Below are 72,089 nucleotides of genomic sequence, written 5' to 3' on the forward strand. Positions count from 1 at the left end.
CAACATTTCCGCTAAGAGTGTTGCTGACGCACTGTTTTCTTTAATCTCCCGAGTGGGGATTCCTAAGGAAATCCTCACTGATCAGGGCACGGCGTTCATGTCATGGACATTACGCAAACTTTACAAATTATTGGCCATTAAATCGATTCGAACCAGCATCTCTCACCCACAAACGGACGGGCTTGCCGAATGTTTTAATCACACGCTTAAGATAATGATTCGTAATTTCATTCAGGAAGACACCAAAAATCGGGACAGATGGTTGAAACCCCTTTTGTTCCCCACGGGGTTTTCCCCCTTCGAGTTGCTCTATGGTCGCCAACCCAGGGGGGGCTGGAGGTCATAAGAGAGACTTGGGAGGACGGACCTTCTCTATCAAAAAAAAATCTTGTGATGGACCTGAGAACAAAACTCCACACTTTGGGGCGGCTCTCCATGGAGAATTTGTTACAGGCCCAAGATAAACAGAACCAGCTGTATAACAGGGGAACCAATTTGCGTGAATTTGATCTGGGAGATAAAGTGCTTGTATTACTCCCAACATTAGGTTCAAAATTACTTGCAAAGTGTCAAGGACCATCTGAGATCACACGGCTATTTGGGGAGTTCGATAATTAGGTTATACGCTCAGATAGGAGAGGAGCGCATCAAATTGATCACCTCAATCTCCTAAAAAAATGGAATGAGGGAGAATCAGTGATGCTGGCGACGGTGATTAGTGGAGAGGATGATCTTGGACCAGAAGCGAATATAAAAAAACAATCTCTCACTTTGGCCCAGGGGGAGATCATTTCTTGCCCTCCCAGCTCATTGATTTGACTACATTACAGGTGGAGTTTGCTGACATGTTTTCTCCCCTACCTGGCCGTACAAATCTCATTCAGCACCATATCAAGACAAAGCCGGGCGTGGTGGTTCGCAGCCGGCCATATCGCTTGCCTGAAAACAAGAAAAAAGTAGTTCAGGAAGAATTAGGTGCGATGCTTAAAATGGGGGTAAGAGAAGAATCCAACAGTAACTGGGCAAGCCCGATAGTTTTGGTTCCTAAGATGGATGGCTCAGTGCGGTTTTGTGTGGATTTTCGCAAGGTGAATGCTGTGTTGAAATTCAACGCATATCCAATGCCACGGGTTGATGAATTACTTGACCAGCTCGGTACGACTTGTTTTTTTTTTTTTTTTTTTTTTTTACATTGGTCTTAACAAAGGGTTATTGGCAGATCCCCTTGTCTCCATTATCCAGAGAAAAAAATCTGCTTTCACAACATCGTTTGGATTACACCAAATTACACAAACTCCCGTTTGGGCTGTTCGGCGTGCCAGCTACGTTTCAGCAACTGATGGACAGGGTGTTGTGGCCTCAAGGTGCATATGCTGCTGCCTACATGATATCTTTATATTTAGTAAAGACTGGCAGCAGCATATGCAGCATGTGAGGGCAGTACTGAGGTCGCTGAGAGGAGTGGGCTCACGGCCAACCTGAAGAAGTGTGCAATTGGGCGCGTGGAGGTAAAGTATCTAGGTTTCACTTGAGACATGGGAAGGTGCGTCCCCAAACTGATAAGATTGCAGCAGTTGCGACCTGTCTGTGTCCCAAGACCAAAAAGGAGGTGAGACAGTTCTTGGGGCTAGCGGGATATTATAGAAGGTTTGTACCTAATTATTCGGACCTCACCAGCCCCTTGACTAATCTCACTAAAAAGGAAGCACCAGATATGGTTCAGTGGACGGAGCCGTACCAGCAGGCTTTTACCCAGGTGAAGGCTGCTCTATGTGGCGGGCCGTTGCTTCACTCTCCTGATTTCTCTCTCCCTTGTTGCAGACGCGTCGGACAGGGGGCTGGGTGCTCACACCACAGATCATCAAGAAACAGTAACAAAAACAGTGACAGAAATAGCGCATGGATATGTCACATGATTAAGGAATGATTTGAACCCGAAGACTTGTCAGACAAGAGGTGAGTTAATCACAGACTGAACACCCAGGTAAAGAATTAATTAATCTTTTCTGTATCTTTATAGCATTTTAGTTGTGTATTGTTTGTATTGTGATCAGTGTTAGTACTAGATGTGTTGGGGAAGTAACACGTAACATTTTAATTACATTTTGCTAAAATGAACTAAATGACTCAAAAAAAGATTTGTTCATTTTGCTGAACGCGACTCAAAAGTCAGAGTCGGTATAATGATCCGAACTTCCCATCACTAGTCTCGCCTCCCACACTGAAGTCCGCGACGAGCGTTGTTTTTCTGGCGACGCTGCACTTCTTTGAATCACGAACTTCAGTAGAGTCTATAAAATGAACCAATCACAAGACATCTTATAGGGGGGGCTCCTGGGGTGGCCAATTGAATTTCAGGGGTGGCCGGCCACCACGTAGACCCGCCCCTGCCAGTCAGAAGAGAGGATCATGAATATTAATTAAACAGGCCAAAATCCGCCTGTTCATAACAGACCTCCTGAGAAAATAGCTGTAAAATATATATTGAAATGTTTTTCTGTACTTATACCGCAAATATATATTCTTAAGGACATCAAAACCTGAAATAAAACTCCAGAAAGCTGTACAATATGTGACCTTTAACAAGCCCTGAACTTATGCTAGCCACTTAAGCTCATGGTTCATTGTGTCAGTGTGACGGTGGGATGAAGGAAAGGCTGGAAACAAATGCAGGTTAACAGTTTTTAATGAAAATAAACAAACAAACAAACATGAGGGAACAATGAGGCTGAGAAGACGATAATCCAAGGTGGTGGTGAGGAGGTGAGGAATCCAGATGATGGTGGTAAGAAGGCAGCAGGAGAGGATGGCACAGGAACTGCGGGGAATAGAGCCGAAGGGAAGTGTTTGTAGCTGAGTGGTAGTGAGTAGAGTGGATGAGGTTCTGGGAAAACACAGACATCCAATGCAGACAACACTGAAGCCGACAAACAGGGTAGAAGACATTAAACAAGGATCTCACAAACACAAGACGATAAATAGGGGATGATGCCCACAAACTAATCAGTGCAGACGCGTAACACACAGACTTCACCACAAAGTGCAAACACCCAGAGATCACGGTTTACCAACCGTGACAGACCCCCCTAAGAACTCCTCTTGGAGTTTCCAGAAGGGCCTACCTGCTGATTGTAGTCATCAATAAGGGAGTGATCCAATATGTCCCTAGCAGGTACCCAACTCCTCTCCTCCGGACCGTAACCTTCCCAGTCCTCCAGGTACTGGAATCCACGTCCCCTCTGTCTCAAGTCCAGAATACGATTTACCGAAAGTCGGTTGCCCATCTACGAGACGCGCTTAGCTGACACTGGCAACAAATTGTGGGCCTACTCCACCATAGAGATTTTTTGACTCCAGGAAGAAGGATTCTTGGAGACCAAACATCGCCACGTCCTCTCTAAATCTTGGTTGGCTCGCTCAGATTATCCGTTACTTTGGGGATGATAACCCGAAGACAAGCTAACTGACGCTCCTAACAATTTGCAAAACTCTTTCCAAAATTTGGATTTGAACTGAGATCCCCTGTCAGAAACCATGTCTACCGGGGGCCCTGAAGCCGAAAGACGTGATCTAGGACAGTGACCGCTGTCTCCTTGGCTGTAGGTAATTTGGGCAAGGGAATGAAATGTGCCGCCTTCGAGAACTGGTCCACTACGGTCAAAACTACGCCATGCCATTAGAGGGCGGGAGGGTGGTAACAAAATCTAGAGTGATGTGGGACCAGGGTCTCGAAGGGACCGACAGCGGTTGAAGAAGCCCATCAGGAGGTCAGTTAGATGACTTACCACTGGCGCAAACTGAGCAAGCCAAAACAAAATCAAGGACGTCATGAGCCATACGTGGCCACCAGAATCGTCTAACCAACCCATTAGTTCTACTTATCCCTGGGTGACAAGCTACATTAGAACAATGACCCCACTGCACAACCTCAGACCTTAACTCCTCCGGCACAAATAAACGATTCGGTAGACAACCGGACGGAGGCATTACCCCTTGTAAGGCCGTCTTGACCTTCGACTCAACCTCGCATACGAGTGTTGAGACCACTAACTTCTCAGGTAAAATACACTCGGGAGTCATCGGGCGGGTGGAGGGATCAAAAAGGCGTGATAAAGAGTCGGGTTTGACATTCTTGGAACCCGGGCGGTACAATAAAGTAAACTCAAAACGACCGAAAAAAAGAGCCCACCGAGCCTGCCTGGAATGGAGTCTTTTGGCAGTTCTAAAAATTAAAAATTAAGCTTAGAAATGTATTCATGCCACACACAATTTTCCATCTAACAATTGCAAATAATTTTTCCTCAGAATGTGCATTTTATATATTTTTCAAAATACAGTCAGTTGATATATCACAAGAAAGGTCTCATTCTTGGGAATTTCACTATTTAGATTATTTCATTCGATCGAATTATCTTCAATATAATGTGAAATTTGTTACCTCAGAGCAAACTTTCATATGGGCAAACAGCCTAAAACTATATATTATATTTTAGAATATGATATCTTCTTTCAAACAAGACCATTTTCACATTTCAGCATGCTTCCATCGGTGAGAGATATAGCATTTTTTCCAGATGCGCACCAGAGACAAAAAGACGCACTTTTTGCCAAACACACGCTCTCCAAATCATAAGCAAGATTTCCCGTCCAGCGGTTCTCATCTTTTACAACTCTGTGCTGCCCAGTGGACTGCAGTGGGTCAGATTTACATGTCACTCTAGCTCAGCAGCCATTCAGAGCTGTGGAATTTGAGATTTCTGTATCAACAGAGGAGAGGGTGAGCGGGTGGTCAGAGAGTGGTTCCAGGTCAGCTCTGCAGCTGCGTAGCTCTCGAGATTTGTAGTTATATTTGAACTGTTTTGAAGACAAGAATAGCTTGCGGAAAGGCTAACACATCGGCAGCTTGGATAGTAGCAATCTATAAACATCATAATTAAATGTATAGATGATGAAGTACGTTCAGTTGCACCGTGGAGAGGAATAAACATGTGGCTGGTGAAGGGTTTATCAGCGCGTTTGCTCCGTTTTTTTTAGAATCTTTATTTTGAAACGTGAAGGCACATTTAACAATCTGATAAACTGTTTATTGACAGAAAAGTACAGTACAGGATGCATTTCAATAAATAAACAGTAAATATACATGGATCATCACAGTGCTGTGTGGATGAACAGTTCTGAAGATCAGAATAGCAGCAGCAGGATGGTTCAGCTAAATGAAGGAGCTGTCATCTTGTCTTCAGGATGTAGACATATAAAGTTGAAGGATGTAGATTCTATTTTAGCTTTTGATTAACCAGATATATTTTATAATTTATACAGTCTTGTGTCTCCTGAAAGAATAACTGATTGTAGAAAACACAAAATGTGAAATTTGGTCCAGTTTGTGCCATTTTGTATATTACTACTTAGAAAAACATAAAAATGAAACATAGTAAAAAACCTAAATGAAAACATTAAAACAGAGTGCACATGCGAGAGAGAGAGAGAGAGAGAGAGAGAGAAAGAGAGACTGCCTGAATGACTGAGCGTGTCCTTCATCAGGTTAAGTCATATTCATAAAAAGTAGTTTGTGATGTGCCAAGAGTAAAGTTATGATAATATCCTAATTTAAGGGTTGTGTACTACTCCCCCATGGCTGGTGTCAGCACCGGTCAATGCATTGATTTCTGTAAAGTGAAGCATCAGCTTCAGTTTTTCCCCCGTTGTTTATCTCAGTGTTTACCCTCAAGTCATTAGCTCCACCTTGCGCCGTACCTTGTGACCAGAAGAAAAGTATGGAGCCAAAAGAGTATCAATAAAGATAAATGCACACACTACATTCACATATGCACACATAGGATTCATACATGCACACACATAATTCATAAATACACACACAAGATACACAAATGCGCACAAAATTCACAAATGCACACACAAAATTTAAAAAGCACAAAAGATTCACAAATGCTTACAAAAATCAGAAATGCACACAAAATTAAGAAATGCACACACAATTCAGAAATGCAAACAACATTTACAAATGCACTCAAGATTCACAAATGCACAGGACAAGATTCAGAAATGTATTTCTGATGCACACACACATATATCTTGATTTACAAACTGCTTGCGGTCTGTGAACTTCACTGCATTTGTGTGTGAATTTTGAGACTCCTCTGACTTGGCTCAAAACACAAATGCCTTTTTTAAACAGGGAATGATCTGCAACCAATCAGATATCTCCCTTGTTTGAGCCAATCACAAGAATGCACCCCACGTGGTGGATTGTTTACTTATAAGCCAATCAGCGAACGACTCACTTTCCTCACGCAGCGAACGACTCACTTTCCTTAGCGAAAGACTCACTTACCTCACGCAGCAGGCGACTCACTTTGGGCAGCCGGACACCCACTTTCCGCAGCCGGAGAGTCAGTTTCCTCTCGCAGCGAACGACTCACTTTCCTCACGAGTGCATTTGTAAATGTTGTTTGCATTTCTGAATTGTGTGTGTATTTCTGAATTTTGTGTGCATTTCTGAATTTTGTAAGCATTTGTGAATCTTCTGTGCTTTTTAAATTTTGTGTGTGCATTTGTAAATTTTGTGCACATTTGTGTATCCTGTGTGTGTATTTATGAATCATGTGTGTGTATGTATGAATCCTGTGTGTGCATATGTGAATGTAGTGTGTGCATTTATCTTTATTGAGACTCTTTTGGCTCCATAGAAAAGAGGACTAATTTTAAGAGGGAAGGAAAGGGTAACGTTTCTGATTAAAGATTACTAGGGTACATGGATTTTACTAAAATATAATGAAGTGCACAGATAAATTATTTATAATAAACACTACAGTATTGAATAAAAAAAATTGATTTCCATTTAGATTTATGGTGACTTTAAAGAAAAATCTCCAAGGAAAATGATGAAAAACAAGGCAAATTTAATTAAATCAAATGAACCATTTTTTTAATGCTGAATTTGGTTGTTCAAACTGGAGAAATCAGCATAACAGTGAAAGCTAACACCATGTTTCCTGATGATATCTCCCAAGGGTAACATGTAAAGCTTGAAGAGTAGCGGCCCTAGTACTGTGCCTTGAGATACTCCATACTGCACTTGTGATCAATATGATACCCCTTCATTCACTGCTACAAATTGATGGCGGTCATATAAGTACATTTTAAACCATGCTAATGCACTTCTATTAATGCCAAAACAGTGTTCAAGTCTATGCAAAAGAATGTTGTGGTCAATAGTGTCAAATGCAGCACTAAGATACAATAAAACTAATAGAGAGATACACCCACGATCACATGATAAAAGCAGATCATTTGTAACTCTAAGGAGAGCAGTCTCAGTACTATGATACGGTCTAAATCCTGACTGGAAATCCTCACAGATACAATTTTTCTCTAAGAAGGAATATAATTGTGAGGGTACCACCTTTTCTAGTATTTTGGACAGAAAAGGGAGATTCGAGATCGGTCTATAATTAACTAGTTCTTTGGGGTCAAATTGTGTTTTTTTTTTTTAATGAGAGGCTTAATAACAGCAAGTTTGAAAGTTTCGGGGACATATCCTAATAACAATGAGGAATTAATAATAGTCAGAAGAGGATCTATGACTTCTGGAAGCACCTATTTTAGGAATTTAGATGGAATAGGGTCTGATAAGAGAAGGCAGAGAATTCCACAACCTGGGAGCAATACAAGAGAAAGACCTTCCACCCACAGTCTTGAGATTACAATGAGGCTGGTACAGAGAAAGAGAACCAGCAGAGTGGAGAGACCGAGATGGTGTGGAATTTTTGACCAATTTACAAATATAATCAGGCCCAGCCCATGTACTGCTTTATAGGTAATTATGCCTTGATGTTGTAAAGGCGTGAATAAGCCTTTCTGCATCAGGCATAGAGAGAAATGATCTTATACGTGCAATTTTCTGAAGATGATAAAAGCTACTTTAGTAAAAAATTAAATTAATGAGTGATAAAAGTCAGCTGTGAATCAAAAATCACACCAATTTCCACACCTGTACAGAAGGGAGAATCTAGCACTCATCCAATGTACGTTTAAAATTATTACATTTATTTACAGTGGTTGAGGTGCCAATCAGAAGAACTTCAGTTTTTGAAGAGTTTAACTGTAGGAAGTCTATTTCATCCAGATCTGTATTTCCAGTAAACAAGCAGATAAAGCTAAAAGTGCTGATGTAACATCAGGTTGAGTACTAATATAAATCTGGGTATCATCTGCATAGCAGTGATATCCCAGACCATGCTTTGAATAATCTGCCCAAGAGGCAACATATAAGTGCTGGAAAGAGTAGGACCCAATACCGACTCCTGAGGGACGCCCTGCTGCAATGGAACAGTCTGAGATCTATTTGTACCAGAATAAACAAATTGAGTTTGTTCTGAAAGATATGATTCAAATCACTTTAAAGCTATACCAGAACGACCAATTATGTAACCTGTCCAGCAGTATAGTGTGACAGATGGTATCGAATGCAGCACTGACATCTAACAAAACCAAAATGCCACAAGCCCCAGAATCTGCTGCAATGGTAATTCAAAGTGCTTTACATAAAATAATAATAATAATAATCAACAATAAAACAAGGAATTTAAAAACTTTGAAAATGATTAAAAGAGGTTTAAAATTAGTTTAAAACAGTTAAGATTAGAACATGATTATACATAAAATATAGTGCAATCAGTTCAGACATTACACAGTTTTCATTCAAGTCTTGACTGGAAACAAAACATCTAATTCTTGCAATGTTTTTTAGATGATAGCATGTTTATTTAGTTACTGCTTTGACATGACTACTGAAACTAAGATCTGACTCCAGAATCACACCAAGATTCCTGACTTTGTTTAGTTGTTAGTTCCCTAGAGTCAAGGTATGCATTCACCTTGAAAACTTAATCTTTGTTTCCAAATGAAATGACTTGGTAAGGCTAGGTAAATCTGGGTATCATCAGCATAGCTGTGATAGGCAGTTTGGTTCTTTCTCATTATTTGACTTAGGGAAAGCATATACAGGCTAAACAAGAGCGGTGCAACAATTGAGCCTTGTGGGACTTCACACGTCATGGACGTCCACTTAGACTTCAGCTCTGCTAAATATTCACATAAAAGCCTCTCCCTTCTAAGTATGACCTGAACCATTTGAGTACCATCCCAGAAAGCCTGACCGAGCTTTCCAGTCTCTCTAGTAGTATGTTATGATCGACATTGTCAAACGCAGCACTGAGATCTAGTGGGACCAGAAAAATATGAAGAAATGGCAATTGTGTAAATTTAAATTAAATAAATAGCCATCAAAACAGAATTGAATGGTGTGTAAAGCCAACCCTCTCTCCAATACAAACACAAAACAATTCAAACATAATACAACTAACACAAAAGTAGGCTACATTAAAATGCATCTGAAAAAAAAGGTTGAAATTTACATTGGTAATAAAAGTGTAACAACAAAGTATTAAATGTATGAAAATATTTTCTAATTTCAGTGCACTATTCAAAGTTGGAATTTGAAAATCTGTAATTATCTGAAATTGAAGGACATAAGGTATAGAATCATAAAGAATGTTTATCCTGCTACTGAAATGTTATGGAAAGGAGCCTGTTTTTAAGTAGAGTTTTGAGAATTTTGTCTGAACGAGCCTGAAAGTATAAAGTGACATTTATTTATTTTTTCCCCTTGCCCAGTCACATTGCATTTCTGGATCTTTGGGTCTTAGAATCTTTGCAGCTGGTTACACATTAGCACTGACCTTCCTTCATTGAATTCATTTCAGGTTTTGGCTTATGTGGATGGTCTCTCGAAAAAGATGTTAAACATTATTACAGGTAAATATCACATACATAATAGCAAGAGGAATGACAGTAAACAGATTAAAGAGATTTACTTGTATCAATATTCTGTTATGTTTGAATATGCTGTTTTGTTCCTTGAGTTAGTAGATTTTAAAATGTTCACAAAAAAAGAAAAAAGAAAAAAGAAAAGATCCCGCCTGAACTTCCTCTGACTGACGTCAGCCTCCCCGCTCCGGACCCCGCGCTGAGAAAAATGCTGCTCTCCGTACCGCCAAGGACGGGAATCAACCCCTACAGCGGATACAACAGCAGGAACAGCAAAAAGGTAACGCAGACGGGCTTTTCTTTGTGTTTGAGTCTTGTTTTCCAAAACCAGTTGCTTTCTATGCGCAAATGTGAGCTGCAGTGTCCTTGACAAATCAACTCCAGCTTTCTGCGGGATCATTTTCTCTAGAGCTGCATACTGCGCGTTTAAAAGACGGCTCAGGATCGGCTTGGTTTGTTCGGGAATGGCGGCTTTCATTAGTTTCTGGTAATAATAGCTGCATTTCGTCGAGTAGCTGTAATCGTTCACACGCACTCACATTATTACACAAATCGATTTCCACGGGTTTACAAGCGAAGTTTCAGCTACCCTCGGAAGAGGAGAACTTTGTTAGGCGAGGAAATTATGGAAAATGTACTTTCCCACAGGGGAAAAAGGTTTGGGGGAAATTGAAGACACTGATATTATTGATGAACTGTTCAGATGTGACTAGAAACGGAATTCTGTATAGCAGCAAAGTAGGGATGCGGGTGCTTTTATGTTTCCGCGAAAGTTTTCAGCGGTGGGAAAATACAACGCCCCACCCCTTGATAAACCCACCGTGAAGCTTTGACTGTCGCGTTGTGGAGTAATAACATGGAAAAAAGTTTCAGTTCAGCGAACTTATAAGGCTGTGTGGACAATGCTTTCGCCTCTCGTGACCGTCCATGTTTGTTAAATGACCAAAGCAGTAACTTCGACGAACAACGCGACGCGACAACCCTAGAACGCTGTCAGCGGAACCAGCGCGCGACGCAACGTTTACAAACGAAGCGCGTGCAGTGTTGCCTGCTGAGCTGTTTATAATGTGAGCGTTCCTGTCGCGTCGCGCGGTAGATGGGGTTAAACAGTTACATAATTCAGGATGTGAATGTTCCATTGTTTCCAAGAACTTATCAAATGCGACACTGTAGACTAAATGTCACACACATTCAAAAGATGATTAAAGATCAGTGCTCTCCTTCATACATTTCCCATAGTTACCAGTAGTTAGTTAGTTTATTGGTTTATCATGATTTTGAACGTATAAAAGACCAACAGTTATATATAATGCCGCCTGTATGTATTTGTGTATATATTATATAGGTGGAGAGAATAAGGCTTGACAATGTATGTTTGTTGTTAATATATTTCATATTTAAAAATGAAATGCAAAAAATATAAATTTGTATTATATTTGGTAGATACTTTAATCCAAATTTGTATAGCATTCATGTTGTACATTTTTATCAGTCCAAGTGTTTGTGAATGAAACCCATGACTTTGGTGTTGGAATGTGGTTCTTCAACCGGTAGAACTGAAGGAACTACAGGAGTTTTAAGAACGCAAGCATAATGGTGAGACTTCTGAAGGCTGTTGATGATAGTTGTGCAAGAGTCAAGTGACTGGAATGTTTGACATCTCTGCTGATAGATACACGGCTCATGACGCAGTAGTGCATCACAGTGATGCTGACAGTCAGAAAGAACACAGGCACAGACGAATCATCAAACTGATAGGCATTTGCACTTATACATTTCAATTATTCATGTCAGTACATTGATTATATATAAAAAATGCAAATTTGCAAAAAACATTCAAATGTGCCACTCAAGTTCCTTTCAGGGTTTATTTTTGTGGGTTAGTTTGAATGCGGAATTGTTTTTTTTGTTTGTTTTTTTTGAGAGCACTTTCGCTTTACATGGTAATTGAAAACTGAAAGTGAAATGAAGATCTGCTTGCTTTATCTGAGAAATGCATTAAAGGGATAGTTTCTTTTTTCTGTTGAACGAACACATAGCATGGGGAGGGGGGGGGGGGTGTTATAGAAGTCAGTGGGGACCAAAAAGTGTTTGGTTATATTCTTCTCTTTATTCATTCATTCACTGATTCATTGATTCATTCTTTCATTCTTTTTTTGTTTACACTTCTGCACTTACAGTACCCTGTGAATGTATTCATATCCCTTCATTTTTTTCACATTTTGTTTTGTTACTGCCTTATGTTAAACTGCTTTAAATAAAAAACATTTTCACAACAATCTACACTCCATACACCGTAATTGTAATTTCAATTTAATTCAAGTTTATTTGTATAGCGCTTTTTACAAAACAAATCGTTACAAAGCAACTTTACAGAAAATTATGTTTCTACAATATTTAGTAGAAGCTAGTAGTTTGTGCACATTTGACAGGATTTTAGAAAAAATAAAAATAATAATAATAATACAAGACGTAGTCAGCTAGACGATGAACTATCAATATTATTAATTAAGTTATTATATGATGCAGTCACACATTTAACAATAATTGTTAGTTCTGTTTGTTGATTCAGGGTTAGCATCATCTGAGGTCCTCTGAGGGTCATCATCATCTCTTCTCAGGTGTTCTGGATCCAGACTGGAGCTTGTGTAAATCCTAGTTACAAAACATAGAAACAAAATACAGACATCATTAGCATAGCTGCTGATCCAACAAAGTAAAATTAGTTTAACCCAAGCTAATGAATAAAAATGCACCTTTGATCAGATGCAACTACACTCACGATTAAAAAGATAAATTATTCGAATGCTTGGCGAAAGAGATGTGTTTTTAATCTAGATTTAAACAGAGAGAGTGTGTCTGAACCCCGAACATTATCAGGAAGGCTATTCCAGAGTTTGGGAGCCAAATGTGAGAAAGCTCTACCTCCTTTAGTGGACTTTGCTATCCTAGGAACGACCAAAAGTCCAGCGTTTTGTGACCTTAGGGTGCGGGATGGGTTGTAACGTGGTAGAAGGCTAGTTAGGTACGCTGGAGCTAAACCATTTAGGGCCTTATAGGTAAGTAATGATAATTTGTAACTGATACGGAACTTAATAGGTAGCCAGTGCAGAGACTGTAAAATTGGGGTAATATGATCATATTTTCTTGACCTCGTAAGGACTCTAGCTGCTGTATTTTGGACTACCTGTAGCTTGTTTATTGACGAAGCAGGACAACCACCTAGAAGTGCATTACAATAGTCCAGTCTAGAGGTCATGAATTTATGAACTAGCTTTTCTGCATCAGAAACAGATAACATGTTGCGTAGCTTGGCAATGTTTCTAAGATGGAAGAATGCAGTTTTTGTAACATTGGAAATATGATTTTCAAAAGACAAATTGCTGTCTAATATAACACCCAGATTTCTGACTGTAGAGGAAGTAACAGTACATCCGTCTAGTTGCAGATTGTAATCTACAAGATTCTGTGTAGTGTTTTTTGGTCCAATAATTAGTATCTCTGTCTTATCCGAATTTAATTGGAGAAAATTATTTGTCATCCAATCTTTTACATTTTTAACACACTCTGTTAGCTTAGATAATTGGGAAGTTTCATCTGGTCTCGTTGAGATATATAGCTGAGTATCATCAGCATAACAGTGGAACCTTATTCCTTATTTTCTAATAATATTACCAAGGGGCAACATGTATATTGAAAATAGAAGGGGACCTAGGACGGATCCTTGTGGCACTCCATATTTTACTGGTGATAAATGAGATGACTCCCCATTTAAGTAAACAAAATGGTAGCGATCGGACAGGTAGGATCTAAACCATTTTAGAGCCTGCCCTTGAATACCTGTATAGTTTTGTAATCGATCTATGAGTATGTCATGATCTATGGTGTTGAACGCAGCACTAAGATCAAGTAAGACTAGAAATGAGATGCAGCCTTGGTCTGACGCAAGGAGCAGGTCATTTGTAATTTTAACAAGTGCAGTTTCTGTGTTATGGTGGGGCCTAAAACTGAAATTCTTCATACAGATCATTTTTATGCAGGAAGGTGCTCAATTGAGCAGATACAACTTTTTCTAAAATTTTAGACATAAATGGAAGATTTGAAATAGGCCTATAATTTGCCAGTACACTAGGATCTAGTTTTGGTTTCTTAATAAGAGGCTTAATAACCGCCAGCTTGAATGGTTTTGGGATGTGACCTAAAGATAACGACGAGTTAATGATATTGAGAAGCTGTTCTTCGGCTACAGGTAACAGCTCTTTCAGTAATTTAGTGGGTACAGGATCTAATAAACATGTTGTTGGTTTAGATACAGTGATAAGTTTATTTAGCTCTTCCTGTCCTATGGTTGTAAAGCGCTGCAGTTTATCTTTGGGTGCGATGGATGAAACTGAAGTGTTAGATGCTGTAGAATCTACATTCGCTATTGTATTTCTAATGTTATCTATTTTATCAGTGAAGAAATTCATAAAGTCATTACTATTTAACGTTGGTGGAATATTTGAATCAGGTGGCATCTGGTAATTTGTTAACTTAGCCACTGTGCTAAATAAAAACCTAGGATTGTTTTGGTTATTTTCAATGAGTTTGTGTATATGCTCTGCCCTAGCAGTTTTTAGAGCCTGTCTATAGCTGGACATACTGTTTTTCCATGCAATTCAAAAAACTTCTAAGTTAGTTTTGTTCCATTTGCATTCAAGACTACGTGTTTCTTTCTTGAGAGAGTGAGTATTACTTTTATACCATGGTACAGTACGTTTTTCTTTAACCTTTTTCAATTTGATGGGGGCAACAGCTTCTAATGTATTAGAGAAAATAGTGCCCATTTTGTCTGTAATTTCGTCTAATTCATGTGTATTTTTGGGTACAAATAGCAGTTGAGATAGATCAGGCAGGTTATTTGCGAATCTTTCTTTGGTGGCTGGAACAATAGTTCTGCCCAGACGGTATCGTTGCGACATATAGTTAATATCGGTTATACGCAGCATGCACGATACAAGGAAATGGTCTGTAATGTCATCACTTTGTGGTACAATATCTATAGCAGTAAGATAGATTCCATGCGATATAATTAAATCTAGTGTATGATTAAAACGATGAGTGGGCCCGGTGACATTTTGCTTGACTCCAAAGGAGTTTATTAGGTCAGTAAACGCAAGTCCTAATGTATCATTTGCATTATCAACGTGAATATTAAAATCTCCCATGATTAGCGCCTTATCAACTGTAACTAGAAGGTCTGAGAGGAAATCTGCAAATTCTTTCAGGAATTCTGTATACGGCCCTGGTGGTCTATACACAGTAGCCAGAGCAAGAGATCCATTAGATTTCTTTTGCATGTCTGACATAGTAACATTTAGTAGAAGTATTTCAAAAGAGTTAAACCTGTATCCTGTTTTCTGGGTAACATTGAGAATATCACTATATATTGTTGCAACACCCCCGCCACGACCAGTCTGACGGGGCTCATGCTTATAACAGTAGTTTGGTGGAGTAGACTCATTTAGACCAAAATAATCATTTGGTTTTAGCCAGGTTTCAGTCAAGCAGAGTAAATCAAAACTATTATCTGTGATCATTTCATTTACAATAACTGCTTTTGGTGTGAGTGATCTAATATATATGAGCCCAAACTTTAAAAATTGTTTTTGTTCATTTACATTACATTTTTCTGGTTTAATTACGATAAGATTTTTTCTAGATCCTACATTATATTTATATTTATATTTTGACCTCACTATTCTGGGAACAGACACAGTCTTAATAGTTTTTACAGCGCAAGTACTTTTAGCATTTAAGCTGGTGGAACAAAACTCATCATAATGGTTATTTGAGAATTGTCTTACTAGTCACATGGAGCGAAGTGTCCTGGAGATGCTGTCAGAAAGCAGCTTCGCTCCAATTCTGCTGGGGTGTAATCCATCAGCGCGAAACAGTCTAGGACGCTCCCAGAAAAGATTCCAGTTATTAACAAATAGCAGTTTCTGTTCTTTACACCATGACAACAACCATTCATTTAAAGCAAAAAGTCTACTGAAGCTTTTGTGTCCTCGTCGATACGTGGGCAGTGGTCCTGTCATGACGATCGTCGCCGCGGGTGTCGTGCTGCGAACCGTCTCGATCAGGCTCCTGAAGTCCCTCTTCTCCGTCTGCCGCAGCGTGGTGTCGTTAACCCCGGCGTGAAGCACGACCGCTCTGGGGCTCTCGCCGTCCTTCAGGATCGCGGGTATCTGCACAGAAACATCGAGAACACGAGCACCAGGCAAACAATGAGTGTGCACTTTACCTTCAGCTAACGTAGCACTTACGTGTCGGACGATGGAGTCTCCGATGATCACAGCGTCGCGTCCTGTCTCGCGGAGGGGAGCGAAGCGGTTCTGGATGGAGATCTCGAAGGCAGGAGGGGGAGAAGTCGTCGCCCGGGACCCGGCTCGCGTCCTCCGCTGTGGATGCACCCAGGGTCCGTGGTGTCCCGGCGTCGCAGTGAAGGACATCTGGGAAGATCGCGTCCTGGGTGCACCGGGCCTGCGCAGAGAAACACACGGAGTAGACGTGGTGGGACTGTTAACAGCACGCTGTATACTTACCCCGGACTTGTGAGCGTCAGCCCGGGATGATTCCAGCGCGGCTCTCCGCTCTCTCAGCTGGGCCTGCTTCTGTTCCAGGTCGCGAATCTGCTTCACCACGGCCTCGAGCTCGAGCTGCACAGAGTGGAGACATTCATCCGCCATTAAAGCAAGTAACAGTGAGTACAGCAGTGGTAAAGTGTGTGAATAGAGTATTAGCAATGCAAGCGCAGTTAGTAGCAAACACGCTTGCTGATGCTAACTGGCTAAAAGCTAATAGCGGACCCGGGAGATCAAAATAAAACTAGTGATAGCGAGGCGCTCTGATTGTTTTTGTTGTAGAATACAATAGAGGATATATTCACACGTTATATAAACGGAAACAATGATGTATAAAATTGATTTTTAAGTTAAAGATAGTCAATGAAAAGAATTTAGTGACGGAGCTCAAACGCAGTACAGCCGCCAACAACAAACAGGAAGTGATCTTTTTTGAAGCAATTTTGAAGCTTTTCAGAACTAAAATGATTCCATTGCATAAGTATTCATGGACAGTTGAAATTAAGCTCAGGAGCATTCATTTTGCTTGTAGATGTTACTACATTTCAAGAGAAGTTAACCAGGGGTGCATTTCCCAAAAGCATAGTTGCTAACTAAGTTAGCCAATTTCCCATTGCCAACCAACTAAGTGGCTAACAGGTTAGCAACTATGCTTTTGGGAAACACACCCCTGAATGGGTATGATTTGGAATGGCACAAACATATAAACATACTTATTAAAAGGTTTAACAGCTGAAAATGCATATCTGAGCAAAAACTGTGGTCAAAAGAACTGCCTGTAGAGCTCAGAAACAGGTTTGTGTCAAGCCACACATCTGTGGAAGAGTTCAGAAAAAAATCTGTTACCCTTAATGAAAGAAGTTTGAAAGAACCAGGACTCTTCCTAGAGCTTGCCTGCTGGCCAAACTGACCAATTGATGGAGACGGGATTTGGTTTGAATGGTGACCAAGAAGCTGATGGTCACTCAGGTTGAGCTCCATGATCATATGTGCAGATGGGAGAAATCTACAGAAGGACAAACACCACTCCAACACTCCCCCGATCCAGTCTTTATGGTGGTGTGGCCAAACTCAATCCTCTCTTCAGTTCAAATACTTGAAAACATACTTGGAATTTACACAAAAAATACCTAAAGGACCCTCAGACTCTGAGAAACAAGGTTATCTGGTCTGATGAACCTCAATTCTAAGCATCATGTTTGTAGGAAACTAGCTCTGCTCATCATCTGTGGAGTACCATCCCAAAAGTAAAGTGTGCTGGTAGCAGCTCCATGCTGAGGGGCTGTTCTTCAGCGGCAGGGACTGAGGAACACATCAGAGTAGAAGGAACGCTCAGTGCAGCCAAATATTGAGATCGCCTTAATTAAAACCCAGTCCAGAGCAGGGCTGGACCAGAATATTTGATTATTCGAATCAACAAACAAACTTACCATTAAGAATCGTGCTTTCACAGGTTCTGCGTGGTCCTCTTCATAAATATTCTCTGCATCTCAATCAGGCTCAAATTAATAAGCAATATAGAGGACATCATTGTTTACAATACAACTGGAGCACATACTGAGCTTGAGAGGGGCAGGAGGTGGTTTAGCCAATCACAACACACTGAGCCAGCTGACCAATCTCAGCCCATCACATATTTCTGTGGGAGGGGCTTCATAATAACAGGAAATAATCGAGGCGTCTATTAGAGAAGGTACAGATTGGTGTGGAATAAAGGTAAATTATATGAACAATGCATTTAAAAAAAAAACGAAGCATGAACACATATTGGACTGCACCCCATAAACACATTCAAGCCTAGAAAAAAAACAGTCAACCTCCCCTTTAAGCACTGTATTTTAAATCAGGGCTATTCACTGCAAACAGATTGCCAGCCGTTTGTCTTATGAAATCCCACCTTCTCTAGCAGCTCATCAAAAACAGTCCTGGAAACAGTCCTCATGCCACATGCCAGGATCTGCTATTTCACATTTATCTTTTATATTATACAGTACAATGCATTGATTCCATGTACTAATGGCTGAATGCTGTGAACTACATCTTCCGTTCCCAAAATGTTTCTGGTCTGTTATGAACCTTTGAATGTAGAGCGTGATAGAGTGTGTTGTTCCTAGTTAACCAGAAAATCCTTCATTGCATTTCCATAATTTTACAAAAGAGGAGGGGTAAAACATTACATAATATATTGTATTATTTCCTAATTAAATCAGCAATTGTACTCTCTGCATTAGGTTATCTATATCAAGTTAAATTTGGATTTATGTTCATATGGATTAAAATTCCAGACAGATAATTCTTGTTATTATTATTATTTTGGTTCAAGCTTTAACAGTGATTTAATTTAATATGGTTATTATCATTTTATATATTGTTTTAAAATGCATCAGAAAATGTCTTGTACTCTCTACAGACGAAATGTTGCTGTTGCTGTTAAATATCAAGAAGATACATTTTTACATTGAGTTTAACTTATTCATTCTAAAATTCTTATGTATGAATTTTTATCGAAACACAATCAAATAGCTCAAGAACCAAACATTTGTTTGGCTGCATATAATAATAGAATAACAATGTAATCCATTTGCTGTGAAAATAATTTCTCTCAGATTTCAGAATAAAACAAATGGGCTAATTTATTAGGGCTACTTCTGCACCATAACAACTTTAAAGATATTTTCTGGATTTAATGCTTTTAGATGCACAGACAAGACAAGCATTTCCATATTCAGATACATTTAAACTGGTAAGCAGTGAAGACAACATATCTCAAACACTTTCTTACCATAGCTGTGTTTCTAAAGAAGAGAACATTTCACAATACTATGGCCGAAGTGAACTATAATGTTAGTGATGAGAATCTTACTCCCATGACTGGGTGAAACACTTTTTTTGCCATAGCCTGGAGTTCACACGCAGGTTAAGTGCACATGTGGAGAATTCCAGACATATCTCCTCTTTCTGACCTGACCTCTCGTTCCTGTACCTGAGCCATACGAGTAAACAAAGGAGAGAATGAAAAATAAACACCAGCCAAGAGACCAAAAGAGGCTCTTTGTAAGTGGTAGGCTATTATAGAATCATATGGCGAAGGGTTTTGATAAAATGATGTTACTCAAAACTACATTTCCAAGAAATCCTAATTCTGATGGCTCTCTTGCTGTGCTAATGAGCTCTTCAACGCAGGCAGCACACATGTTTGTTTTCCAATATGTATATACATTTTTTCAAGATCTATAGAATGAATTGTAAGAAATGTTGCTGCTGTAAATTGAATAACTGCTTCCTGAGCAACAATTTATAATGGTTTAGCCATATCTGTATGTTTATACAATTCACTGCATGCGAGTACATTGCAGGAAGAAATTATTTTTGGCAAAATGTTAAAGATTCTCCTGTCTATATACTTTTAAAATATGAAATGTAAAAATTAAATATGTACTGTACGGTTTCAAACTACGTCCTCTAGGGGTCGCTATTGAGAACACCTCGTCGTGACCCGTGTCTGAAGCATACATTGAAAAAGCAACAACTTGTTGGCCGGCGACAGCCTCTGACGTCACTACCGGCGCGACTATAAACAAGCACCGGGAGAACACGTCATTCACTTCTTCGTCTTCACTGTCTGTTCTGTTTGAAGCGTGCATCTCGTTCGTCTCTCTTTCCGAGGAAAAAAGAGGAAAAAAGGCAGCCATCTGCTTCCTGCGGGGTTATGACCCACCCCTGCTGAGGCACGAATGAGCTCGTGAGAATTACAGGTGGATCTGTCTGAGTGGTTTAGAGAGGGACTTTTCCGTTCATGCTTGTCAGCGGCGGACGAGAGAGAGAGCCTTGGGAGGATAATGTTATCTTTAACACTTTCTGATACTGAGGTTAGTGCTCTGCTGGGATTTTACCCAGGAAAAGCAGGAGATATTTGAGGATGGTGAAGAAGCTGAGGCTGAGCCTTCTTAATCCTCCTGCCCTGTGTATGTAGAGTTGTTGGAGGTTATGGATCGCACCACGGCAAAGTTGGACTTGCCATGAAAGTGCGCTAACAAGGTGACGCTGTGAGGCCGGCTCAATGAGCGTTATCTTTCTGACCATAGCCCTCCAGTTTAGGTGACCCTTCCATTTCTGCATGATCTCCATACAGAGATTGAAAAGAAATGAAAGAGGCCGTTGTCTTCTCGCATCCCTTGGTTTTGGCATAAGAGTTATGCCGACATCGAGGCGATGCGCAAAAGCAGCTATTAGAGGATGCCCCCTGTAGAAAGAGATTTCTTTCTGCGAATCTTTCCTGAAATCCAAGCCTTCAGCTCTACCCCGGCTCTACCCCTAAGCCCTAACAATTAAGTTGGGTATGTAGCTTAGGCCTTTGGCCGTAAGGGGTTCTGTCACAGACAGCCGTCTAAATGTCCCAGGGGCAACTCCCATGGAAATGGTAGAGTTGGTACTTAGTGTTTGCCATGATTCTGGCCTGCACTCCCCTCAGCATGGTGGCGTGGGTGTACTGTTCCCCATTGCGACCCCTAGAGGACGCAGTTTGAAGTTCCCTTGAAAGGGAACGTCTCAGGTTATGAATGTAACCATGGTTCCCTGAGTAGGGAACGAGACACTGCATCCTCTAGCTCCCTGCCATGCTTCGGACACAAGCTTCAGACGGAGAAATGAATGATGTGTTCTCCCGGTGCCTTTTTATAGTCGTGCTGGTAGTGACGTCAGAGGCTGTCGCCGGCCAACTCATTGGTGTTTTTTCAATGTATGCTTCAGACACGGGTCACGACGAGGTGTTGCCCCATAGCGACCCCTAGAGGACGCAGTGTCTCGTTCCCTACTCAAGGAACCATGGTTACATACGTAACCTGAGACGTTTTTTCACAAATCCACAAACTCATACTTATATCATGTTCTTGAGTTTGATTGATGTCATCCATTGGTTTTATATTATAGATATTAAAGATATTATCTCTAATATCTTTTATAGATATTAAAACTACTCACTCATTTTCTTTGCATTTTCCGAGCCTTTTTTTTTTGCCAAATTCATCCACAATTTCCTTGGTATTTATTTTAAGATTCTGTCTATACAATATAAAGTATGGTTAGTTTCATTTAGTCCGTTTTGCGCCATGGTATTCTGCAAATAATTTGCAAATAATTTTTTATTTTCTTCAGTTTTGAAAATGAGAGCTCTGCTGAAGCCACAGTAACAGAAGAGATGAGATGTGTTGAGATAGGATAAGATAATGTTACAAATGATATTAAATGTAAAATAAATCAAGTACTTGCTTCAGTTACACCATGAGGTGGTGTTGTGTTGTTCGTGGAGTGAATCGTTCACTTTGTGTTGACTGCACATGTGCAACATCGCGATGCTCAGGCAACAGAAATGATTAGCTCACCATTTGAGTCCTCGGGTTTGAGTCGTTCGTCCTTGTTATCCTTGTTATGTAATGTGGCTACAGAAATTGGTTAATAATTCCCAACCCTCCTTACAGTTTTTTTTAAATCTTACAGTTATGTTATGCATTGTAGCTTGTCGTTTACTATAGACTATAAATTTGTGAATATCTGTCATTATGTTTCTTTTCCATAACACTGAATGTTGTAATAAAGAGTTGGATAATGCTTTAAACTTCATCTGTATAATAGGGAAAAATTATAGGGAAAAATTATTTTTCTATAGCCTACTATATAAGGCTACTAATGTCTGGGTCATTCCACTTCAGTCTTGTTTATTCTTGATTTTGTGGCAGAGTCCTGACACCCGCACATGATCTTGTTGTGTGTGTGTGTGTGTGTGTGTGTGTGTGACTTTGAGTGTGCTCTAGCCATGTCTTGTTATGTTGTATTGTCCCGTTTGTTGTCTGTACAGGGCATGGTGTTTGGATCCCAGCTGGGGCCTTTACCATGAAGCTAGATTAGCTCACTGGTCTGGTAAGTTTCAGGTTAGTTTGCACCAATCCTGGGTTTTAGGTACCATGTAAGTGGCTTGGCTTTTAGAGGCATTCATTGCCATAGTAACTTACACTCCACTATTTTAAAAATGAATACATGTGACCTTGCACATTCGAGACTCTATTGCTATATATTTTTAAATGTATAAACTAACTTAACAAGTTTATTTTGTGATTGCACTGATAGAGCAAGATTATTTATTTTATTTGTCCTCCTTCATGTTTCATATGACGTTTAATTTGTCATATTCTTCAATTTCTTAACCTAGCAAAACCTTTAACCTTTCGTTTTGAATCTCACTGGGTCTCTCGTAGAAGTAAATCCAACTTGCTTTGTGTTGCAATGGTCATGATTGGCTGTTCGCCAGTGATGTCACACATTCATGTGCACGCGCTCCACAAACTCAGGATCAAAGCCCGAGTTGACAAAGAAAGTTGATGATCAGCATCATGGTACCAACAAAGCTGGATCGGAGAGGTTTGGACTGTACCATTCATCGACCATCATGGTACAGTCCCCTGTTCTGCCTAGCTTAGTTTTTGTTCAGGTGCTGGGGTTCAAACATTCATGCTCTTTTTTGCTTTCGGTGGTAAGTTCACTGGTTGAGCATTAATTCCCTTACCATGCACTCTTGTCTTGTGCCCTGCTTTTTTCTTGTGTTGTGCTGCACATGGCTAGTAAAGCCATGTTTTTTTTTATTATTGGCCATGTCATGTTGTCTTTTGTGTGAGCACATGACTTCTTGTTTTATGTGCCATGTGCACTTTCTGTCTTTTGTCCTAACCCCCACCCATCTAGTTACCTGATTATCAGTTAATTGGCCCCACCTGTCCTTCCTCATTTCCTGCCTGGTTTGGTTCCCTATTTATTCTCCCTCTGTGATCTGTGCTGGTTTGTTTTGTGTTCCCTGTTACTCCTAGTCAGTCAAGACCATAGACTGTATAAAAACATGGACGTAGTGTCCGTGACGTCACCCGTAGACTGCTGAAGTGTGTTTTTGAAGCCTAAAGTGTGCAGAGCGAGCCGTCGCCATCTTGGCAGCGTGTCTCCGCGCGCCTCTCCCGGACAATCAAAAATGGGCTAAAAGGCGGGAGCTGGTTGCTGAAGCCACGCCCACCTAGTTGACTGCACTGTCAGCAGTGGCAATCCACCTGTCACTCAAGTGGCCACGCCCTTAATTATGCAGAACTTTAAGTCTTAATATAATTTAAACGGATGAGTTATAAAAAAATTCACCCCCATCACAGTTGTCATGAAGGGCAAAATTTATTAGACCAAAATCATTTTTTGCACCAGGCTGTAAACATGTTTTTGTCTGCTGTAAAGTTGGGCATTTTAACATGGGGAGTCTATGGGACTGACTCCCTTCTGCGGTCAGTCGATGAATTCGTTTTAGTCACTTCCTTATTGGCCTCACGAGAGAGAGCGGGAGGTTGGCGCTCGGTCAAGACAAGTGTTTTGTTAGTTTTTTTTTTTCTGTAAGTTTTTTTTTTTTTTTTTTTTGGTTAGCTAGTTTTCTTCTTGTTCTAGTTTTTTCCTTATCAAAGGTCTCTTGTTTTCCAGCCCTGTTGGCTGTTGTCTGGGCTTGTTATTGCCCAAGTTTTGTGTTGATCTTTACTTTTAATATTAAAGACTTTTCAACCCTCTACGGACACCTTGGCAATTGAAAATAATTTGTTTTTTTAGTTTAGTCCACAGTAGGGCTTGGCGATATATTCCACTGTGCAATGGAAACTTCGATGTTACAGAAACTCTTACAAATGTCAAATGTAACTGAACATTAAACATTAATAGATGCCTCCCTTCACTCAAAAACATAAAGTAGCATTTCATTTCAAAATTTACTCTCCATATCCAGCCATATGCAAAGCATGCTGGGAACTAACAATCACCTCTAAAATAAAACTGCAAAATTGAGCTAATTCACTTAAATTAAATAGGCAGCCTTCTTTCCTTAATTATTTTAGTTTAATCAGTTCCCCAATTCAAGCACCAAAACTAATTAAGTCTCCTAAAACAAAATGAGGAAAACGCATGTCTTGGTTTTATTAGTAAAAAGTCCTCATTATTTTCTATACAACACTGAATCACAATTTCTTTAATGAAATTCACACATTATTTTTAATTATCACCTTAATTTTTTTGATGAAAATTACAAGACCCATGATTCATTTTTTACAGTGTGTCATTATAAACTTCTGATCGGAGAGATCCAATTGTACTCGTGATGAAGCGTGCTATGAGCGAGTGAGAACCACGACACTCTGACTTTTAAAAAATCTGCTCCTCACATACTCTGGTCGGGTCAATGCAGCGCTCAGAAAATGCACAGGTCAGATTTGTTCCCAATCACATGGGATTCCCATGTCCCGAAAAAATGTCAGCCTCTAGTGTGCACGCTCTTCTGGGAGAAGTGCCCATACAAGGAAATCCTCCCTTCATGACATCATACAGGGCCTTGGTCGAGAAAAAAAAAAAAAAGCCCTTACTAAACTTATACAAACCTGGAAGGAGTGTGTTTGCCACAGATATACTCCGTCATCGGTCTAACTTTTTTTTGTTTTTTTTACTTTTGGCCATGTTTAGCATGAGAATCCAACTCATTAACAATGTAAATAACTCTGAATGCTTGAAATAGCATTAGAACCTCCCCCTCCCTGCAAATGTATGGTGATTCTTGCTGAAGACTCACAGAGCAATTCAGTGAAAAAATAGTTCAAAAGTCCTCTTTTTGCACTGCCTGCAGATTGTCATAATAATCGTAATAAGCATACATACAGTTTCAGTTGCCACTGGCTTGGCAGACCTTGAATGCTGCGAAGATTTTGTATTATATTTAAAATAAACCAATACATTCATTAAATATCTTACCACTGGTGATTTAAGACCGGTTTTATAGCTTATCCTGGCTTTAAATTGACTGTTCACCCAAAAATGAAAATTGTCATTTACTCAACCTTATGTCATTCCTAACTTGTAAGATCGTATTGACAGATCTATACTGTGGAAGTCAGCGGAAACCATCAACTTTGTGGTTACACACATTCTTCAAATGAATGATGACAGAAATTTCATTTTTGGCTGAAATTTTAAGAGTGAGAGAGTGACGTGACATTCAGCCAAGTACGGTGACCCATACACTGTTGTGGGGAATACAAAATATTCTTGACTTTAGACTAATGTAAGAAAAAAAGAACAAAGCACTTAAGAAATCTGCTCCTAAAAATAATTTGTTAATTTTTTGTTTGTCTTCTGTCTATTATTTATTCATTCGATTACATATTTGTCCCTTTTCACATGGCATTAATAACAACAGATTCAGAGGCAATGATTATTGCGTTTCAGTGATCCTGTGCACTGATGAATCTTGCAGATGCAGGTTTAGTTAACTTATCTGGTGAAGTAAATCAGTAACCTCAACTTTTGGTTTTGAAAACAGTGCTAATTGTTATGGTGTGTCGTTAACCGTAGCAATCAGATTAAGTTTACTTTAGGAGAACATCAGACAAACATCAAGTTTCAGAGGACAGTGGCACATGCGTGCTCTTTGTAAAAGGATCCAGTGGCTGTGAAGAGCAGGTTATGTGCAGTACTGTAACAGGAAAGCAGCATTTCCCAGAGCGCGGGCTGCGTATTGCAGTTATTAAAAAATTTAAGACATTCATTTTTAAAGACACTTATATTTCTTAATGCACAAACCTTACAGTTTGTCAAGGTGACCATTATGCTTTCTTAGTAGTGTTAGTATTGTAGTATAGTATAGTGTGAAGTATTGACACCAGTAATGCAGTAACATCTCCCATTATATTATCTTATTGGGTGTTTTAGAAAATGCTTTTGTGTAATGTCACACACACACACACACACACACACACACACACACACACACACACACACACACACAACCTTTAGTTCTGTTCCTCACTCTGCAACAGCACTTAAAATTGTTTTCATCCAGGTATTTCCAATCCGACTCTGATCAGATTTCAGATGCTAAAGCTCTGCTTCTATGCTAGCTCTGCTCCACTTTAATATCCCCTCTGTCCAGCTAGCAGTGAATTAACATATACAGAGATATCTTTTTATTAAAGGGCTCTAGTAATTACAGCATTGCGAGCATGTGCTGGATTTTTTTTTATCTGATTGAGAAGTTTTTTTTTTTTTTTAGAAACAATGATGCACAATATGTGGAAAATAATGTTTTTTTTAACCTTAAACCGCATAAACACATTTCATTACACCAAATACAAAAAATACTGTTCTTTTTAGCAAAATCATATGACCCCTTTAAAAAAACTGCCCATGCTGCATGTATTCAGCATCTTAGTTTGGATTGCTATTCGACTGCAGTGGCTGCCTCTAATTATGAATGGAAAGAGCACAGAGCCTTTGTTTATATGAAGAGGTTTTTTTTTGTCTTATTATTTTCAATTTTCAATTTAGTTCAATTTAGACATATGTCTGTTTCACAAAGAAATGGGCACCATTTTGTCTGAGCAATAATAAAAGAACTTCAATCTGTCTTCATTTGTCTAAAATGGATTCGTGAAATCAGTATCGTGAATCGAATCGAATAGTGAGTTGAGTGAATCATTACATATAACTCTCTCAGAAATTAGTAAATCGTTATTTGTTTACGAGACCCTTTAAAGGTCATACGTTTCACCTGATGAAACCTGTGGAAACCCTGTAATTCATATGAGTATGGTTTTCTCTGATCTTTGTGCACTAACTTTTGGCAAGGCAAAGCTAAAAGCTCTTTGAAGCCGTTCCCGTGTCTAATTTTTGTAGTATTTTTTCATTGTTCTCAGTTTTTTGGCACCTTTGATCTCCGAGAGTCATTGTGGATGCTGGAGACGCTTTGGTGTGAGTTGGTTAAATAATGGATTCAAACCGCTCTGAAACTGCTTTAAGTATTCATCAGTTTTGAAGATTCGGAGTATTTTTCTTTGAATGAATCAACAGACAGAGATCAGTCCACTCCAAAAGGCTGTTCTTTAGAAATGTTAAAAGCGCAAGCAAGATGGGCTTACAGAAGCAGAAGGGCCCACAGTTAACACGAATAAAGACTCTGATTTGTGCTAGAGGATCCTTAAACTAGCAGGCCTTAAACTATTTCTTTCTTAACCTGCGTCAATTTGCACTGATGTCTTATTTTCCAGAAAATCCAGATTTACTTAAATCTACATTTACTGACCTTTATTTATTTATTTATTTTAACAAAGGTAGTAATAGCTCTTTCTCTCTCTTTTTATATTGAATAGAGATGTTTAAAACAAGAGCATTTTGCCTTTATTGACATTGTTTTTTGTTTTTTATCTGAAGGGACTTACAAAAGTGTAAGTGATTCATCAAAGTGCAGCAATCGTAGTACACAATAGTGTCGGGCGATGTGCTGCATAGTAATTTCATCCCTTCGTCAACCTGTGAGATCGTAGATAGACAATATTATCATGTTATTTACTCATCTAGTTTGTACTTAACATGATAACAATTTAATAAAAAACATTGTAAAATATGCTTACATTTTCTCAGTTATTCAAACAGCAACTATAGAAAAGGAGCAAAAAATCACTGGCTTCTGTGAGTATATGCAATTAAAAACACTCCTGTTATAATAAGTGAAACTATCTATGCTTTATGATGAATAAATCTCTCATACTTACATCTGATGTACATCTGCACTTTGTTGAGAGAGCAGAATTCAGTCAGCGAGCTTGTGCACTGAACAGTAAATCTCTGGTGTTTCAGCGATGACTCAAAGCTTCTGATTGGCCATTGCATTTATAAACTCAACGGAATTGTGTGTGTGATTGGTTATAATGCACAACACGGTAAAAACTAGGGCTGGTCTGAATACCATTTTTTGAGCTTCGAAGCTTCGGTAGTAATCAAACCGAATATTCAAAGCTGAAGGGAGGGGCTGAACATACTCTTTTCTCTAATAAAGGCAGGAATCTGTTTGTCTGTTTGCATTTATATTAGGTCAAGAACTGTCCATCCAATCAACTTCCCGCGTGGCAGGTGTGTTTCTGTGGACACAAGGGAGTTCAGTGTTGCATTTTGGTGCAATATGGACACGCAACTCATTCAGAATTAATCCACTTTTAATAAACTAGCCTAAAGAACAGCGCGAGCAGGAAGCTGCACCTCACGCGAACAGGGCTTATGTGCTCCGAGAACACATACTGCTGTAGTGATACAAAACACAATGGTCTGTTAAGAGCAATACTTTTTTAATATAGACAAATTATTATTAGACTGGGCTCAGGGCTGCTGTCGTATTCGTAAGTTTTTTTTTTTTTTTATCAAATCAAGTGCATGCTTTTATCATGTGTAAAATGACTGATTTACATGGAGGATAAAAGCAGCTCTTTTCTTAACATCAACAATATAGGCTACTGTAAGCGTACTACTGACAGAACTGCAGCGCTCAGAAAAAGTACAGGTCAGATCAGCGTGTGAATGAAACATTTAAAAGCACATGCAGATAAGAGAGTTATACCACTAGTGTTCGTGTGTGTGTGTGCATTGGTTTTGCGATTTTAATGATTGGATTTTGTAATTCTGTGTTTTTTGCATATTTGAAACTGCAGGGTCCTAGATAGTGTTTCATTGAATATTCAGTGTGGTTTTTGACTTCCTCTGTATGAGGTTTCTGTGAGCTGATCATGATCACAATCTGTTTGGGACCTTGTTTTAGTGGTTATTTAGTGCTGACCACTTGTGACCACTAATTGCATCTTAGTACTAGTTGTAAATGAGGCATTACATTTACTCTCACCCAAAGCTATTATGTGTCTTCAGAAGTTAAATAGGTTTTGGAATATGTATGTCTGTATTTATTTACTTATTTATTTATTTGAAGGTGGGTTATTATCATTATTATTATTATTATTATTATTATTAATGATTTATTTATTTTTTGCATCAGTATATTGAAACCAAAGCACCATAGAACTCTTTTTTTTTTTTTTCGTGTGGTAGTGGTGTGCAGTAGTAATGTGTGGAACTGCTGCTGCTAGTTGACATAGAAAATACCAGTCGATAACATCAAATTTAATCAATTTAATGTTACATATATATATATATATATATATATATATATATATATATTAAGAGGGGAAAAAATAATTTAATTGAACCTCGCATGCATGCATGCGTTTCGCTGCTGGCTCAGAGAAATATCCACTGGTAAAAACAAGCAATATTTACCCATTTCATGGGGCATCATAATGAATGAAAGCCAAGTAGGGTTGGGAACAAAGAATTGGTTCTTATTCAGAACCAGTTCTGTGTTTTTTCAAAGAACTGGAACCGTGGGCAATTTCTATGTTTTGGTTATGAAAACGGTTCTGGTGCAACACGTGACCGAGTGCGGTGAACAGCCTTGCGCCAGTGTTCTGTTGATTCTGCGTTTCCCTTAAAGGATGTCTCAAACCAGATAACAGAAACCCCGCCCTGCTTCTTTAATTACTGAGCACATTGATTCTAATGACGTGCACTCCACAGACGCGCCGCACTGTCTTTAAATAAGGCTGTCACGGTTAATAAATTTCCCCTGCGGTTCTTATGGGTGGCTCAATAGCGCGATATGCGGTATTACCGCCATTTTTTTTTTTACATACCTAGTTTATCCTGATTTTTCTGCATACAAAGCTCTATCGTTGCATTATGTAGCATATATTGTTCCTATTTTAACTGACAGAGAGACACGTTTTAAAACATTTTTGTTTATTGTTAAATGCCAAACAGCAACAAGAACATGCATTTTCCAATATATATATATATATATTTAAAGAAATCAAAGAGTTCTAATGTATTACACATGTATTTGCGCACGACTTCGGACATCAGCGGAAATCTAGACTCATTATCGTGCCACCACTGGCCCACGAGGACACTGGATTCGCGTTTGAGTCGATGCACTCCTCGTTATCTGCTCACGCTCTCTTGGGTATGGGCACTGACGCGGAGTTTGTCCGTGACTTCAGCAGGTATGCCTGTTACTTTCACGGCTATATTTTACAGATTTCGCAAAGGCTTCAGCTACTCTTAACTGTAGCTGTTCTTTTTGATGTTGCTCCGTGACCTGATGCTTGAGGGGGCAGCTGCGCTGGATGACAGGTGACACTCTAAAATGCTTACCGTGAAAAACGCTTAACATGGCTTAATGTACTAACACAGTGATATTAACAGACCAAACTCACAAAAAATCATACTAATAAAGTATACTATATATAAAAAAAAAAATCAGATGAGCCCTTAATATGAATGCAACTCGTTTAATAACGTTAAGCTTTTTCTCCCATAGAAAACTGTTATAAGAAAATGCTTAATGTGGCTTAATGTACTAAGACAGTGATTTTTAAAAACCAAATTCACTAAACAATATACTAATAAAGTATACTATGTACAAAAAAAAAACAAAAAACAGATGAGCCCTGAATATGAATGCAAGTCGTTTAATAACACGTTAAGCCTTATGATGGTTTTCTATTGGAGGAAAAGGCTTAATGTGTTATTAAACGCGTTGAATTCATATTCATGGATCATCTGATTTTTTGTAGATAGTATACTTTTATTAATATGATGTTTAGTGAGTTTGGTCTGTTATTATCACTGTATTAGTACATTAAACCACGTTAAGCATTTTTCACGTTAAGCGTTTTAGAATGTCCCGATGACCTCAAATTAGATGTATTGCTGCGTCACAGGAACCTTTTTGCAGCAAATTTTGCATATTGGCTCATCTACATTTGCTGGCTCGCACTTTTCATTGGGTTGAAAGCCGAAATGTTCCTAAACTGGCGACGTGACATTAGGTTTTGGGATGAGATCGAGCGCTTCCCATCTCCTATTCAAAACAAACGAAGCACCATAAAGCTACAACGGCTTGCGAGAAAGAGACAGTCGTAACCATATTGTATCATTAATTTATTTAACATTGAATGCACAGTGACAAATTGAAAAAACAAGACGGCCATAGCCTCATAAATAAAAAAAAAAAAAAAACTGAACACTGTGGTTGCCGTGGTTTGTGCGGTTGCTATCTTTCCTCTGCGGTTTGCTTGTCAATAGCGCGGTATTACAATATTGCGGTTATCGCGACAGCACTATCTTTAACTGCCGAACATGTTTCCCTCGACTGTACATGCACTCGCGCCATTGATAACACATCGTTTTGTCTGACTGTGCATGTACCTGCAGCGCGCATCACTTGCCGTCACTAAATTACATTATATTTGTCCCATATTGTGATTAATATACATACTGACTTCAACTTGGAAACACGAAATAAATAGACTGCTATTGTTATGTTAGTGTGAGGGTTTCATTTTCATTTCAAGAGTGTTAAACAAAGTGATAGAATTTTTTTTTCATGTATTTTAAATGTAAAAAAATTTGGAAACCACTCATTGCATCACACCATCTCCTGACTGCATTATTATTTGTAAAATAGGGGCTTTATGGAGTGTTTATAAATGGTTATAAGGATACAGTTAACAGTTTATATTTCATTAATTTAGGGAAATGAACAAGTGTCTCAGCCCTCAATGGACTATTTGGCAAACAAGCTTATTCCTGCTTGAAAAGCAAAATGTTATTGATAGTGTCAAAAACATCAACTTCGAAGCACATGTGATTGATGGACAGCATTACTCAACGTTACTTACTACCTTCCAGCAACGCTACATTCAGTGAAGGTTAAATTGTAAAAAAAACATAATAATAGTTCATTTAAATGGAACCGGAAGTGGAACCTGAAAATGTGTATACTGTAATATGTTGAATTTTGACATGGGCAAACTTAAAATTAAGTTGACAGTAAGTAATAAACAGTATTGAGCACTGAGTAGTTGAGTATTGTGCTTTGTTCCGTACCACTATTTTTAAATAGTTGTTTAATTATTTTAATGAAACCAGAACCATGTCTAATGATTCCCGACTCTAAAGGCAGGTGACTTTCTTTAGAAAAGTTTTGTTGACATTTTTTCATGTTATCTTCATATAATTCCAACTGTGCTGCTTTGTTTACAGGGTAACCATGATAACAGCTATATTTCTACTTGTCTACAAGTGCAATCTTATGTTAGAGAGTGTATTTGCAATTTCATTCAGCCCGTCTGCTGCTTTTGTTGCCGTTTTTAGAACACTTCAGAAGATAAGGTATCTGGAAGTATTTGAGTCACAGCTGACGTAGCCTATTTCAAATAGATCTCATAAACACAGTATTTTTGACTGTCTTCTGAGGGTTTCTTACTTTTAGACTAGTCAACAAAATTTCCATTTAAGCGACTATGAAACTAAATCGGTCGTAACACACACCCCTAAAGCGTGCAGACATGTTCCATATCAGATGCCCTGGGAGTCAGAGCGGACTGGAGGCTGTGTGTGAGAGGAGTAGAATGACAGCAGCAGTTTCGCTTCTAGTGCTCAGGTTTTATAGCCTACACATCTGAGAGGAGAGAATGACATATTCCCCCTCTTTTCATTTTTCCCCTCATTCCCTTACGTGAAAGGAACACTTCATCATGTTCTTTGAAATACTTTTTTTTATTATTATTATTCCACTTGTGATGGAGCAGTATTGGAGTGAGAGACAACAGACACTCAAGCTCCTCGCTCCAGGCAGAGTTCCATTCTTCTTCACTCAGATGCTCTGGTTTAAAACCATTACTCACACAGTCAGTCACATCAGTCAACATCCTCTCCATGTATTGGCTCAGTGTTTTGTAGGCTGAATCTCTCTTTGACAACTTTATTAGCTGTGTCCCCAGATTTCACTGTCTTAGCGTGATAAATTCCAGAAAACCTTAGAAAAATGAACTGCATATTTTGCTTTCCTTCACATTCAGTGCTGGTTTTCTGTTGGCAGGCATGTGAAGGTTGCTTAATGTAGTTATTATTGGATGGAAGAGACAAAAGGTTAAGTTAACAAACTCATGGAGGAGAGGGGAAAGGGATTCTGTATGTTGGTGTATATATATATATATATATATATATATATATATATATATATATATATATATATATAATTTGTATAGTTTTCTTTAATAGTAGTAACACTGATTTAACTGTACTTATATTTATCTAAGTACAAAATATGTTTATATATGTATTTTATTTGTCAACAGCAAGCCTATGTGTCCTCCAGCCACCAGATGGCGCTGCTCAGTCTCAACACCAACAGTAGCAGCACCAGTAGTGCGGGAGGTGGGGAACAGCTGAGCAAAACCAATCTTTACATTCGTGGACTCCATCCTGGGACCACTGACCAAGACCTGGTCAAACTCTGCCAACCGTAAGTCTCTGTGAAAGATACATCAGGCTAGATAACTATGGTTTGCCTCTATGTGGATGCTGAATGACAGGGATAATATTCCTGGACAGACTCGTCCCGCTTAGTTACTGTTGCTACATGCAACAAGCCATGGCGATCTCACACCACAGGTCATGTTCTCACGCAGTGAAAAATACATTGCAAAGCAAAGAGGAAACTGACAACGTGCCGACAGACAAGAAAGAGCAGGATACTATTGTTATGAAACAAAGTCTAAGCTTTAAAATTTAGTAATTTCTTAAGAAATTCAAGCTATAAATGTGGTTTTGTGGCTCTTCAATGTGTCGTGACCAAGCGGCAACCTTCCAGTCTCTCTCCTGAAACCACCAAGTTACTGAAATTCATCACTAGAGAAAGTCTCCAAAAGGGAGTCAATCCCATAGACCCCCCCACCCACCCACCCATGCAATTATGACCAACTTCACAGTAAAAAAAAAAAAAAAAAAGTGGTTTTGGACTAAATAGCAAATTTTGCTATTATATATATATATATATATATATATATATATATGTGTGTGTGTGTGTGTGTGTGTGTGTGTGTGTGTGTATATGTATATGTAGTGGTGTCAAAATTAGCGCAGGCTATTCATTTTTTTTCAGTTTAACGCTTAAAAATATTTAAAGCAATTAACACGGGGCGGGGCTAGGGTTGGCCACCCCACTCACAACTGCTGCTTCTGACAGCTCTTCTCTTGAAAAAAAGTGCTTTTATTCAGTCGCAGAATGACTACGAACAGGAGACGTTTCAGACATGCACTCCACTTCACTTCAATGGCAAGCGCGGGTCAAGTGAGCGCAGGTACGCTCCTGTGCTTGCAGTGCGTGCTTATGGAGAGTTTTTTTAATTGCACGCACAATGCGCCGGTGCAAGAAAATACCATAAAACTTTTTATAATCTTTATAATCAGTGATGCGGCGCGACACGACATGACAAATAATCTTCAGTAAATTGCCCCGTCCTATCCATGAAGTATTGACACAGAGCTCATATATGCTGTGTAGACATTGACAGACTCAACCTGTTGCAACATGGCGGTGTCGCGTCCGATGTAGACACTGTTCACTTCAAGTGGGCACATTAACTCCCCGCGCTCTCTTTGAAATAGGAATCGTTTCCACATTTCTTTGTTAACATCGTTCATTTGTCACTGTCTCGTTTATTTTTGGTCAGTTTGGAGAAAGCCTCACCATACCTGGCCAGCCAGGTGTTTGCGATTAAGGTAACTTGTACAAACGCTGATGGGTGACATCAAAGGAGATTGCTCCGGATCAGCGATGTAGATTTTGGTTTCCCAACAAGGTCCATTGCCCAAAAGAAAATGTATTTACTGAATGCATGACTGGACACGGGATTTATTTATTTATATTCCTTTTGCCATAGGCTAAGTCTAGAAATTTTGTTACACCTTTACTATAGTGATTATTTTACAATAGACTTATGTCTGTTCTAGAGACGTAAGAACTTTTTGATAAAGCTCTTATTGGTTTTCTTTTGGAAATATGTTTCAAATTCATGTCAGATACCATTCATAGTGAAAGGTGCAGCAAATGGTAGCTCCGGTAGGCTAAAAACATATGAGGAAAACGTTTAGATAATGCAATATCAACAATCATATAAAAACAGTAGGTAATTTGCTCTGGAATTATTACAGACGTTGCGTAAGAAAAACACAGACTTAGCAGATTCGCACGGGTTTAAAAATGTGAAGTACATCTGTCAAACACAATTTTCTCTATCGTTTCCTTGTAAAACTTCCCTTGTCCCATCTGAATAGGGCTTATGACTGACATTTGGTAAAAACCATACAGAGTAGAGATCGACCGATATGGGAGAGGTCAGGGTCAGCCGATGGCCGATATGTGCTGCCGATTTTTAGGGCCGATATCTTGAAGTTTTCCCCTTCAATTGCATGATATAATGTCACACTAATAATAATAAGTGGTTGCACAACATTTCTAAACTTATCATCATTTATTGAGCACTGACTTGAACCATCTCTCAAATCTTAATTTTGTGCACTGCACGGTATTAAAATAATAAATGTATCCAAAACAAAAATCAATTAACCAAACAAATCAATAAACTGGCCAAGTATATATATATATATATATAGCAGTGGTTCGCAACCTTTTTCAGCTCGCGGCCCACAAAACCAAACCCATATATTTGCGCGGCCCACTTCAAAAAAATGAACTGACCTCGCTATTGTTGGCTTAATAACTAAGTATTCAGTAGCTAGATTGTTAGCTGTATTTTTTGAATGAACTAGGGCTGTGCGATATGAAAAAAATAATATATATCGCAATTTCTTTGATCAATTTTGCGATTGTGACACACACCGATATGCTTTTACAGTCATAAATGCATTCAGGATTAATTTGAAACGTATTTCCAAAAGAAAACCAATTAGAGCTTTATCAAAAAGTTATAAAAATTATCACTATAGTAAAGATGTAACAAAATGTAGACTTTTGGCAAAGACCTTTATTTTAAAATGTTACGTCAAGCAACTTAACACAGTCTTTCAGCTAATTTCATATATATACACACACAACACTAAAAGGAACAGTTATTATTATTATTATTATTATTATTATTATTATTATTATTATTATTATTATTATTATTATTACCCCTTTTTCATAGTGAATTGGTGAAGTTGTATGTAGTGTAAGCCACGCTTTGCATGTTAAACCTGATTGTGTGTGCTTTGATTACAAGCCGTAAATTCTTATCACTAATAAGTTAATTGTGCCTCAGTACACCATAATTTTACAGATTCGCAGAGGCTGAGGACTGGTTTTGCTTCTGCAAGTCAAGACTGATCTTGTTTAGACCCTATCATTAATGTTTAAACAGGCACATTCTTCCATTCAGTTCAGATGTGGGACAGCGTTTGCTCAGTGGCAGGAGAAAGAGGTGCTGCTGAAGCCTTGCTTCTGTTGGAAAATAACTGGAAAAGTGTGACGACAGTCTTAAACATTTCTGAGAAAGTAAAAATAAATACACTTCTAATGCTGATTTTCCACAAACATCAGCGTAGCTGTATTTAGGCTATGGACAAATTCAGGTGACAGTCCTCCATTTCTAGGAACACAAACATAGTGCTATACTTCATAATCCTGCAGTGAACATAGCACATGCACAACTTTTTTCGATGTACTAATAGTCAAATGTTTAGACACATTCTACCTTATCTTAAAGGGTTAGTTCACCCAAAAATGAAAATCATGTCATTAATGACTCATGTCATGTCCCTCATGTCGTTCCAAACCCGTGAGACCTCCGTTCATCCTCGGAACACAGTTTAAGATATTTTAGATTTAGTCCGAGAGCTTTCTGTCCCTCCATTGAAGCTGTGTGTACGGTATACTGTCCATGTCCAGAAAGGTAAGAAAAACATTATCAAAGTAGTCCATGTGACATCAGAGGGTCAGTTAGAATTTACTGAAGCATCGAAAATACATTTTGGTCCAAAAATAGCTAAACTATGACTTTATTCAGCATTGTCTTCTCTTCCGGGTCTGTTGTGAGAGAGTTCAAAACACTGCAGTTTAGACAGCGAGTCAATATTTTGTTCATTATCTGGCTCGGTGTTCATCTTCAGTTCTCTCTTCACAGCAGTTCAGTCAGTGTACTGTTTGAGTAAATGAATTACTCCGGGATATTGGTTTGTTTGAACTCAGAGGGAGTGTCAGCCACATTAAAAAAGTGAACAGCTTAAGTCATTTGTGGATGATTCACTGCTACGAATTGATGGAGGTCATATAAGTACGATTTAAACCATGCTAATGCACTTCCATTAATGCTAGGATGACCACCCGTCCCGCGTAGCGCGTGCGCACACAGCGTTTGAAGCCCAATTCATGCGTCCCACAAATTGAGACTGTGTCACGCATAATCAGTGCTTGCTCAAAAAAAGTTGGTCGCTCATCTATATCTGGAGTCACCAACCCGTCATCTTGGAAGCATTTTAAGTCGATCGCGAAGATTTTTCAAAATCTGAGAAAAACAGGTGCGAGCCTCCGCTGACTGCGCGCGCACCTCCCGAAACAGACGAGACATTTATACTTGACGCAACTGTTTTAGACTGAAAACCAGACCATACAACTGATTTAGATGCGGGTGCCGGTGTGATGAGATGTACTAATATCCATCTGCTCGGGCATGATTGTTTTAGGCCTGTAATTGATTGATTATTGAGGTAATAGGGATTGCACGGTTCGCTTAAAAAAAAAACTTTTCTGTTGATGCATGCGCATTCTGGCTTCCCAGACATTACAAAAACATAAAAAAAAAAAACCTGGACAAATCATTCACTCTTGTTCAATGCGATCGAATGCTGTATATGAGCAGTAATTTATTCTTTAAGTGAATAAATTGTAATGAAAAATAAATAAAATTAGCTAAAGTAAATCGTAAGAGGAAGTGCATTTGTCGATTCTGTCATAAGCATACAGTACATCAGCATTAACACATGTTTAGGGGAATAGGGCATTATTAATATACCATGTAAGGTGGTATGTGCTAGAAATGGGTAAACCACTATCAGTGAGTCTGCGCATGGGGTGGGGGCACCACCGCGCAAGGTGTCCCACATTGTCCCTCATAACCATACCCCTTGTCTCCCCTTGGGCTTATTAGCAGGTGGTCACCCTAATTAATGCCAACAAAGTGTTCAAGTCTATACAAAAGAATGTTGAGGTTAATTGTGTCAAACGCAGCACTAAGATCCAATAAACTAATAGAGAGATACACCCACGATCAGATGATAAGAGCAGATCATTTGTAACTCTAAGGAGAGCAGTCTCAGTACCATGATAAGGTCTAAATCCTGACTGGAAATCCTCACATATACCATTTTTTTCTAAAAGGAATATAATTGTGAGGATACCACCTTTTCTAGTATCTTGGACAGAAAAGGGAGATTCGAGATTGGTCTATAATTAACTAGTTATTTGGGGTCAAGTTGTGGTTTTTTGATGAGAGGCTTAATAACAGCCAGTTTGAAGGTTTTGGGGACATATCCTAATGACAATGAGGAATTAATAATAGTCAGAAGAGGACCTATGACCTCTGGAAGCACCTCTTTTAGGAGCTTAGATGGTATAGGGTCTAACATACATGTTGTTGGTTTAGATGATTTAACAAGTTTATTACAATTCTTCCTCTCCTATAGTAGAGAATGAGTGGAACTGTTCCTCAGGGGGTCTATAGTGCACTGTCTGATGTGATACTGTAGCTGACGGCTGAATGGTTGCAATTTCATCTCTAATAGTATCGATTTTAGAAGTCAAGTAGTTCATAAAGTCATTACTGCTGTGATGTTGGGAAATGTCAACACTTGTTGAGGCTTTATTTTTCGATAATTTAGCCACTGTATTGAATAAATACCTGGGGTTATGTTTGTTTTCTTCTAAAAGAGAAGAAAAGTAATCGGATCTAGCAGCTTTTAATGCTTTTCTGTAGGATAGGTTACAATGCTGAATAAAGTTGTAGTTAATATTAGTTAAATTAATCAAATCAAATCTCCATATGGACCAGTATCTGTAAATGTTAAGCCGCAAAAGTTGTTTGAAATATGAATCCGTGTTCTGCGCGTCTCTGTGTGAATTAATGAATGGCAGAGACGTGCAGGTTTGTTTACTAAATAGACTGAAGCGCATGACGCTTGCATTAATTTCAGCATCTGAGCTTCAGAGTTCTCTCTCCATCAAGAGATCTGAACTTTTCAGTTCATCTCAATGGATGCACAGTGAACCTGCATTTGATGCTGTAAACTCTTTGTGAAGGCGCACGACTCACCGTTGCTTTACTGATAGCGCTGTTTCTCACACATGCAAAGAGAGAGAGCGAGAGTCTTACCACGCTGAATCGACACGCTATATGTAAACTATTCTTTGTTGTCTTCTGTCAAAATAATGGAGTTCGTTTAGAATTATTCATATTCATACTCCTATTTTGATTTCAGCAAATCAGTTTGACCGAACGCAGACACCGTGATTAATATTCATGAACCCAGCAGCTCATCAATTCATAGTGCATTGTATATACATTAGTATGATAGTAGAATTAGTTGTAGTATTATCTTTTAATAATAATTAATATGATCTATTACTATTTTGTTTTTTACAGAAACCCTCAATGACCAAAAATATCTTAAGCATCTCCACCAGTCTTAAGTTTAGTTAAAATGACAAATATGCATTCATAGGCCTAAAAGTTAATTTTTACATAAAGGCATTGTGCTTGAAATATTACTATTATTTAGTAAAACGTATGTGATACTGCTACTACTGTTGAAAAAATGTATAAAAGAAATAGATCACAATATTTCTTCCAAGTTTTAATTTTAATAGCAAATCCCCTTTATTTACCAAAAATAAAATGTGATTAAATTTCATAAATTAAAAGACAAATTTCATTTGGGTGAAACTTGTTTACTGTTTTTCATAATTATATAACTTGTAGAAAAACTTTAAACACAATTGTAATTAAGTATAAAGAATGGCATTGGTTTTATTTTTTGTGCTAATATTAAAATATTAAATTAATTTAATTTTTGTGTTTTGCTTTGGTACCGAAATTGGTACAGAGAACCGTGGATTTTCACTGGTATCGGTACCGAATACTGACATTTTGGTACCATGACAACACTTCTGGACAGTATACCGTTCACACAGCTTCAATGGAGGGAAGCTCTCGGACTAAATCTAAAATATCTTAAACTGTGTTCTGAAGATGAAAGGAGGTCTTACGGGTTTGGAACGACATGAGAGTCATTAATTACATCATTTTCATTTTTCAATGAACTAACCCTTTAAGAGCAGCTTAAAATGACTGAAATTAAATAAATATACTGTTGATACATATGAATTTCTTAATAATACAGGAAAACCAGCCAAAAAGTGTCCAGCGCACATGTAAACTCCTTCAATATTATATATATAATTTAAGATTATTCTATGAAAATTATGATGTGACTAACATTTAAAAAATTGAGAATGGAGAATTTATACAGATCGGTAAAAAAGTAAAATTATTACTCACCAATGTTCTTTTTTAACTTAAGAAATGGAGTTAGTTGGAAAGAAGTAACAAGCAAGCAAATAGAGGGAAACCTGCTCTTCCCACTCTGTTGTGATATGTATTAGTAGAGGAAATGTTGAAATGAGTAGATATTTTATGCTTCCTCACAGGTTTAATATGAGGAGAGATCTGTAAGTGTTTAATGCTCTTTTATATTGGGGTTTCTAGGGATTTCTGTAATGTCGTGCTTACTGTTGATGGAGGATGGGCCAGGAGACTATATAAGAAGCATGTCTCTTTGCTGTTGCAAAGTAGTGAATAGGAATAGAAAGTGTGTTTTATTTTTAGTGAGGTCAAATTATGAGTTCACACTGCTGATAAACACTGGTTCATACATCATTTTTTTCTCAAATGATTTGGGGTTGTATAGTGTACTCAATTGGATCTGTCATGAATGCAGTTGTTTATATCAAAGTCAAATTTACGCTATTTGTAAGGTAAATTTGAATGATTTCACAGCTTTGAATTTACTCTCCTGTTTTAAATGTAAAGTGTTTCACCAGAAAATTCTATTCAAATTCAGTCACTTTTCTTTCAGTGTAACTGTGCTGAAGTTCGGCTGTAGATCTAATTTATTAAAGCCATGGAGTTGTGCGGTGTGTTCTGGTAGATGTGAGCGGTGGACTGAAGGAAGGAGATCAGAGGGTGAGAGGTGAGGAAGTGTCAGCAGTGGAAACAAATACCAGAGCAAGTGAAGCAAAGGACAGCATCAGGCATCAGCGCTAACTGGGTCATGGTTGAACGTTAGCGGGTCATACATCTCTCCACACACACACACATGCACACACACGCACGCACGCACACGCACACACACTCTCTCTCTCTCACACACACGCACTCACACACACACACACACTCTCTCTCTCACACACACGCACTCACACACACACACACTCTCTCTCTCTCTCACACACACACACACGCGCGCGCGCACACACACACACACACACACATACACACACACACACACACATGTTTGTTTTTGTGTAAAGTGTGTTCATCCCACAGGTGTAATGGTTTTTATTCTGTACAAACTGTATATTCTATCGCCCTACACCTAACCCTAACCCTCACAGGAAACTTTGTGCATTTTTACTTTCTCAAAAAAACTCATTCTGTATGATTTATAAGAGTTTTGAAAAATGGGGACATGGTTATGTCCTCATAAGTCACTCTCTCCTTGTAATACCTGTGTCATACCCATGTCATTATACAGAGTTGTGTCCTGATATGTCACACACTCTCTCGCTCTCTCTCTCTCTCTCTCACACACGCACACACACACACACACACGCACACACACATAACCCAATGAAAAATCAGATCAGGTGTTTGACTGCTTACCTTTGAACTGTTGACCAGGATGTATGTCGCAGCATAATTAGGTACTTCTTGTTTTTATTTGTCATGTGTTGGTTTTTCCCCCTTTTTTCATTTACTGCATGTCATTACCGCATTTTGAAAAGATATTTGATCAGTCAAAGAACTATCAAAATACCTGTTCACTGCAGTCCTACAGCAGAATATCATAGGCGTGACTATTGCCTCTTTTGAACAGTTTTGAACAACAAATCCAATGCTGATTTGTAAATGAAGCGAAATGGCCTCTTGACATGGTGTTTCTAACTCCTGACAGTCAAGCTGGTTGTTGTGAGTGCCAAACGCTGTGTTAATAAGACCTGTACTGCTCCAACAGTTGTACTCAATGTAGAAAGTTATGCTTCATTTCATTCTGAAGCAGCTTTGCCAGCAGCACTCCTCTGTGCCAACTGGCCAGACGTCAAACTTCCCACATGTCAGCGTGATGGGAAAAGTGTCCAGGACAGACAGGAATGTCTGTGCGTACTGCTGTGATCTGTGATCTGGACGAGGATTAGAATGAGTCTATGACGAACATTTTTACTATTAACTACATTATCACTAAGCAACAGGCATTATGCATGGAATTTTTATATTATTACATTTATTTTCATAAATTACAATGTAAATGTTGAACAAATAAATATTCTAATCACAGTTTATATTAATCTAGGTAGAAGCTTTTAGTTCAAAATTCTTCTCGGATTTGAGAAGCCATTTAAACAGTGGTAGTGTAAATTATGGGAAATATTTAAATTTGAGTGAAATGCATGTTTGTTTGTATTTTCTTAAATCATAAAAAAGTATAATCCTGTCAACAGGGATGGAAATGATTGTGTTGTGGCAGGTTAACTCGCTTCACCTACCAACCACCATGACTGGTAAATAAAAATAGTTTCTGTTTCTCCCGGCCGGTGGACAAAAAGGTTAATTTTCATCCCTGTTGTGTGTACAACACGCAATAAAGTGTAATATCATCCGAAGCAGCTCCGTGGAGAAAGGCGGCATTGTTTCCAGTGCAGTGTTTGCAGCTGAAGTTGCCGCTGGCGGAGTGATATATTTGTTGATTATTTACCCTACGTTTTATAGCACGCGCTCATGTTATACAAGATCGCGTGAAGAGTTTAATTTGTCACGTCTCTGTCTCTTGACGATGGCGTAAAAGTTTGCGAGCTGAGATTTCTTTCAGTGATACAATGTTAAACGGAGGACTTTTCCCAAAGTGTTCCCTCAACCACAAAAAACAAAAAAAACAAAAAAAACACTAGTTGACACTGATGAATCCTTTCCTTTGGAATTAAATACAAGATCATTAATGCATAGGAAAACGGTTTAGAATGTCGCAAAATGTTTCTGTGCTTTAAAAAGTTGAGTGCAGTCATCCGGTTGGGCTACGGACTTGAGAGAATGAGTTACTTCAGAAAGAGTTTGCTGTTTCAAAACCTAGTAAACCTAGTTTTTGAGCATCACTGAAAGAGAAAATGTCAGTATTTCATTGAGACTTGAGATTAAATAAACTGCTTAAACGTGCAATATGGACTTTTTGGCCACCAGGGGTTACTCAATCAAAATAATAACATAAGACGTACTTTGATGACGTCGGGAAAGAGCGTAAGGATCATGGGAGTTGTTGTTCATTGGAACACGCGCTCTGTCGCTCCCTATCATTCCTCACTCATTCTAACTTAGTATTTTGACAATCACGTCTTTTCGAACAGAGAGACAGTTTCAACGGCAACAACTTAAACAAACGCTACTGCGCATGAGTGCTTTTGTGGAACTAACTTAACTTTCGGTAGACTTCCAAATAGAATAATTAACAACAGCCAAGTCCCTCTAGAGTAGATATTTTTTGATAACAAACAAAATGTTTGCTGCGTGGATCAGGTGGACTTAATGAAAATGCAATTCATTATTTGCCAACAGGAGATGTTTTAAAGCACAGACATAAAGCGCGAGAAATAGAGTTTTCCCCAGTAACAGCTGTAAACGAAGCAGAGCTGGTATGCTCACACGCTGCTATCAGGCATATAACATGCAAGTCTTCCTTCAGAAATACAGCGATATAAAAACACCTGTGCCTCGCTTTGATATTTAAACATATAAATGTAAGGAATTATTATTATTATTAAACATGCAGTAAGTAACGTTACTCATGTTTATTCAATGAAGCTTTTTTTTTAAAAAAGATCAGTTTTAAAATTGTGGCGAGTCTCCAAAAATAAATAAATGGATGTGAAACACATCCCACAGCACAACCACCTCAGCCCAACTTCAGTCTACTCATCACCTTGCCTTTAACTGCGTTTGTAGAAGGCACCGCAGCCAGACCGATATACACGACCGTGCGCCCGATGAAACCGTCTATATGAATTATGAGACCCCTATCAAATCAATATTCCATCTAGCTAGTAGTAATATATGTTAAAAAACACGGCCGCCTTTCGTTAATAATTATAATTACGTTATACTATGATATCGAACAAGTTAGAGAACTGCATTTGAAGCTACTTTATTCAGCTAGATATAGAACAAATGTAGATTTACATGAGAGCTAGTCCGTCTGCGTTTTACACAAGACATCATCGTTTCCCAAATTATACGGATAGATACAGTTAGCTGAATGGATGCGTACCTGTTTATCAGAATGCAAGCGAGTTCGGCATCTCTCTGTAGTATCAGCTTGTCACAAAGCTCTCTCTATCTTGGAAATGCAACTCCAATATTTACCCGTGTCTTGTCCCAAAACCATCTCGGGTCATTTATTTCACCCGTGCGTTTGTGCTTCACAGAACGTGCAGGCAAAGCATAATCATGATCCATAACTAAGCTATTGATTGAGGTTTAAATACGAATATAAATATAAAATATAATAGTCTCAATCAAGGCTACTACTTTTTCTTCTTCGTCTCGTCTTTGTTTCTGTTCACCTTTGTATTTGGCGGTTCCGCAGGAAGTTAGATAAACTAGAGGGGTCAAAGTTTATATGACGTCATAGACGGGCGACAAAACGGAAATAAAGAAAGTGCCGTGTCTTCTAATTAAACTATAATTTTCTCCGGATTTGAAAGTTCGTGGAAACTGTCGGGATGATGTAAGTTCACAACTAAAAAATAAATATAACATAGATATAGTGATTTCTGCTATTTTTAAAGCAGAAAAATTACATATTGCGCCTTTAAGTATTGTAGATCTTGTAGTATTAATTTTTGCATGCAGTTACATATTGTCGGTTAAAAACAAGAAAGTGGCTGGTAAAAATATTGAGTGGCTGGTAGATTTTGAAATCCAGCCGACACTGGCCGGTGGACAAAAAAGTGAATTTCCATCCCTGATAGTCAACGTGACGGTGCTGTGAATCCTGTGTGCACTAAGACCCAGAGAGAGAAGAGCAGAAGGAGGAGACAGAAGTGGAGTCCGGTTTCATCCGCCGTCTGCTCTCACTGAAGCTCACAGCAGCACAAAACATGTGTACACTTCATCTTATACCTTATTTACCTCATGACAATATATGATGATTTGTGTGTCTGTGTAATGTACTCAAGTAAAGTGCTTACAAATACTGTCACGATATAACTGCACAAAATGTGTTTATAATGAAATTACAATAATTGTTTAGTGTGTTTTGTTTGTTTATAATAATTCATGTTTAGACATTAGTCATTTAAATTGATAAATGATTACTTGTTTACATAAACTAAAAACTGGAGATGGATAGTTTTGTTATTGGAGTAAATCATTCTTTCTTTTCCTTTTTGTGCAGTGACTCTTTGTGGTGATTGTGGTGTGAACACAGCAGCTTCTGTCGGTTTGCCAAAGACAACAAATACACACCTACACATCGCTCTGAAAGAGAATCGTGTTCTGTTCATTGTGTACCTTAGTGAACGTGCCTATTTTTAGTTTTGAGGGACAGACAGACAGTTGTGGTGGAGAAAAGCCCAGAACAGATTGTTTTGTCTCCAGGTAAATGTCTCAACCTGTACCAAAAAAAACTAAACAAAGGATTGCGAAGAGTTCAGGAAACCAGTAGTTGGTTATAAAATGGGAAAATACATTTGGTGTTGAAGTGAAAAGTCATAATATCAGCAATAATCCCAGCATTTGATTAACAAGCACAAACCACATAGAGATGATGTCCACTTATTTCCCGCAGGCAATACTCATTATCAGTCACACAGTATTCAGCTTTGTTTTTGTTTTTGTAAACGGAAATTGTGCATTTTGGTTAATATGATTTTTCAAAGACTATTATGCTCACCAAGACTGCATTTATTTGATAAAAACAGTAATAAAGTGAAATACTGCAATTTACAAATGCTGGACTTTGTTTTCCATGTTAATAGATCATAAACTGTATACGATGTGTTGTTGTGATGCGTTGCACAGCTGTATTTCCAATATCATTCCTACAAGTCAAGTCAAGTCACCTTTATTTATATAGCGCTTTAAACAAAAGACATTGCGTCAAAGCAACTGAACAACATTCATTAGGAAAACAGTGTGTCAATAATGCAAAATGATAGTTAAAGGCAGTTCATCATTGAATTCAGTGATGTCTACAGTCTTCAGTGTCACATGATCTTCAGAAATCATTCTAATATGATGATTTACTGCTCAAGAAACATTTCTGATTATTATCAGTGTTGAACACAGTTGTAATGCTGAATATATTAGTGGAAACTGATGCATTTTGTATATTTGTTTTTAAGGATTCTTTGATGAATAGGAAAAAATAGTTTTGATCATTTGAATGCATTCTTGCTACATGAACGTGTTAAATAATAACTATAGAGGTTTTTATAAGGTTATATAAGGTTTTATCTTACCCCTCAGTAGTGTATACAGTGCTGAGTCACTCTTGACAGTCTTTGTATGGATGTTTTATAGATATGGAAAGATTGTGTCCACCAAGGCTATTCTGGACAAAACTACCAACAAGTGCAAAGGTGAGTGAAGCTCGGCTGTATGTTCTTTAGAGAATCACAATCAAATACCCTATGTATTTGACACAGATGTATTCACTTTATGTGTGTGTGTGTGTAGGTTATGGCTTCGTGGATTTTGACAGTCCTGCAGCAGCACAGAAGGCTGTGACGGCGCTCAAGGCCAGTGGAGTTCAAGCTCAGATGGCAAAGGTATACGATTACAGAGCAAAAGCACATAAACCTCTGATACTCATGTAACAGTCTGAATGATCTGAACGAGCTTGTGTTTGACGCTAGTGTCAGCAGCGTGTAGCGAGAAGGTCATCTTTGTTTATTCCATCAATTCCAGCTCTCCTACCTAGAAATTATGTTTGTCAGAGATGTTTCTCAGGTCGTGGTGGTGGTGTTGTTTTGAGATCTTAATGTTTCCATTCTCAAACACTTGGACACACACACTCACACACAAATCCGATTGCTCTTTATTTTACAGTACTGGCACTCATATTGAACTGAAAGTGAAAGTACTAAGTAATGCAAGCTAACTGCATGGATTAAACATGGTTTAAGTTAAGGTCTAGGGTTACATTAATGCTAATTAATATACAATACACTGCAGTATATACTTACCCCAAACATTTTTTGATTATTATTATTTATTTATTTAATAGATTAAAAGTTTATTCAGAAATTATGCATTCAGTTATTCAGAAGTTACAAAAAAGACATTTATAATATTACAAAAAAAGATATTTCAAATAAATGCTGTTCTTTTGAACTTTCGTCAAAGAATACTATACACATACACACACACACACACACACATGTACATATTTATCATGGTTTCCACAAAAAGTAAATAAACAGAGTGAAAACAACTTTGATAATAATCAGAAATGTTTACTGAGCAGCAAATCAGCATATCAGAATGATTTCTGAAGGATCATCTGAAAAATCAGCTTTGATTACAGCAGTAAATTAAATTAATTAATAAATTAATAGTAAATTAATAAGCAGAAGAAACAATAGAAAATCTTTTAAATAGTAGTGTGCAGTACATGCAGAACAGCATGGTGAAATAAAGTGCTACCCAAATTTTACCACAAACTAGACATTTACATATCAGTCTCATATACCAGTACCAGAACCTGAGTCAAGATTTGTGTTTTATCATGAAATGTATTGACATTGGTTAGGTAATGTCTGACTCATTTAATCGTATGCACGCACACACACACACACACACATAAACGCCTACACACACACGCGTGCACACAGACACATATATACATATGCTGACTTGAATTGACACATATTTGTCTAGATAAAGATATGTTAATTATGTTAATAAAGATATGTCTGTATTTCTATTATTTCAGAAATACTGGTAAATAAATTCTGGTAAATATTTTTTTCTGTAATGTTTTTTTATAATAATTGTATTGTTGGTAGTAGTACTATGTTACATTAAGTAATATTTATATGCCTCATTCTCTTCTTTCCAGTTTTTTATTTTGATGGGTTGCTGTGAAGATAGTTTTTCTCAAATTAAAGGGTTAAATGCTCATGAACTGACTGTCAGAGCAGTTCTAGAGATCATGTTCATGTGTTTATGTCCTCATTTAGCGAGGCAGCAGTTGCTGAAAACTGTTCAGTATGTGTGTAGTAAACGAAACCATTAATTCACACAGACTCGCAGAACATGCAGGATTCATATTTAAATAGTATTTTTGCAGCGTAAAGTGATAGTTCACCCAAAATTTAAAATGTGATGTTTATCTGCTTACCTCCAGGGCATCCAAGATGTAGGTGACTTTGTTTCTTCAGTAGAACACAAACAGAGATTTTTAACTCCTACCGTTGCAGTCTGTCAGTCTTATAATGGAAGTGGATGGGAATCACAGCTTTGAGAGTTAAAAAAAACCCTGCGGCTCGTGACGATACATTGATGTGTAAAGACATAAAATGATCAGTGCAAGAAACTAAACAGTATTTATATAGTTTTTTAACTCTGATTCACAGCAATGTCCGAACTGTCCCGAGCATGTTCTCAACAGCAGGCACCTTATGTGTCTTCTTCTTCTTCTTGCTTTACGGTGAATCACAGACTTATAAGTGCATTACCACCACCTATCTCTCAAATGGACCATTGATACTCTGTCAGGCGCTGACTGTCCCACAAGGACACCAGTGTGCATCCACGGGGAATAGACCGGTCTCTCGAGGAGAGGCGCATTGGGCTTTTAAACAGCGGCGGTGATGAGGCTCCATTCACATCAGGTGTGCCCCATCACACGCCGCCAGCCCTGACTCGTCCAGCGCCCCTCCTCTCACACACCCACACCTGTCGGGAGCCTGGTGAAGGGCGGCGATTTAGGACGGGGTGCCGATGATAACCAGGGTAGAGGCAGGTGACTCGTCACAATCCATACAGTGAACATTTTGTTGTCATATCTTAATAATCTCACTACAGTATATAAAGCATATTATATGAGGCATAAAAGTGTGATGTATCGTGTATGATACTCAACAAAAAAGACATGCACATTTTCTTATTCGTATTTTTTATCCTGTTCCATAAAACATAGATTATTCTGACTATAATTTCATATCTCAGGTGCTTAACTTGACAGTCTGATTAAATAATGCATAAGAAAGGGATCTGTGCAGCTCACTGTAATTACTTCTGGTTCATTTATCACACTGCCGTATAAGGTCAGGATGAGCTCATTGCATTGTGGGATACAGTGTTATGTGAAGTGTGCTCGTTTGTTTACTACATATTCTGGCAAGTATTAGTAGCAGGTCATCGTCTGGGTATGCATACTATAATGTTGCATACTTTGCATAGTATTCAGTATGCTGCAGAACACAAAAAGATGAAGAGCAGCGGGTTAGTATGCTGTGAATTTGCTTTATTACTCAGTCATTTAAGGAATTATTGTGTCAAATATTTTGTTTCATATGGTTGTAGTTTTTTCTCTTTCGTTTTAGCATATCAGATCACTTCATCTGTGAAATGAATCTGTTGATCACTGTGAGGGATCTGTGAGCTCTCAGCCTTGTGGTGATTTAGCTCTGTAAATAAGGCACTTTAACAAGCCTGTACCTTGATTCCAACAAATAAATGATGCATATTTGATTATGTCCTACTTTAAATGAATTTCATATAGGGCTTACATTTCTTTAGTAACCAAAATTTATTAATTTGTAATTAATACACTTTAATTAATTTACAGTGATGACATGTATTCCTCAAAAGCAATGTGAAGCCTGATAGTGTGAGAAATCCAACCCCCAAGAAAAACAAAACAAAACAAAACAAAAAAAGATGATTGCGTTATACAAGTATTTTTTGTCTTGCTAGTAGCCAGCACACACAATGTCATCTTGGCTGGGAGAGCATAAGCAAAGGCTAGTTATAAAATAACAATTCTTTGACTGAAAGAAAAAAAATGAATCTTCAATATTCAAAGTGTCTAGATGAACAGTGTTTTTGTCTGATTAACCCTCTTGTGTTTTTGTTACATCAAAATGGTGCAAAACTTAGTAAAGGTTTTGGTACTTGCTATGTGAACACACACACACACACAAAACATTATCCTGGAAAAGAAAAGTCTCGTATTGTTTGCTGTCAAAAATGGCCACACTGGAAATGCATGGGAAGGAAATGCTAATTTTTTGAGATATCAACCTCAGATTTGGAACACAACTTTATATTTATAGATCTTATTTTATCTGTTGGATTTCATTACTTTATTTTTTTTTTAATACTCATTTCATTAAAAAAAAAATTTTTAAGTACTTTTGTAAAATTTTCATAATAATAAATCTAAACTTCTATAACTTTATTTCAGCAATAATCTACCTTTAAAGATAGTCCAAGAGTCTGTGCTCCAAAGCATTCAAGATTTATGATAGTTTAATTTGGAATTTAAATTTGTAGGTGTCATACCTATTCCATAAATATAATTTAGTAACATAAAACCCCCTAAAAATACAAAATATTAAGTAAAAGAATAGAAAACTTATTTCAGAATAAAATATAGTACATTCATGAAATTGCATAAAAAATAAAATAAAATAAAAAATCTATTCGAACCAAACCAGAGGATTAATAAAAAGCATCTAAACCATATCATAACCAGATCATTGTTATTTCATTCCCACTTAAAAATACTCTATTGCTGTCAGCTCTAAGTGTTACAATTACACTCAACCCTCCTGTATTAAAATATATGTTATGATTCTTTATTAATCTTTTAATAGCGCATTTACTGTTTCCATGTATGTTTTCTTGTGTGTATGAGATGAAGGAAAATGTAAAACTGCTACTATAAACTATTAATGTTATCGTTCTGATGTAGATGAGTGCAGATTTACTGTATTATTTGCTTTATTATTTTTAGCAACAGGAACAGGACCCTACCAACCTGTACATCTCTAACCTGCCCATGTCTATGGACGAGCAGGAGCTGGAGGCCATGCTCAAGTCCTTCGGCCAGGTGATTTCCACTCGGATCTTACGGGACGCTAACGGGACCAGCAGGGGCGTGGGCTTCGCCAGGTACTTTAATAATTCCTCACGCTGCGGTCAATCCTCCAGTCCAGTTACCTACTATTCAATTTAATAATATTTAATTATAATGCACATTTAAATTTAGTATGCTAATTATAAAGGTGCTGACATTGAATTGTACTTGCAAAAAAACAAAAAACAAAAAAACAAACATGAATAATTAACATTATTATTATTGTTGTAATCATCAATATTTCAGTTAGGATATTTATGTCCCTTACATCTCTTATATCTAAAATATATGTGGTCATAATAATAAATAAATAATAATAATACAACTTTTCCCACTGGTTTAATTGTTTCTTCATGCATTTGATTAACAGGATGGAATCCACGGAGAAATGTGAAGCCATCATTCAGCATTTCAATGGAAAATATATCAAAACCCCTCCAGGAGTGCCAGGTAGATGAGATATCATTTATTTAATCTAAATTCCAATTAAAGAATCCATTATTGGTTATGGAGCAATAACATATATTAATTTTTAAAACTAATTTCCTACTGGCTGCTTCACCTGTAGTTCCCACAGAACCGTTGTTGTGTAAGTTTGCTGACGGAGGACAAAAGAAGCGGCAGAACCAGTCAAAGTACCTACAGAACGGGCGACCCTGGCCTAGAGATGGTGAAACGGTACGAGAGCTTTCATTGTGGACTCTGACCTTGTACATTTAGTATAAAGCTAATCACTCTCCTTCGTCTCCACGTTCAGGGAGGAATGACGCTCCCATACGACCCAGCAGCCTTACAGAACGGGTGAGCACAGAGAAACATTCACACACACGCAGAGCCTCTCATTTTTCAAGAGTGTAAGAAAGAACTTGCTTTAGATCAGTATTTAAAGGTCTATTCTTGTTCACATTGTTTTCATAAACCTCACTGGTTCTCGTGCGTCAGTCGAGCTTCTGTTTACCATATTTGATGTGCTTCACATACGTGCACTGATCAATGTGTATGTGCGATTAAAAGCCTAAATGACATCTGCTCATCATATAAAGACACTCGAGTCTCCTCAGAAGACTTGGATTAAACTGATTAAGATGGATTACTTTTATGAACATTTTGAAGCATCAGTGCAAGATTGGGTTTCATGGATTTTGAAATCTCTCAGGCTTCATTAAATTTTTTTTCATTTGTGTATCAAATTCCAGTTTTGTGAATCAGTGATGACAGAATTGACATTTTTTTGGGTGGACTATCCCTTTAAAAATGTAATTTCACACACACAAAAAAAGGTCTGAATGGCATTTTAAATGAACATCTAATGGCACAAAGTGTGCTAATGTTTCTTACTGTTTTTGCGAATTATTTTCAGGTTTTATTCTCCTCAGTACAGCATTGCTCCAAACAGAATGATTGCCCAGACCTCTCTGTCTCCATACATGCCCTCACAAGTACCGTCTTACCAGGTCAGGATCATTAAGATAATCACAGCAATTTAATACATGTCATAACTGTATGTTCTATATACACACAGAGATACAGCTACTTTCTAGGGGTGTAACGATTAACCGCGAGCCTGTCAAAAATCAGTTCAAATAGTTAACAATTCAAATCGGTTGAGATTGTGATTTAAGTTTATATGAATGTATCTCTGAGGGGAACTGTCTTTAGAAGAGTTTATGATGTATTTTCTTTCCATCTAGTCTCTGAACAATGCATATTAAAGTAGTGTTTATAAGCGCAGCACTGCTTTGTTTACAGCTGTAACCCAGAAAACACTGTAACATTGCTGTTCATGAGCGCCACCTGCTGTCAGAGAGTGAATCTGCGTCTCGTTCAGCTCGTCTGCTGTTTCCTTCAGTTATGTTTTATGTGAAAGAAATAAAAATGAGGCAGCAATAGCCTAATGAAATGACACATTTTCATTTACTCTATAATGTCTTCGATCTCATTTTGTTAATTAAAATCGTGAGAAAATCGAATCGAGAGTTGAGTGAATCGTTACATCCCTACTGCTTTCACACAATATTGTTGTGCAGTGTTATTGAAAATATTTCTTAAAACATTACTAATTCAGAGCTAAATGATAGTTGTCTAGTGGGACTCCTTGACTACATATGGTTCAAATACATCATGTTTCATCATCAAATTCCAGCTATTGTAGACAAATTAGCAGAAATGAGTTGAACTTTAGTTTAGTACAGCAAAATTTTATTATTAATTAACTCTTTTACTTATCGGTTTTACAATTCCAAGTCTTTAAACAGATGTTCTTGTTTGTCACCTGTTTCTGTGTGTTAGTGAACTTTAGGTCGATCCAGATTACATGTTTAATTTTGGTTGCAATAGTGAGCTCAAGTGGAGTGTGTGCCGATGCTGGCAGCAGAGAGTGTGTTCAGCTGCAGTGACTCAGCTGAGCTGGGGCTTGTGGGAACTCGGACACCTTATTGAGTGCTGATGGATGAATGTTCGCTGAGATCCTGTATGTCTGGCACGTGTGCTCAAAAGGCATCTGAAGAGTTTTTTTTTTAAATGGACTGAAGACTGTTCAGCACATTAAGTACATAAAGGAGTAGCTCTCACCTCATTATTCATTGCATCATTTTTTTTAAGTGCAGAGGCATGGTGATTTATATAAAAGCTTGGGGTTAGTGAGATTTTGTAAAGTTTTTAAAGAAGTCTCTTCTGCTTACCAAAGCTGAATTTATTTGATCAAAATATAGGTAAAGCAATTAGGGCTGTCACTTTTATTTCGAAAATCGATTGGACAATCGATCGGACCAACCAAAAAAAGTTTCGAAAATGAAAATGGGTAATCTATTTTAACCAAATATGTTCACTATTAATTTTAAAAGAATTAAACAATTAAAAAATACAGATGTAACAAAACTCACAACCAAGCAGTAAAAGAAAATAAAGAATTCTGAAAGTGCAGTATGCATTGCGAAAGCTAGACAGAAAATACCAGCAGTTTTACACGCCTATAAGACTCAGTGACGTCGAAAGCGACCTCTTATGCTGTGTTCACACCAAACGCGAATAGAGCGTCTGGCGCGAATCATTTCAATGTTAAGTCAATGTAAAGACGCGTTTACGCGCGTATTGAGTTCTCGCGGCGCGCCTCATTCGTGCATCTAGTTACAGGAGATTCTGAGTTATGAAAAGGACCATTGCAAGCTGACAGCGACCGGTAATACCCCCACCTTGCGCAGCTGTACCCGAGTGTCCCTGGGACATCAGTGCGGTCGTAGCGCGTCTTCTCAACAGCTGGACATATAGTGAATAAAAAACGCTCTGCCAGGACCGCGAAAATGTTGATCGACTTGTTTTCCTGTCCAATAAATTTGTAATGGCCTTTAATTATGCCTGCATAGTGCCGGCTAGCCTAAGTGTCGTTTACGTTCAATAAAAAACACACATGGCCTGTTCTCAACTCCATTTAAAGTTTCATTTTTTGAACAGTTGTTTGAAATGGATTGAATCATTATTTTAAAATAATCTTGGAGATTTCTTCCCCTCTGCATATATATTTTTTCGAGAATGTTGCACTTCTGTTGCTGTTTGTTATTCTGCACAAAACTTCATGCCAATAAATAAGAAATATTGATGACTTGTGTGTTTCCAGCGCTCTCTTTACGTTCGTCCGTTATTTGGCGTTGACAAAGGAAACGTCTTCTTTTTTTGCCATAGAAAATCGATTTTACAATCAAAAATGATTTTTCACAAAAGAGACAGCTCTAAAAGCAATATTTCTATTTGAATATACTTTAAATGTAATAAATTCCCGTGATGACCAAACTGTTCAGTGTCTCATGATCCTTCAGAAATCACTCTAAAACGCTGTTTTGCTGAGAAAGAAACATTTGTGATAATTATCAATGTTGAAGAACAGTTTTTGTTTCAGGATTCTTTGATGAATAGAGCTCAAAAGAACAGCATTTGGTAACACTTTATTTTAAGGTGTCTGTTACATGTTGTTGTACTTACTATTATAATAACAATAATAATTATTATGCATAATTACATGCAAATTACCTTAAGCCAAACCCAAATCACAACCCTAACTATTTACATGTGGTGCATTAATAGAACTCAGAACTTATACGTAAAATTACACTAGAACAAGGACAACTTAAAATAAAGTTTAACCCAGCATTTATTTAAAATTGAAGTCATTTTTAACATAGATATTTGTTCTGTCACTTTTAATCAGTTGAATGTATCCTAAATAAAATATGAATAAAAGGATAACATATCTTTCAAAATGTATCTTACTGACCCTATATATATATATATATATATATATATATATATATATATATATATATATATATATATATATATATATATATATCCTTTAAAGGCTATTCAAATGGGACGGAGGCAAACCTCGTCCCATTGCAGTCACTGGCATCATCACCGTCTGGCATCAGATGAGCAGCCTGTGGACCCAAATGCATGCTGGGATAGCTAATTAATATTGGCTGCTATGGTGCTGTTGAATTCAGGTGCAATATTTTCCTAGTGTCTGTGGTGGGATTTTGGAGTCAGAGAGGTTAGTGACATTAAAATTCACAGCCGAAAACAATTCAGGATGCACCTGGCTGAAAACCGAACAGAATGGGAAGATACATTTGATTAATGATCCATTATTATAATCAAACTTATTTAATGATCAACACTCGAGTGAACAAACATTGTACACAGATTTGACATTTTAAATCAAAAATTGCTTTTGTATTAACCTTTTAATAAAGGAATTACATTTCTACCCCAATTCGGCTGCAATAAAAGCTGTTTCCATGACAGGTTTATTCAAACATACATTAAATAATGAAGACAACAGGTTAAGTAAAAAATAAAATATCTAATGTACTGCATATATTTAGCTAGAGCATATATTTAAAAATAGTTATTTTTCTGACTAATGGGTCTATGGACATGTAATGGTAAATGTAACATTATGTGACGTTGTTTAGAAGCTGATTTATTGATGTCTTTAAAGAATTTTCTGCGGATGAAACAGTTTGCACAATTACACAAGATACAGTACACTTCAATTAGTTGATAATGTTTTGTATATTTAAGAAAATGGCATAAAGGATTGATCTTGAGATTTAAGAATCTGTATGAGTATCGATTAAAAATGATAATTCAGTTTTACTTTGCAAAAATAATAATAATAATAATAATGAATTGGTCAATGATTTCAACCCTATGTGTACAATCTGAGTGCATTCCTAGTGTTTTGTCTGTGTCCGCAGGTGCACAGCCCGTCCTGGATGCATCATCAGTCGTACCTCATGCAGCCCACCGTGAGTGTCTGTAGGGTCTGACTGTAGCTTTACTGTACTTCACATGAAAGTGTCCATGCATGTGGTGTTTAATAACAAAAGAAACACAGTGTTGACTCAGACACACATGAGGTTTGGATATCTAGAAATCAGCCTTGGCTTCTGTGTTTCTGAGCACCTCTCTCTCCGCAGGGGGCCGTTCTGACTCCAGCTATGGATCACCAGATGTCCATTCAGCCCACGTCTATGATCGGACCCCTGACCCAGCAGCTCAGTCACCTGTCGCTGGGCAGCGCTGGCACGGTTGGTGGCCTGTTACCAGGAATTTTTACTTTAATAGTTCCTCAAGACTTTGTCTTCTTAGTGAAATCTAATTTCCATCAAAATGTAAAGGAAAGTTTTTGTTTAACCGTTTGTTGTATTCCATTTGCCCACAGTATATACCCAACGCAGCTATGCAGGGGACGTATATCCCTCAGTACACCCCAGTGCCTCCCTCTAGTGTCACATTAGAGGTATGACAAGCATCTGTCTCTAGCCCCTTTCACACTGCACGTAGGTCCCGGAAAATTGTTTTGAAGGCAGAAGAAAAAAAGGAAGGTCCAGGAGAGTATAAAAAGCATGGTCAGAATAGTCCACATTTCACATGTCTTTACGGGTTGTGTGTGAATGCACGCCAGGCGGCAAGGAACTCGACCGGAAGTTGAAGTCGGCTGCGTGCCGCCATCTTGTAGCAGAACTTCACTTGCGTTAGCATTCCCATTGACTCCCATTCATTTTGGCGTCACTTTGACAGCGAATAACTTTACATCTGAGGCGTTTAAAGACTTCGTTTGTCCATTATATATTTCTAAAGATACACGACAATGTATAAAGGGCTCCATTACCTTCTATGTTACATTATGGCCCTGTAGAAACAGTTTTTGTAAAAAATAGGCTAACGATTGCGTCATAACCACTCGACTCTCTGTCGCATTACCGTACAGACAGGAGGAGAAGCTCGCAGGCAATTAACTTAATATGGCGTACTGGCGTTACATTTTAAAATACTATACAAAATAATTAATCAGAATACTTACTCCTGCTCACTCACGACAAAGAACTCCCCGCTCAAGCTCGCCGTCTCTGCAAGATTGACGATGGCAGTTTGCACGCACAGCTACTAGAAGATTTACATCTGCCAGACAGGTTGCTGACGTCGTCAAGCTTCGTTTGAGTCTGCGCGTCAGAAACGGAAGTGCTAAAAAATGCTAAAACTGGGCTTCACTTGTCTCAGTTGAGTTCCAATGGGGTCGCTGTGTCCATTTCTTTTACTGTCTATGATGCACGCACATATTCCAGGAAATCACTGGCAGCGTGAAAGGAGCAAAATCTAGTGACCCGGGAACATTAGCTGGCACACATTACCCGTGTAAGACTTTGATTTATTCTGGTTCTTTGTCATGTAGGAAAACAGTGGACAGCAGCAGGTTTCCATGGAGACGCCTTCAGAACACACTAATTATTCCTATCAACACAGCAAATGAAGCTACGGTGAGACAACAGGTTTTCCACTCAAAGCACTGCTTTAGGCCAAGAGTTACACTTTATATAAGAGATAAAACTGAGATCACCTTCCAGTGTATTTGAAGATAATGTCTGCTCCATTCCTTTAACAGAAATTGTTGATTACTTCGCTTGCATCAAACAGTTTGACCACTGAACTAAAATCTAAATGTATTTGTAATTGAATGTATGTCTCTCTGTCTCTCTCTGTCCGTCCTGGACCCATCACAGGTCCTCTGGAGGTGCTACACAGTGCTGGGGATCATGGGGATCTCTCTGAGATTTGGGGATTACCACAGACAACCAACAGCAGAGGGGATCCGGATCACAAAATGAGCGTGTATCTTTTGTAGGACAGAAAGGAAAGTCGCTTAGCCAACAGCAGGAGACTGTGCAAAAGAGCTATCAATCGTTCATCTATTTTGATAACAAAACAGAAAAAAAAGCATTAAAAAAATCATGATTTAGAAAAGGGTAAGGAAAAAAACTATGTTTTATGCACGTAATGGCAAATTATTATTTTTTAAAGAACTACCTTGTTGAAAAAACATAAACAAAACAAAAACAAACCCTCATATGCTGGTAAGGCATGGTTTGAAGCATGACAGCTATTCCTGAGCTGCTTGTGAAACGCTCATGTGCTGGTCCTGACTAGCTCCTGCTCATAACCTAAACTAATGAGCTTAAAACCAGCCCAAACCAGCTGCCATGTTCAAACCCACACCTAACCAGCACATGCTGTTTTCTTCAACAGGGTTGTTCTTTATTATGGGTGGATCAAAAAAGAGAAAGGTTTTTTTTAATTGTTTGTAAAATATGCAACTTTTTGTTCTTTTTTCTTCGGTCAGCAGCAGTAAGGTGATTTGTTCCGATTAAGATGCAAACAGTGGATTTTTGTTTGTCTTATATTTGAATTTGTTGTTTGATATTTAGGTGTTTTGGTGAAGAAACCATTTAAAGCCACTTCTTTATGCTGCACCAGTTTAAGATCCTTCCAAGAAATAGTGATCAAATCACTCTAATTCAATCATCAATCTCTGTAAGCAACAGACAATCATTAACTTATTATTTATTGCAAAGGTTGGTACATACCAAGGCAATATAGCTTTGTCTTTCAAGTTCATATGAATTATTAAATGCAGAAATAGCGATTATCTAGTTATGTGCATTTTACTTTTAATTAGTTATAGAAATTAATCAGAATCTTTGTAAAAAATTAAAAAATAAAAATGAGGGGCATTTTCAATCGACAGATTAGCTGTGAAACAGTTTGTGCCTATCGTTACAGTGTTCAGGATCAATTCATTTTTATTTACAATTTAAAAAGTATAAATAATTTTATAGAAATAAAAAAATTCTGTATTCTGTCTTGATAGGGTTGATTTAGTGTTTTTTTTTTTTGTGGTATATATACAGAAATGATACCAAATATTTCAGGTTTCTGAAAGCTGTTTTTTGTGTTTAAATGTGCATTATAATGTACACAGTGTTTCATACATGTGCGCTCCATTGGCCTACAGTACAGGAGTCTAGAGGAAGTGACTTTAAGTGGTTTGTTAGTATCAAAAATAGCTCATAAAAGTGATGAGAACACGTGACTTGATGAAGCTGTTCAGTAGCACACTGCTAGAAGTCAGCATGTTTGTATTTGTGCTGTAGTACAGCAGATATGTGTCAGTCTGGTGGGAAGAACTGGTGTTTTGGTACGCTTTAAAGAAAGATCCATCAAACACTTGCAGTAGGAGAATACAATCATGAAAAGAGAAGACAATCAAGGCATTTGGTTTTTATCTGGGCCCGGTTCCCCGATAACGCTCACTCTTAGCGTGCTAAGAAGACTCGAAATATATATCTTACCAAAGTTGTTTATGTTCCTAAGTGTGTTCCCCGAAGTGTCCCTTAGGAAGCTTCTTAACTCGCTGCCTCTTACGTCCGACGTTACAAGAGCGCTGTCCCGAGTGAAGGTGCTTAATTAGTTGGCATCGATTGCTCATGAAACGATTTTCCACTTCATGCGAAGGTGAAATACAGCGTTAAGAAAAACAACACACTCTATGCAAATGAAACATTCCTCAAATTATTCCAGTAACATTTATTTTAACATAGTTTAAGTTATCAGTAGAATATAGACTATAAATTAAATTATCAAATGGTCAGTAATATGTTCACACGATATGTTTTGACGGTTAGACGGTCACTCGCTAATCATCCACCCTCCTTATCCCGTTGTGCCACTTGTGCCGCTTCTTGACATGGGTTTAACGACTTATAAAAATTATATAATACACTTGTATATTAATGGTAAGGTACTTTACAATCAGAATTGATTGGCAAGCAGCTGCAGTTACTTCTGTTTACTATTGTTGCAATTGGTTAATGTTTTTAATAAAAAGCAACTTATCTGCAATGAACAGAGAGAGAGAGAGTTAGATGCAGAATATGGTGGGGAAGCAACGTACAAAAGGGCACCAAGCTTCTCGTCAGGGGAACTTGAAGTTTTGCTGGACCTTGCCACCAGGTCGGAGATCACACTCCTATGGTCCACTATAACCTGCATTTTATGGTCGCGTATCCCTTTCGCGATATTTCCTCCGGATCAATCAATGATGAATTAGCGATAGGGATGAGTGTGCCATCCACCAGGATGTAATCCCCGGCATGGCGCAGAAGGGCGTTGGTGACAGTGTGGACGCACCTCCACACAGAGGTCTTGATTAGGCCGTTGCCCTCTCCCATGACCTCGATGAAGCTCTCTGTAGCAAAAAAAATTAAAAAAAACAACAACGTAGCGCTGGGCTTCAGGGCTTAAAGCAGAATTCCGCCGCATTAGCCTGGCAAGCACAGGTCCGAGAAGGTCCAGCTGCTCCACAATGAGTTGTCTTGGGAGGCGATTTTTTTTTTTATATAGCCACGTCAGGCAAAATGTCAAAAGGGCTTAAGTTTTGCCGAATAAAAAAATTGACATGGACTAAACGGCTCCGTCTTTGATTCAACACAAGGACACGTTGGATCGCTGCTATGGTCGCTTACTGGACACCACCATGCTTTCCCATTTAAAGATCTTAGCCATTTAGAGCCAAATTGTTTGCCAGATTTTAATTATCAAAAAATTGATTTGCCAATTCGCTTTAATTACATTACGATAAAGCCTAGGCTAATTACCACCATTAGTTCTGATACCACATAAAGTCAACTTCATAAATAGCCCTGTATCCATTGCGAACATAATTTATTATGAGTCTTAAAAAATAACATAAAATCATTGTTGAGCCACAACATTGTCAACAAACCATAGTTTGACTTGTACTTCGCTGCGCTGGTTTCTAAAGACTGCTGTACAGTAGCGTTTTGAGCTCAAACAACGCTAAGAGAGAGCTTACGAATGGTCCAGACCAACCTTACGAAAGTGTGACTTACAGAAGATGTACTTAGCGTACGAAAGTGTCGGGAATCGTGCCATAAGGTTAAGAGAGAGGTTAAGGAATAGGTTAAGAACTACTTAGCGATAAGAACGTTTTGGGAAACCGGGCCCTGGCCTTTATGTTATGCAGGTTTTTATTTTTCAATTTTATGGTCAAAAGTCATTCTTAAAGGTACACTGTAAGTTCCGGCACACTAGTGCATGTGTCGAGATTGTTTTCATTCTTAACTTTCTACAGTGGTTTATTTTTACTACCATATTAACTTTTTTTTATTTTTAATATAGTATAGTTCACCCAAAAACAAGAATTTGCTGAAAATGTGTTGAGATGTGTAGCATTACATGCAGTGAATGGGTGCCGTCAGAATGAGAGTCTAAACAGCCGATAGTTCACAGTAATCCACAGCAATGCAGTCCATCAGTTCACATCTGGAGAAGACAGAAGATGAGTGTTTGTAAGAATCAAATCCATCAAGATATGGATAAAATATGAGTCCACAATCCATAATATTTCTTTCTCCAGTTAAAGTCAGGACAGAAATCTGCACAGATCAAGCACTGCTCACAGGCGGAAACAGTCCAGAACAGCTAGAAACCAATCTGTGGCTGGATTTTAATGTGACAGGAAAACAGGGGATGGGATTACTTGTGGATTATTGTGATGTTTGGACGGCACCCATTCACTGCAGAGCACCCATTGGAGAGCTGTCCACATTTCTCCAAATCTGTTCCCATGAAGAATCTGATCTTCATCTTATCTAGCCTGAGGGTGAGTAAATGTGTTGAGTTTTTAGGATGTTAAGATGTTGTAAAACAAGACCAATACTCTGATGTTTTGCAGTGTGTTACGGTGACGTGGCCTCATCAGGTTGTGTGTTATCATGGCTTCGGTTCTGTACAGAAATATCTTCGAAATGGTGCTGGGTTATACATGAGACATGTATAGCAGGAAAAAAGATGAAATGAACAGACAGGATAGAGAAGGACAGAAGCAGTTCTTCAGCAAGCGCAGTCGCTTTCTTCCTTCATGCTGCTGTTGTTCAGTTTTTTAATAATTTGTTTTCACTGATGTGTTTTGTTTTTATCTTCTAAGTGACATTAGCTGTAGTTTTGGGGCAAAGCTTTACTTTCTAAAAACTTGTTTTAGGTGATGAATTCATTTGGTTGTGTGTTCGTGTGTTCGTTGCTGTTCGTTTTTAAATCCCTGAGTCATAGGATTTTTTTTGTGTTTGTGTGCAAAGAAAAGACATTTTCTTGAGTAACTTACATGTCCTTATGTCTTTCGCTGTGCTGTTTGTTGTTTTACTTGAAATGTACGGTCCTGGTCAATCATAATGCACTTCTACAAGAGTTTGAATATCCAAAATGAAACTTTTTGATATCATTGATTATCTAAAACAGTGTTTAATCTCTCACGAGTTGTTTTTGTACACTAAAACATACCAATATATGCTATACATTTCTTCAGAAAGACTTGCTCTTCTATAGGATAGAAACACAAGGGCTTATGTTACACTAAAGACACATGATGCTGGGGTTATTTCGTTCATTTGAGGGCTTCCCCTTAGTGCATTTTACATTTTATGAATTTAAAGCCATGACCTTGATAGGAAAACTATTAAATGGTTTTATTAAGAGACTTTTGTCCATCCATAAAAATACCTGCTAACTACTGGCTACTACCTTTTTGGATAGTCTGACATTACATTCAGATAAATAGTGTTATTGAAACTGATTAATACCTCTTCTACAGTTTACCATCACTCAGGCTGAAATGGAAACTAATGGCAGTAATTGAAATCTTTGTGATGCTCTTGTCTTCAGATTCCCAAAGAGTCAGTTTATTCCTGCTACCAAAGATATCAACGCCACCAAGATACAACATGCATTTAGAGTATGAAAACAATCACAGTTGTATATTACTAATATGTATATATGTGTGTGAGTGTGTGTGTTTGTGAGTGATTAAGGTCCCAAGTTAGTTCTCTACTGCAAAGAAACGGTTTCCCTGATTTTGTCACCTTGTTTCCATTACTTTGGCTTCTCATCCCTTGCCCACTTTTCCCGTGTGATTTTAGTGTTGATGTTTTAAGTTCTGACAATGCTATGTCAAATCTTCTGTTTTACAGATATTTCTGAAATGATACCATACAGGTCACATCATGAAGGAAAACGGGGTTTATTTTGGTTATCAAACTTATAAATCACATCACCTTTATTAAACAAAACATTAAACATGGTTTTGAAACTATGAAATGATGATATTTTGATTTGAATTCAGATTTATTACATCCATCTAAACTATTATGCATGATCAGTAATTAGTAAGTACATTTGTAGCTGCTAATTTTTTTACCAGCTCATTTCATATTTTCAAAATCTATTGCTGCTAACATCAGGTGTTCAAGCTGTTCTCCAGATGAAGCCATAAACAACAGAACCATTAAAAGTTATCGTAATGAAGCTATAATTCAAAACTGCAGAGTTCAGAGTTTGTTCAATGTGCCTCAAGAAATTAAATTAGTTTAGTTGAATTGGGACGGTAGACGGTATCTAGATCTCTAGAAGTGGGTGGTTGTACAGAAGTCAACACTGTATGTTTGTGATGCTGGTGGATTGTCTCTTGAACAGCTTTTTAAAAACATTATTTATACAATAAGACATTTTGTACAGGTAGCTGAAGAAACAGTTTGGTGGTTTGTTGCCTGTTAATCAGAGCTTTGTCTTCCTGTGCCACGGTTTCTGATTTTCTGTTAAGGAATATATTGTTTTGTTTTTTTGTTGTTGTTTTTTTTTTTTTTTTTTACAAAAATGTTCTTGTTTTTGTTTGTGCCTTTTTTAACTGATCTCTCGAATTCCCTTTTTTAATAAAATCTTGTTTGTATTTCGTTGGTATGTTTACTTTTTCAGTTAATCAGCATTTTCACCATAAAACATTGAAACAACAGCAGTTTTATTATTGTTATTCAGATTTATTATGATAAATTGTGAGGTCTTATATTCATTCAACTTTATAATTATTTATTTATACTTCATTTGCAACTTACTAAATTCTACCAAATACAGACACAATTCAATAATTTATTAATCAATTTAGTTGGTTCAAAGAATTTTGTCTTCTGGATGAAAATCCTTACTATATCTACTGTTAGTGTTATACTGTAAATAGTTGTTAGAGAGCTATTTCTACCTTTAATCCTAATAGCACTTATTTACCCCTAATAGTTTTATTGGTAAAAAAATATATATATATATATATATATATATATGACTGATTCATTGTTATAATAAACAGATTTTTTTTTTTTTTCAACTTGGATAAAACCAGTTAATTTAAATGTTAACATTTTAGGAGACCATTTTTTTTTTTTTTTTTAATGTGCAGAAAATGTGCAAATTGTGCAGTTCTACAAATTTACATTAGTACTATTAACTTTATTTATATTCAACAAACTAATGTATGTAGTACTATTAACTTTATTTATATTCAACAAATTAATGTATGGGAAATAACTTAACAAATTAAAACTTGATAATAAAAACACAACAGTCCTGGTCCTTGAATCTGATTGGCTGAGGCCTTCCATGAGTACTGTTGAGTACTTCACCAGTATCAGCACTGGGACTGTTCACTGTTTAAATACTTATCTTATCTCTGTTGTCTCTAGACGGGCAGCATTTCTCCCAGTAAGTGGCAATTGCAGAGGAGCAAACCAGTGGCGTAGCCACGGGTGTGCCTGTGCCACCCAGAGTGGCATCTGGCACACCTAAAAATAGATGCAGAATTATTTTTTATAGTCTCAATAAAAAATGTTTACTAAACTTGGGCTATTGTTGTTTACTTATATATATATATATATATATATATATATATATATATATATATATATATATATATATATATATATATATATATATATATTTAAATCAACCCTTTCACGCGTAAATTACAAATATTTTAACCGACCCCTTGTTTCCATGGTGACGCGTCATGATTGTCACGTGACACCGCAGCCACTAACAGATGTATCGTTATTCGTTTTATTTAGTTTTTAATTTTTTTATTAAAATACATAGGCTACACAAACTTGCCTATCATGTCAACTATCTGATATTCTGATTCGTCGTTTAAAAACCTTTATAAATGGTCTTGATCTATAACGAGATGAGCGCTGCAGTTCAGAGTCCTGTCAGTCGGATTTAACCAAGGGGCAAGGAACTCGACCGGAAGTTGAAGTCGGGTGGGGGCTGCCATCTTTTAGCAGAACTTCACTTGCGTTAGCATTCCCATTGACTCCCATTCATTTTGGCGTCACTTTGACAGCGAATAACTTTACATCTGAGGCGTTTAAAGACTCTGTTTGTCCATTATTTATTTCTAAAGATACACGACAATGTATAAAGGGCTCCATTACCTTCTATGTTACATTATGGCCCCGTATAAACAGTTTTTGTAAAAAATAGGCTAACGATTGCGTCATAACCACTCGGCTCTCTGTCGCATTACCGTACAGACAGGAGGAGAAGCTCGCAGGCAATTAACTTAATATGGCGTACTGGCGTTACATTTTAAAATACTATACAACATAATTAATCAGAATACTAACTCCTGCTCACTCACGACAAAGAACTCCCCGCTCAAGCTCGCCGTCTCTGCAAGATTAACGATGGCAGTTTGCACACACAGCTACTAGAAGATTTACATCTGACAGACAGGTTGCTGACGTCATCAAGCTTAGTTTGAGTCTGCGCGTCAGAAACGGAAGTGCTAAAAAACGCTAAAACTGGGCTTCATTTGTCTCAATTGAGTTCCAATGGGGTCGCTGTGTCCATTTCTTTTACTGTCTATGGATTTAACCAGGGGGCAAGGAACTCGACAACTTCCGGGCGTGTTCCTTGCCCCCTGGTTGTAAGCCCAAGTAGACGAGAACTCGCATGACGTCACATTTTATGAATTTTCGCGCAAATTCGGGCCCGACTCCTCCACAAACAATTTTGCCTCTACAGGCTGATAGAGGCAACCGTGGTGGACAGTCGAGGTGTCATTCTTTTTTTTACATCATGGTTGGCTCATACATGTACAAATTAAAACTCTATCTTAAAGATTTTTTTTTAAGTAAAAACCTCCACATAGCTCATTTAATGCTAAAAATGTTAAAATGTAATTTACATTTTAAATTATTTTTGTTAAAATATATCTGCCGACATTTGGACTGCCAACCAATCAGCAAACAGCAGCTGACTGTGACCCCAGCAGTCTATGATATAAACAGATAATTTCTGATTGCACATTGCTAGCTAATATGTCGGAGAGCTCCTTTCTTAATTTTTTTTGCAAAAAACCTTGGCTTGATGGACAGCCGGACACGAGTCCTAACCTTACACCTGATGAGGATGCTTCTCCCTCCCAGTGCCCAACATCAACAGACAGTGTTGCCAGATTGGAAATGTCCAAGTTTCATACCAGAAGTTCAAAATTATTGTATTTGGAAGAAAATTATTACATTTAACAATTAACTACATTTTGACAACCTGCAAATTACCACAAGGAGTATGGTTGGACGGAAGCAGTGTGACAGAAATACTAGCCCATAATTTTGCACAGTAATCTGACAATAAATGTGGCACACCCAGATTTTCATATGTGACATGGTCTCCGCTGACATTATGGAAGATTTTCATTAGTAAGATTTTAATTAATCAAGTATATAATCAATGTGAATCTAGCCATTTTTTCTGCTAGTATTATTCTATTATATTCTATAGGTAATAGAAAGTTGCCTACGTGCTGGAATGTACAAAACTGATGAGAAACATATGGTCAGACATACATACAGGGCCTTTCTTTAGAATAAATCAAGCAGGGGGAGCCCTCCTCTCTAGGGAGGTATTAAAATTGTAATCATAAGGAAAAGTTTGACTATGTGGAACCGCCCCATATAGTGTTTATAAGTAGATACCAAATAACATTCGGGAGATCTCCTTGCAAAGACTCTTACTTTATTTTACTTTAAATAAAGTTTTTTCTTCTGAGAGATAAATCCCTGACTGAGTGTGATTCTTCTGAGAACCGGCAGACGACACTACAACATTCAGGAATGTAAAGGTTGTCTCTTTTGGTTGAGTTTCGCTCCAACTCTGATCAAGCTCACCTACCTGTGATTTTCTAATGATCCTGAAGATACTGATTAGCATGCTCAGTTGGTTTGATTAGGGTTAGAGCTAAATTCTGCAGGAAAGTGGATCTTGTGGGCCAGATCTGAGGATCCCTGCTCTAGGTGCTGATCCACCGTGTGATATGGAAACATATTGGATCTGGTGGCTACTGTGACCTCGGAATAAGAATCAAACAGAGTAATATTATTGTAGATGCCATTCTTCTTACGTAACAAGTAATAAGTACGTTGGGTGTTATGAGTGCTCCTTGTTCCGGTTGACCAAATAAATGCAGCCTAACAATCCTTTAATGGATTTGAATTATAGAAAAGTGATTGTGTATTATGTGTATGGCAGGTTAAAGAGATGGTTCTTTAATCTAGATTTAAATTGACAGTGTGTCTGCCTCCCGAACAACTCTAGGTAGATTATTCCAGAGTTTGGGCACTAAATAGGAAAAGGATCTGACGCCCGCAGTTGACTTTGATCTAGGTATTATCAAAGGGCCAGAGTTTTGAGATTGCAGTGGACATGAAGGACTATAATGCGATATGAGCACGCTCATGTATTGAGGAGCTAAACCATTCAGGGCTTTATAAGTAATTAGCCAGATTTTAAAATGTATACAATGTTTAATAGGGAGCCAGTGCAGAGTTGACAGAACCGGGCTAATATGGTCATACGTCTTGGTTCTAGAAAGAACTCTTGCTGCTGCATTTTGGACCAGCTGGAGTTTGTTTATTAAGCACGCAAAGCAACCACCCAATAAAGCATTACAATAATCTAACCTTAAGGTCATGAATGAATGAAATGGTGTTTCAGTTATGCATTCTCTTAATTTTGCGAATTGGTGTTTCATTGGGCCACAAAGAAATATAGAGCTAAGTATCATCATCATTACAGTGATAGCTAACATCATGTTTCCCCCACCCCCCCAAAAAAACTTAAATATAAACCACAAGTTTATATAGTATAGTACATAAAAAAATCTAACAGGTTATGTTCTAGACAAGGCTTCTGCAATTATATTTTCAGAACTCTTTTTATGTTTTATATTTAAGTTATATTTTGAACAATTAATGACCATTGCACAGGTCGTTGGTTATGGTTACACATTCTTGACAAGAAAATGAATTAGTTGTGATCTGTATACACAGTCAAAAGTAATGGAGATGAACCAATGTTAACTACAAAGAACTGAGGTAGAGTAAAGGATCTGAAGTGTGTTAAATCTCTGTAAAAACAGGGTGGTCCAGACTGGCATCACCTGAAGGAGGATGGTGCCAGTACCTAAAACACAAGCGTTGACTTATAAATTAAATGTATAGGGACAATTTTGTGCTTTGAGGACAGGTTTGCTTCACACAAGTCAAAAGCATGTTTTTAAGGTTCAGACCTTGGGATTTTCTAAATAATTTAATTAGTGATTTGGAAAATTAATCAAAGTCGACTGGAATCACATGGGGTTGAGTAAATAATGACAGGCCCTGCATCCCAATGTTCATGCTACTGTATTTATTCTAAATGTTATGTGAGATCGGAAAAAGTGTGTCCCGAATCATATCTAGATAGCTAGATTTAATACTGTCACATGGAATTGATGTTGATAGTGTTGAAATTATTCAGCCAAGTGATGATATCTCAGATCATTATTTAGTTCTGTGCAAACTTCATATAGCCAAAATTGTAAATTCTACTTCTTGTTACAAGTATGGAAGAACCATCACTTCTACCACAAAAGACTGCTTTTTAAGTTATCTTCCTGATGTATCCAAATTCCTAAGCATATCCAAAACCTCAGAAAAAATTGATGATGTAACAGAAACTATGGACTCTCACTTTTCTAGCACTTTAAATGCAGTTGCTCCTTTACGCTTAAGGAAGGTTAAGGAAAACAGTTTGACACCATGGTATAATGAGCATACTCGCACCCTAAAGAGAGCAGCCCGAAAAATGGAGCGCAGCTGGAGGAAAACAAAACTAGAGGTATTTCGTATTGCCTGGCGTGAAAATAACATATCCTACAGAAAAGCATTAAAAACTGCTAGATCTGATTACTTTTCTTCTCTTTTAGAAGAAAACAAACATAACCCCAGGTATTTATTCAATACAGTGGCTAAATTAACAAAAAATAAAGCCTCAACAAGTGTTGACATTTCCCAACACCACAGCAGTAATGACTTTATGAACAACTTTACTTCTAAAATCGATACTATTAGAGATAAACTGCAACCATTCAGCTGTCAGTTACAGTATCGCATCAGACAGTGCACTATAGACCCCCTGAGGAACAGTTCCACTCACTCTCTACTATAGGAGAGGAAGAATTGTATAAACTTGTTAAATCATCTAAACCAACAACATGTGTGTAAGACCCTATACCATCTAAGCTCCTAAAAGAGGTGCTTCCAGAAGTCATAGATCCTCTTCTGACTATTATTAATTCCTCATTTTCATTAGGATATGTCCCCAAAACCTTCAAACTGGCTGTTATTAAGCCTCTCATCAAAAAACCACAACTTGACCCCAAATAACTAGTTAATTATAGACCAATCTCTAATCTCCCTTTTCTGTCCAAGATACTAAGAAAGTGGTATCTTCACAATTATATTCCTTCTTAGAGAAAATGGTATATGTGAGGATTTCCAGTCAGGATTTAGACTGTATGATAGTACTGAGACTGCTCTCCTTAGAGTTACAAATGATCTGCTCTTATCATCTGATCGTGGGTGTATCTCTCTATTAGTTTTATTGGATCTTAGTGCTGCTTTGACACAATTGAACACAGCATTCTTTTACATAGACTTGAACACTTTGTTGGCATCAGTGGAAGTGCATTAGCATGGTTTAAATCATATTTATATGACCGCCATCAGTTCGTAGCAGTGAATGAAGATTTATCATATCGATCACAAGTGCAGTATGGAGTACCTCAAGGCTCAGTTCTAGGGCCGCTACTCTTCACGCTTTATATGTTACCTTTGGGAGATATCGTCAGGAAACCTGGTGTTAGCTTTCACTGTTATGCTGATGATACTCAGTTCTATATTTCTTCGCGGCCCGGTGAAACACACCAATTTGAAAAACTAATGGAATGCATAGTCGATGTAAAAAATTGGATGACGAGTAATTTCTTACTGCTAAATTCAGAAAAAAACAGAGGTGTTAATTTTTAGGACCTAAAAACTCTGCTTGGAATAACCTAGAACACTGTCTAAGACTTGATGGTTGCTCTGTCAATTCTTCGTCATCAGTTAGGAACCTAGGTGTGCTATTTGATTGCAATCTTTCCTTAGAAAGCCACATTTCTAGCATTTGTAAAACTGCATTTTTCCATCTCAAAAATATATCTAAATTATGGCCTATGCTCTCAATGTCAAATGCAGAAATGTTAATCCATGCATTTATGACTTCAAGGTTAGACTATTGTAATGATTTATTGGGTGGTTGTTCTGCACGCTTGGTAAACAAACTGGAGCTAGTCCAAAATGCAGCAGCAAGAGTTCTTACTAGAACCAGGAAGTATGACCATATTAGCCCGGTCCTGTCAACACTGCACTGGCTCCCTATCAAACATCGTATAGATTTTAAAATATTGCTTATTACTTATAAAGCCCTGAATGGTTTAGCACCTCAGAATTTGAATGAGCTCCTTTTACATTATACTCCTCTACGTCCGCTACGTTCTCAAAACTCAATTTGATAATACTTAGAATATCAAAATCAACTGCGAGCGGCAGATCCTTTTCCTATTTGGCACCTAAACTCTGGAATAACCTACCTAACATTGTGCGGGAGGCAGACACACTCTTGAAGTTTAAATCTAGATTAAAGACCCATCTCTTTAACCTGGCATACACATAACATACTAATATACTTTTAATATCCAAATCCGTTAAAGGATTTTTAGGCTGCATTAATTAGGTAAACTGGAACCGGAAACACTTCACATAACACCGTACTTTCTACATCATTAGAAGAATGGCATCTACGCTAATATTTGTCTGTTTCTCTCTTGTTCCG

General features: G+C 37.8%; 1 protein-coding gene across 1 annotated transcript; it reads left to right on the forward strand.

Annotated features, from left to right (window-relative positions):
* Positions 1 to 9,978: 9,978 nt before the first annotated feature.
* LOC113054970 (RNA-binding motif, single-stranded-interacting protein 2-like) lies at positions 9,979 to 59,705 on the forward strand. Its single transcript, XM_026220808.1, has 14 exons — positions 9,979 to 10,129; positions 33,551 to 33,717; positions 47,096 to 47,154; positions 47,252 to 47,343; positions 51,540 to 51,697; positions 52,033 to 52,112; positions 52,231 to 52,340; positions 52,420 to 52,463; positions 53,023 to 53,116; positions 56,915 to 56,965; positions 57,137 to 57,247; positions 57,382 to 57,459; positions 58,393 to 58,477; positions 58,721 to 59,705. The coding sequence occupies exons 1-13, from the start codon at positions 10,058 to 10,060 to the stop codon at positions 58,468 to 58,470; spliced, it is 1,194 nt and encodes a 397-aa protein (XP_026076593.1). The 5' UTR covers positions 9,979 to 10,057; the 3' UTR covers positions 58,471 to 58,477; positions 58,721 to 59,705.
* The last annotated feature ends 12,384 nt before the right edge of the window (positions 59,706 to 72,089 follow it).

This window comes from Carassius auratus, chromosome 36 (genome assembly GCF_003368295.1).
Source record: "Carassius auratus strain Wakin chromosome 36, ASM336829v1, whole genome shotgun sequence".
NCBI classification, from domain to species: Eukaryota; Metazoa; Chordata; class Actinopteri; order Cypriniformes; family Cyprinidae; genus Carassius; species Carassius auratus.

Excerpts from the sequence above, each read along its gene's own strand:
- LOC113054970 (XM_026220808.1), top strand. The coding sequence starts at position 10,058 with ATGCTGCTCTCCGTACCGCCAAGGACGGGAATCAACCCCTACAGCGGA. Across the intron at positions 47,155-47,251 it reads AACTACCAACAAGTGCAAAG|GTTATGGCTTCGTGGATTTT; the intron begins GTGAGTGAAGCT and ends GTGTGTGTGTAG. Across the intron at positions 47,344-51,539 it reads TTCAAGCTCAGATGGCAAAG|CAACAGGAACAGGACCCTAC; the intron begins GTATACGATTAC and ends TATTATTTTTAG.